At 35.2% G+C, this 66,090-nt stretch overlaps 1 protein-coding gene across 1 annotated transcript; it reads left to right on the forward strand.

Moving 5' to 3' along the window:
• The first annotated feature begins 40,740 nt into the window (after positions 1-40,740).
• On the forward strand, positions 40,741-59,446 carry LOC124895914. Its single transcript, XM_047406460.1, has 2 exons — positions 40,741-40,963; positions 59,250-59,446. The coding sequence occupies exons 1-2, from the start codon at positions 40,741-40,743 to the stop codon at positions 59,444-59,446; spliced, it is 420 nt and encodes a 139-aa protein (XP_047262416.1).
• The last annotated feature ends 6,644 nt before the right edge of the window (positions 59,447-66,090 follow it).

The raw sequence follows: 66,090 nt of genomic DNA on the forward strand, positions 1-66,090 counted from the left end.
TTATGGGTGAAATCCCTAATTGAATTGGATCGTACATCATCCTTAAAAGAGGGATGTGGGTGATGAGTATTAGTGAACACTTATTTGATACTACTAGTTATTTCCTTAGCATAATCTTATAAATAAGGATGTTATGTGTTGTAGCTAGATTGATTGGCATCATCCTAGAAATAGGGATGTTTCGTTGAGTTTTTGGACTGGTAAAATTGGCATACTCATGAGGTATCCAAAAAAATCCATGAGTGCAACTTGGTGTGTTGTTGAAAGTCTCACATTAAGAGTTACAATCTATCCTACCCAAACCTTTGACTAAGAAATGGACTAACCCTCAATTACCCATGCATGTATGATCCATAAGATAAGTGTAACCCCAAGACGCTTCTCTTATTAGATTTTAATATACAATTGTTGCTCTTAAATAGTGTCACTAGTTGATTTTGTTCAAACTAAATTTTCAATCATTTCCCCCAATTTAGTTTATGTTTTGGTCTAAACCTACATTGCGGGTCAACGCTTAATAACTTTCAATATATAGAACTCAAAGACTAAATCACACTTCTTGTGGATTCGACCCTAACCTAAGTTAGGTTATTATATTGACAATGATCGGCTTTCCCCAAATAATGGAGTAAGCTGAGCGTTATCAATCGCTAATGGAATTGGGGACTCGTCAATGAGATCATCAAGTGTTTTGGCTCCAAATTGTTGAGTTGTTGAGGTTATTTGGACAAAATTTCAAAACTTGGAGGTTTTTCAAAGAATTCTTCAAGTTCTAGAAGCCTTTCAATTGCTTATGGTCCCCCCGTGTACTCTATTTTGTCCCTTCCGCTTTTGGAATATTCCCTTTTGCTACTAACTTTGTCCTTTCTCCTTTTGGAAGATAGGAATATTTCTTGAAATAAACAAGTACAACAACCTTTTCTTTCACTTCTTTTGGATCAAACACACCCTTTTTGAATGTTCTTCTTCAACAAGATATGAAGATTATGAAGAATACAAGAATATTCAAAATTTAACCCTTAAGCAAACGACCTCAGAATTCAATGAAATTCAAAACCCAAGATAACTTTGAACTCCTAAACACAATCCAAATGTTTTTAAGCTCAAAATCTCACGAACAAAAATCAGATTTGAGAACCCATTTCAAACTTTCTTCAAGTTCAAGCTCCAACAATGGTAGATCATGCGAATCTCATGGAAATAAGCTCAATTTTTGGATTTTGACTCAAATAGTATTAGGGAACAAGATTCTAGAACTAGCAACTCAAAAAGACTCAAAAATAAAAAAAACTCAAAATTTGAAAAACCCTAAAAATGTTTTTGGAACTCTTTTTATCTTATTTTTTGTGATTTTCAAGATAACAAACCCAAGACTAGAATAGTAGGAATAATTATAATCTCGGATCTTATACTAAATAATAAGAACCAAACTACGAAAATGAGAAACAAACCAAACTAAAGAAATGACAAAATTAAAATACGAAAAGTAAAAGGATAAAATAATAGATGATAGATAGATAGATTAACACTATGAAAGGAATTGAAAGCAAAAAAAGGGTATATTAAACCCTTAATTCTCAATCAATTAAGCCAAATAAAGAACTTAATCTCTTATGTTGACCACAAGGGAATTGAAATGCCCTTATAACCACTATTTCTAAGCAAACGTCAACAAATGTTTTTCCAAGCTTTCACTCACTCTTTAAAACGTTTTCATCTTTAATCAACACCTAAAAAATAAGTCACTCTTTCAAGAGTTTTCATCTTTAATCAATATGAACAAACTAAGTAAATAACCTAAGACATGCAGTATTTATCGCCTTGGGCTATTTTATGCATAAAGGGGCCTAAAAGTGACTCAAATCAACCAAAAAACACTGCAGCCCTCTTTAGCATCTGCTTAACCAGATAGGGCACACCATGGGCGCATCTGGGAAGCAGATGCCACTGTTTGACCTTCTCAAGCAAGTCAGTTGCACCTTGAGCACACCTAGGGCACAAATGGGGTGTAGGTTCCCTAAAATGGGCCTTTTAGCCCTATTTCGCACTCCTTTGACCCTTTCAAGTCCCCTTGGTCATTCTTGTATGCTTTGGGCATTCTAAAACACTCCTAAAATGGTATCTAAATGGCATGTAAGACATCTAAATTCTTCAATATCATGTGGTGCTTCCAGTCCTCGGGCTTGCTACCTTTTTAAGGTCTTGGGATGAATTTGGCTTTTGGCTCCAAGCTATCATCCACACATGGTGTTGAGCTCTTAAGAAGTCAAAAAGGGTTCTGCAAACATATCATTTCCTCCCATAGATGACCATGGCTTGGTTACCTTCGTGTCAGCCTTGGATTATAGTCCTTGAAAGTTTGATGCCAATTTAGCTTGTATCAAGACTGCAATATTACTACTAAAGATAAAACACTCAAGCTAGAACTACAATGACTACCCAAATAGCAAGATCCACCCTAAGCATGTCATATACCTTTAAAAACTCATAAATACTACTTCCAAACACTCTAGCCTCATGAATTGACTCAACCAAGTTGGCAAACTCATGCATATTACTCACTCAAAAGATCATATAAGTCACCAAACCATCATCAACCAAGAACTCTCACCACAAAAAGAGTTACTAGCTGAGCTAGGTGGATGCTGGAGGTTTTAATGAATCCCCTTCATAAGAAAAACTATGTTGTGCAAATAGGGTAGGCATATTACTTACACAAACACCTTAACTTAGCCTCACATTATTTCTAAGAAAAATAGTAATTGTACATGAGACATTAAATAGAACTCTAGGAAGATCGTCTCAGCTTCCTTTCCTCAATCCCTAAACAGATGCAGCAACATGTTTTCTCTTTCATCCTTCCAGTAACACAAGGTATGATTTTTCTTTCATTTTCTTGGTTCAAATTTGTCTATGTTGTTTTTCATTCAGAATCTAATCGAATTACTATTCACTACTGCAATATAGAACTTGAATTTTGTATTATAAGTTGTGTATACTCTCGCTGATTACTAATCTTCTATTGGCCGGTGACAGATTAAACCTTACTATCCTTATATCTGATTAAGAGTGTTGATGTATTTTAAGCAACAGTTGCATCTATCAAGTTACTGAGAGATACTTCTAATACATATTGTTTCTTTTGGTCTATGTTGAGTTTTTGACAACTTTACCAGAATTATGAGCCAAAGCAGATTGGAAATGGTTGTTGTACTTTTGACAACTTTACCAGATCCTGAGTCTTGAGGAACTGAAATAATCTATTTTAGAATGGATGCCTGAGTCTTGAAGAGCGCCGCCTTTGGCTTTATGAGACTGATTTCATTCTCAGGAGTATTATTGTTAAGAAAGTTAATTATTTCTGACCTAGGATGGATGAGCCTTCATTTGAAATATATCTTATATATACTGCATTATTTCTTCTCCTGACAGCTATTGTTTTACTTTTGTTACATTCTGAACTAGAGAATTATCAAAATGCTGGGAAAACACTAGATGATGCACTCACGGCAGTGTTTGGAGAGGAGAAGCCTAGTCTAGTTAGAGGCTATGGTAGATCAGTGACAAGAACTTCTCTGCAAAAAGATGAGGAAATGAATGGTTTTAAACAAAAGCATGCTAATGAAGTTACTTCTATGAAGGAAAAAATTATAAGTGAGATGAGATAAGAAATGCGAAAGTTTTTTAGTCAATTGGTGCAAAACAATCTTGGATTGAATTTTCAAGATATACTAGGGAGTGATGGATCTAACATTCCTTCACCTGATGCGAGTAATGCACAAGCTATATGAGGAAAAATTCTTTCAAATTCTTCGGGCTCAGCTCATGCTTCGGTTCATGAAAAGGTACTTTATCTTAGAAATTCACAGGAAGTTTAAATCCTAAACTTTTAACTTGATTGAAATGAATTAAAGAAACTTTGAACTCACATACGTCCTCATATCAAGATTGAAAAATATTTATATTTACTTTGTTTGTTCATTTTGAATATGTAGGATCTATGCGGGGGATCAAATTTGAATGGTGGGTGCCACAACTCAGCTTGATCGAGATTGAAGTGAATGATGAAGAATTTTTGAAATAATTTGACATACGCTATTATATATATTTGGTTTTGTGGAACTTGATACAATTTTTATTATGTTGTTTTCTTATTAGTATGTAAAAGACATTTTTTTGAAATCAAATCTATGCACTTCAATTATTTATTAGGTTATTAGTGCATGCGTGAGATTATATATTTGTTATGTTTATGTAATGTGCTTAGTGATACGTGCGTGAAATTTATGCACTTCAATTTTTAGGCAATATTGCTACACTTTAAGAGTGTGGCTAAACATGCTTACAGTTTAGAAGTGCTGTCATAGAGGATATATAAAAGGCTACATTTTTTATGTGTGGTTAGTAATAAAGAAAAGGTCACATTTGTTAAGTGTTATTATAGAGGTGCTACGAAAGGCTACGCTTGTGAAGCGTGCCCAATAATTAAACAAAGGAAACATTTTTAAAGTGTTATTATAGAGGTATTACAAAAGGCTACACTTGTGAAGCGTCACCAATTGCAAAACAAAGGCAATACTTGTAAGCGTAGCTTTATCAAATAAAAGTGTTGCCAATTACAAGCTACAAAGTGTGGCCTTTAAACATTAATGGCCACGCATTTTAAATGTAGCTGATATGGCAACACTTTAAAAGTGTGGCCTTTGATGAAAGGTTATGCCTCTTTAGGCCACCCCCTAAAAGTGTGGCCTAAAGTCCAAAAGTGTAGCCTTTGATCAAAGGCCACATTTTCTGCTATTTTAGGCCACGCTTTACAAGAGTGGTTGTAGGCCGAAAATGTTGTAGTGTCTTGGGAGGTATAGATGTTATTGCATATAGACGCTTGGCTCAAAAAAATAATAAGAGTGAAGAAATCAAAAGGGAAGCCCGATACACTAAGCTTCCGCTATGCATATGCTCTGGGAAATGCTCGATCACAAGGATCTATTATACATAATCTCACCTTACATTTCTGCAAGGGATAGTTTCAAGGTTTGGACAAATAACCCTCTCGTCACATGGCAGCAACTTACTAGTTACTTCAAGGCTTCCCTTCAATAAGAGTGAAGATACCCAAAGGCAAATTACTAAAAAAGGCATGAAAAAAAATTCTAAAAAAGAATGCTCAAAAATGTGACCTAGTGGTCAGTAAAGTGAGTTGAGAACTATGAGATCTTATGTTTAAATTGTAGTAGAAACAAAAGAACTACCCTTTTTGTCCCTATTTATATGACTCGCTTTCCTTTTTAGTTAGTCTCAAAAAGAATGACATATTTCTACTTTTAGTAATATTTCATTTTACCCTTCGTGAAATTATATATAATCATACAAATATATATGACTTACCATAGACCACAAGTTTCAAAAATACGTTTTCTTTCTTAAACTTCATGCCGACACTACAACATTTTAGTCCTATTCCACTCTTGTAAAGTGTGGCCTAAAATAGGAGAAAGTGTGGCCTTTGATCAAAGGCTACACTTTCGAACTTTAGGCAACACTTTTTAAGGGGTGGCCTAAAGAGGCGTAACCTTTGATCAAAGGCCACACTTTTCAAGTGTTACCATATCAGCTACATTTAAAAAGCGTGGTCATTAAGGTATAAAGGCCCCGCTTTTGAACTTGTCATTGGCAACACTTTTATTTGATAAAGCTACATTTACAAATGTTGTCTTTGTTTTGCTATTAGGCACGCTTCACAAGCGTAGTCATTTGTAGCACTTCTATAACAATACTTTAAAAACGTTGTCTTTGTTTTACTATTGCGCATGCTTCATAAGCATAGCCTTTTGTAGCACCTCTATAACACTTAAAAAACGTGGCTTTTTCTTTTTTACTAGACACACTTCAAAATCATAGCCTTTTATACATCCTCTATGACAACACTTGTAAAGTGTAAGCATGTTTTAGCCACACTTTTGAATTGTAACAATATTGCCTAAAATTTGATAGTTCAAGCCACATTTTACAAAAATAGCATTAGGCATATAAAATGTTAGTACGTAATTTCTAATTGAAAAATAATTATTTTGATTGAAATGTATACATCACTAAGCACATTACATAAACATACATATTTATATATAATCTCACGCACCAATTAGCTAATAAATAATTGAAGTGCATAGATTTGATTTTGAAAAAATATGTCTTTTACATACTAATTAGAAAACAAAATAAAAAATTGTACCAAGTTCCACACAAAACCAAATGTATATAAACGTATATCAAAATATTTCAAAAATTCTTCATCATTCACTTCAATCTAGGCCCAGTTGAGTTGTGGCGCCCACCATTCAAATTTGAACCCCGCATTGATCCTACACAATCAAAATGAAACAAATAATTAGAAGTAAAATTATGCTCAACAAATATACAAATATTTTTTCAATCTTGAATGAGGTAGTATGTGAATCCAAAGTTTTTTTAATTCATTCAATCAAGTTAAGTTTCTTGTGAATTTGTAAGAAAAAGTACCTTTTCATGAACCGAACCATGAGCTGGGCCGGAAGAATTTGAAAGAATTTTTCCTCTTATAGCCTAGGCATTACTCCCACCAGGTGAAAGGTAAGTCCGAAAAGTCTAATGGCATATCTGTTTAGATCCCAACTTAAATATCAGGACATTTCATAGATACATTTGATGCTTTTCTTTCAGCAAACACAAGAAAGTTAGATAAAAGGCCAAACAAAAACGTTGAACACCATAAGAAATTGACAATTTTTAAACACGGCTTCTTATTCTACTTTATCCAGAACACAAAGAAGAATCATGACAAAATAGGTTGGCAGAGGCAGGAGCTTCTACTAAATCACCATCTCTAAAATGTAAAAGCTGAAATGATATTTCCCAATGAATATACCGAGGCCTTAGCTAAATAAATATTCCAGTATTACTCAGACAAAAATGACTAAATCAGTGCCCACTTTCAGATGAAAAATGATGAATTTGATTCACATGTGAAAAAGTTCGCATTCAAATGGTCATACTATTTTTCACATTCGTCCAGTATTACTCCGAAGCATAACAAAGGTACAGAACAAATATATTGGGCGTTCAATAAAGTTAAAATAAAATAGTTATAGGAGTTAACAAGTTTCCTCAAACTAGATCTAGAAGCTGAAGAAGGTTTACTTACCAAACCAGAGCATGGGAACCTGGATATTGCTTCCTGGAGACTGTCCTTAACAGTCAAAATATCTAGAGAATTTTGCAATAGCACTGCCAGCTCTGTAACTCTTTCCACAAGCTCATCATCTGATATGGAGTCCTGAGAATCTGAAATTTCAGGTGCATAAATAGATGCCGCATCAGAGTGTCTTCTAGCAAATTTAACACCTTCTTTCCAATTTCCATGGGACAACAAAGAAGCAAAGGTCAAGACGACATATGCCTCTTGTGGAGTAGTTATTAGTGCTAGATGAAATGCCAAGAGTGCAACCCTGCTCACATGCATCAATCAAAAAGAAAAATATCATCAAGTATCCTAGCCACTAGAAGCTAATTTCTCAACACTAGCTCAATAAATTTAAATCAACTTACCACAAACTATCATGAGAAGGTCGACCACAGGTGACTCGCTGATCCAAACTGGAAAATAGTTTCTGCAAAATGTTCAGACCAATAAATTTAATGCGTGAAAGATTATTGAAGACTCAAGAAAACATGCATAAGGCAAAATGATAAATATGCCAGACAAGTGTGTGTGTATATGCTCATATATGGGTGTGGGGGGAAGAAGGCGGAAGCTAGATTTCAGGAGGATGCACGGAAGCAAGAAGATTCACCTCCAAACTCTTTAACTCATCGTGCTACCTCTAAGTTTATGCCTAATAGAAGATTCACCTCTCCCAATCCACAAGCTCACTAGCTGGCAGAATTGGTTTCCTTCACAGATTCACACAGTGGACCATGGCATGTGTTACCTCAGTCTTATATTCTTGGTTCTAAATGGAGCGTTGACAAAGCCTTTTCATGGGTAGAGAAGAATTAGACAAGGTAACCATTTATCACCCTACCTCTTTGTTATTTCTATGGAGTACCTGGAAAAAGAGCTGAGTATGTTGGCTACTAATCCAGATTTTAAGTATCATCCCAAGTGCAAGAAACTTGGTGTTATGCATATATGTTTTTGCAAGCGACCTCCTGATCTTTTGTAAAGATGATCTAGTCTCTATTGGCATGTTTCAATCTATTTTTCATATGTTCTCTTGGGCATCAGTCTATAAGACAACAATGATAAGAGCTCAATATACATATTTGGGGTTAAGAATTCTATCAAACAGTAAATTTTGCAGTCTTTAGGACATGTAAAAGGGAGTTTTCCATTAAAATACTTGCGAGTACCCTTATTATCTAGGAAGATATCTATTAATCAGTGCTTGCTTCTAGTTGAGAAGCTATTGGACAGAAAGAATTGTTGGTCAGAAAAAATACTATCTTATGTAGGAATAAAATAGTTATAGAGGTATTTTGTGTTTGGAATTCAATTGGACTGGAGCCATATAGTCATACTCCCAAAGAGCAGCATGAATCAATAGCTGTTGTAGAGTGGAAGTAGTACAGAAAGCTGACAAGGAAGTAAATCCTAAAGCTGATGAACCAGCTCCAACAATAGTGGAAGAAGTAAAGAAAGCTGATGAAAAACAGATACCGACTATTGAGGAACCTCCAGCAACTATAATATAAGAGGTAAAGAAAAGCGTCGAGGAAGAGAAGCCAGTTGCTGATGAAGCATTGACCCCAACAACTGAAGAGGTAAAAAAGGTTGATGAACCACCAGCTCCGTCACCAGCCACAACTCACGATGAAGAGAAGCCACAAGCTGAGGAAATCATACTTGCTACTCCAGCAGAATCAGAAGAAAAGACAGTAGACAAGAAAATTGAGCCTCCTACTGTCGTAGAAGTTAAGAAACAAGATGAAACACCTGCATTGGGATGTCACTAGTAAAGATATTCCAAAATTAGCCAAGTAACCTACCATACTGTTACCAGTTCACCTGAAGTAGTGGTATGGTCTGCGTACACTCTACCCTCCCCAGACCCCAACTATGTGGGAATAAACTGGGTATGTTGTTGTTGTTGTTTTACCGAAGGAACATACCTCTGAACCAGAAGCTTAAAGTATTCCTGATCAAGTTGCTGATATAACCAAAAGTAAACCAGAGGTCCGAGGCTGGAAATGTTGAAACTTTAGACAAAGAATCCAAAATAGAGCCTGCTGAGGAAAAGACTGAGCAGGAGGCAACAACAGTTGACATTGTGGAAACATTTGAGGCTATTGAGAAAAAGAAGCAGCAAGTACATTTAGAGACCTGTGAACAGCAAAAAGCTAAAGAGGCAGAAGTCTCGAAAGCAGAACCTAAGGAAGAAGATTCAGAACTAGTTCCCGTTGTAGAGGAAAAGCTAACTGAAGCTACTGAAAAAAAATGAAAAAGAATATGATAATAAACACTCAGTTAATATGGCTTGATCATCTCCATCTAATTTTACAGTTTCTTCTCTATGTTGCAGATTCCTCACTTGAGACCTGCTGAATACAAGAGGTCCAGATTACCTAGAAACAGGACAATCCTTATGGTGGTGTGTTGAGAGTTTGTGATCGTCAATATGAAAGCTTTCAATTAGCTGCTCCAAAAATTTAAAATCTCCTTGATAGGTGTTCACTAAGACCAACAGGAGAAGAAACACCACGTGCTAATGGAAGTAGAGGCACGAGGGTTGCAAAACTATGCATCACACTCTGTCTGACAGAATGAACTGAATCACTCATACATCTCAGAAGGGGAACTACTACGAGGGGAGCATATGGAACCAGCTCGATACCAAGTCCTTGGAGAAGAAAGCTGACAAGCATGCCAACTCCTTGTTTAGAATGAATAGATGTAATGTCACCTCACATAGGCACCACATTCTCAATAACTGAGCCCATCACATTCAATGTCATTGACTTGGCAATAATTGTAATACATCCAGATGCAGCTAATCTCATGGCAATATGTCAATCACGAACACATCTAAAAATGCATGGAAGGAGAGTGAGGAGCTTAGGTCTTAATGTCTCATCCAGAATCGATGCAAGGGAATGGACCACCTACCATACAAAAGAAAAAGAGTAAGAAGACAGACAATTCTTAAGTTTAGGAAAGCAAGAGAGTGTCCAACTAAAATGGGCTTGAAACTAATAAAATCTTCATGAATATTTTTGAAAAAGTAACAAAGAAAGTGGTGGGAAATGTTAATTGGCATATACTCCCTCTGGCCCCATTTATGTGACACACTTTCCTTTTTGGTTTATCCAACATGAATGACACTTTTTCCACATTCAGAAACAATTTACTCTTGCACTTTCCATTTTACCCCTAATGAAATGTGATATATATCTATGCAAACATTTATGGCTTGTTTAGACCACAAGTTTCAAAAGTTCTTTTTTCTTAAACTAGTGCCACATGAATTGGGTCGGAGAGACTAGAGAGTATATTTCTAGTGAATAAGTTTCTTGCTAAAGCTGGCAGTTGTTGCTTCACAGCTTCACAGAGATAACAAATATTTAAGGTATTAGGTGCACTATTGATTTTCCTTTCAGTTCGCTTTCCTTCCAGCAAAATACCCCTAACTGATGTTAGTTAAGCAACAACACTTGCAAATTTGCTACTGTAAGCATGTGATCAATTGCTCTACCTTAATGGCAGTCTAGTTACGCCTCTTCTACTGCTATCTATACAAGCAACATGCACTCCCTCCATTGCTAAAGAGATGACATGACTCAATCTTCACAAAAGAAATAAGCAATTTTTCTCTAGATTCAAACATCTAGCAATTTTAAATTTTAAAAAAGGATAATTCCAGAAGTTACGTGAAAAGTACCAGAAAACATCTGCAGGAACTATGATCAAATAGGAATTTTGGTTGTTATTTAGATAGTAACCAGGACAAACAAAATGAGGTAGTGTTGGACCTTCACAGTAACAGCTTTATTTTCATGAGGTAGTGTTGGACCTTCACAGTAACAGCTTTATTTTCATCCCTTCTTCTACATTTTTTCTCTCTCCAAGTTCTTCTTCTTTAATTTTTTTTTTCCTGCTATGCTTGTAATATTGAAAATTTAATTTTTTATGTAATTTTTTGCAATACAATGACAGTTTGAATTTGTTACTGTGGACTTTACGCGAAACTTAAGACGTCAAGAACACCAACCAATCCTGGAAGAATGTTTTGGGGCTGTCAAAAATATCAGGTTTGTAATAATTGTGGATTCTTTCAATGGGCCGATGAAAATGAACAATATAAAGGTAGACATCAAAGGAAACAAAGACAACAAGGACTGAGAAGATATAGAAGGCACGGAAGACTTGAAAAACCAAGCATTAGTATTGATATCACTGTTATCATTATTGTTGTCATCTGGTTTCTATTTGTTGTATTATTTAAGATGGCTTGATCTATGTAGTTGGTATGTACAATGAAATGAAATTAAAATTTAATGACAAATACCATTGCCAATATAGAAATGTGCAATATATAATGTCTTCACAAGAGTTGACATGAAAATGCTTGTCTTAACAACATCTTAAATGAGAAATGAACCGTGTCTTAAAAAATTATCTTAACAACACTTAGGATTAATACAGAAAGAGAATTACACTAATGTGTTCCTTGAGTGCTTGTTATGGACTGATTCTTGCTGGCTTGAGTGCTTGATGTGGCTTGAGTGGTTATAGATGATTTTGCCTTTGATCTTTTGTTACTCTGTTGTTGTAGCTGTCTTTGAGCTACTATAGCTCCACCTTTCCACCTTAGTCCATTTGGTTTAAAACTCAAGTCAATATTGGTTGGAACTAAACTAATAAGTGTTGGACTATGCAATACTCTATCAGTATTTCCAGACTGTAAAAAAAAAAAATTAGTTATTCATGCACTAATTAAAATCAGTTAAATGTAAAGTACATTATATGAAACTTACCCTCTCTACTACACTGCCACTTGGTCCAAACAGCACACCAAAACCTATTTCTTTTGCCTTCATTTGCCTTAGTCTTTTATATGCCAGATTTACACCACCTCTCAAAGTTGTACTAGTCTTCCTCTTTCGGGCACCAATACCACTAGTAGTCTGCTGAGTTGTAGATTGTGTAGCAGTAGTACCCACTGTTGTTGGTGTACTTTGAGCATTTGCAGGCCTTCCTAAACATCTTGGTGAACTGTGAGCATTTAAAGGCCTTCCTGCAGGCCTTCTGTTGCTTTATTTAGCATTTACAGGCATCTCTTCAGCAGCTGTTGAAGCATTTGCATCTCTCACAGCAGCAGCAGCTGCAGTACTAGACTGTCTTGCACACTTGGTTGACTTCCACAGCTACTACTGAAATCATTTTTCTACAAAAAAATATGAAAAGGTCAAAAACACATTCAAAAGGAGTAAAATTCATCAATAAGAAAAGATTTAGCTTACCAAAGTTGGACATCCTTTCCTGTTGTGTCCAATACACTTGCACACAGAACATGTCATTTTTCTTCCCTTTCTTGTAGCCTTTCCAAACTTCTTCTTAACATCTTCATCCTTAGCTTTCTTTCTGTTTTTACTTGGCCTTCCTGGCATGGGAGGTGGCTCAATTGGTGGTCTTGTGCTTCTTGGCCACATGTTAATATTTGTAATTGGTTGAATATACTTATCATATGCCTTCAGGTATGTTTCCCTTTGATACCAGTGATCAATAAATGACTCCACATTCCATCCCTTGTAATGCATTGCAGTAATTGCATGTGCACAAGGAATTCCCTTTAGTTGCCATGACCTACAACTACATTGCTTCCTCTTCACATTAATAACATGTGTATAAGGTGGATCGCCAATCTCAAAACCAATATTACCATTAAACCTCATCTCACAGTTGGCTGCATATTCACTATTCTCTGCAAGAACTTCCATAGCCATTGGTGATACATCAGTGATCCATTTTTCAGAAAAATCTCTCATTTGATTCATTCTTTCCATGACTTTGCATCTTATTTCCTCCAACATGGTGATAATTGTCTTAGACCTAGCAGCTAAAATCCAACTATTGAAAGTCTCACACATGTTGTTCTCAATCACATCACACCTATTATGTTCCTTAAAAAAGGCCCTACACCATGCCTCTTTGTTGTACTTGAGCAAATCCTCCACAATTCCAACACCCAACTCACTTAGTTCATTAAGTTTCTTTTGCAAGTACACTTCAAATGGGGCCCTTGCAACCTGCTAGAATTTTTTTCTCCTTTCCTCACCACTCCAAATCTGCTTCCAGTTGGCCCATATATGTCTAGCACACCATCTATGCTTAGCATTTGGTAGTATATTAGTAAGTATCAAATGAAGACATTATCAAAACATGTAAAACAGTAGTTAAACATTAAAGACATCATTGCAGCAAACTAATAAATACTGAAAAATATGAACATATAAAGATTCATACCTTCTGCATATCAGACATTATTGTCAAGTCTTCACCCCCATTTTCTTCAACTTCCAAATCATGGTTGATGCACCTAAGAAACCATGACCATGTGTCCTTGGTTTCTTATCAACCACAGCCCATGTTATAGGGTATATTTGATTATTTCCATCTTTGGAAATGCAAGACAACAAGATACCTTTACATACACCCTTGAGAAAAGCACCATCTAAACCAATTATTCTTCTGCAACCCTCTTTCCATCTATTTTTAAGGCCCCAAAACAAATGTAAATACTCATAAACATCGCTTTTCCTGGAATTGCATTCTTGGATGTCATAATAGATATAGTGGTACCAGGATAGGTGGTCCTCAACTGTTCAGCATAGTCATACAACCTAGAAAACTCTTCAACAAAATCACCAAAATGTTCATTCATAATTCTGATTTTTTACCTTTCTACAGGTTGCTTTACTAACATACAACCCATAGTCTTTTCTTAAAAGTGCTTGAATCTGATGTAATTTTATTAATGGATCACTCATAATCCTATCCTTGTAATGCTTACTAATCTACAAAGGGTTGCACATCTTATTTCTTGTCCTTTTACAATACTTGTGTACTGAGAAGTAAGTTTTCACAATAAAAAATCCTGTGTTATCAACACTTCCAAAAATAACCCAAGGACAACCCTTATGCTTACACTTAGCTCTTACTCTTTCCTTCTCATTAGGTTTCAACTTAAGATTCACATATTTTTGAATAGAGTAACTCTGCAGTGCCTCTCTAAACTCAATAGCATTCAAAAAAACCATATACAATTAAAAACATACCTTCTTTGCAGTTTTATCAAAGTAGATCTTGCTAGAAGAAGTTCTAGGTAGTAGATCTACCACTTCATCATCATTAATAGGATCTCCTTCCTCTTCATCACTAATGTTACTACCCGGATCTGAACTATCAAAATAAGGGTCATCCCCACCCAGTTTACCTTCATATCTAACCCCATTGTTCTTACAAATATCCTCAAACCAGCATCTATACCTACTAGTCCAGATGGTATCTCATTTAGATTTACCCTATCAGCCTTTTCTTTTGCTTGTTTTTCAATGTTAGCCTTCCTAACTTGAAGCAACTCTTCATCGAAATCACTCAACTCTTCAATGTTTTCATCAACATCATAAAGTGAATCACCATCAGAATCAGTCCAATCAAAATCTAATTCCAAATCAGATATTTAGAGATGGTATGTGGAGAAATCGTTAAATTGACCTTTACCTAAGTCTTCACAAGAAACCTTAGCTTTTTTTTTTGGCCCTAGGAGGCTGATTTTCATTTATATATTCATCTTTATTTATATCCAATGGATGAGATGAAGACACATCAGCCCTATCAAGTTCAAAAGGGGCTGCCACATCACCATTACTAAGTACTAATAATGATGGAGTGGCTGCTACATCATCATTAACAAGTATAGGTTCACTAATTTGGTGAACCACATATACATCAACCAAATCTCCATTTTTTAAACTACTAATAAGGCTTAAAACATCAACATCATTTTCTAACTTGTAATAATAGCCTTTTTGTTTACTCTACACCAAAAGGTTTTAATTTTTTCCACATATAAATCTGCTGCTAAGTTATGAAAAAACATAACATGAATCTCATCAACATCTACTCTAATTTTATCAGGAATACAAATTCCATTTCCATACCTTAAATCAGAGTCTGACAAAAAGACACCCTCATAGGTGAATTGAATTATTACAATTATATCCATTAATTTACAAAACCTGTACAATGACAACATAACATATACATTAGACAATTATCCACAAAGCCCTAATTTTTAAAGAAAAAACAAGGAATAAAAACATCAATTCTGATTTTACCCAAAAAAATCCTAAAGTGTAATTGAAATAACAAAACATGCCATTGAAGGCACAAAACAGTTATACGCGCGTTTAATAGGAGCATTAAACAACAAAAAAATCAAAAGCTCCAAAAATTTTAAACCCAATTCTGAATTGACCAAAAAACCCTAAAATTTAATTAAAATAACAAAAAATGCCTCGAAGGCATAAAAACTGCAATATATAGTCATAATACGAACATTAGACTACAAACAAACCAAAAACCCTAAATTTTTTATCTCAATTTTTCAGCTTACGAAAAACTCAAAAACCCAAAATTCTACCTTAAAACCAAATATATCTCATTGAAGTCATATCATCACTACAAATACTACCTACAACAACACTACAGATGGAAAAGAACAAAATCACACAAAAATTGCAGAAAAAAGTTTGTAATCTCGAAAATCCTAAAATCATTAGAACGGACCACCATTTAATCGACTACAAGCTTCAGAATAAACAACCACATACTAAAACTACACCAAAATGTTAAATACTTACAAGGATTGCAAGAAGCTTCAAAAACTATCAGCCTAAATTACCTTAAAATCGTGCTAATTTTCAGTTTCGAATGAGAGAGAGAGAAGAGAGGCAAAGAAGAAGGCTTAAAATGACCTAAATTTTAGATCAAATTTTACTATTTATACTCTACACACGTCATTTCATACGTGGAAATTATTTTTCACAAAATTAATGATGTGGGCGCGATTGTGCAACACGCACAGCTGAGTAGACCGAAAAAGGGTTTAAAAAGTTATTTTTTAATGGGTTCAGGGGTTCAGATGACAAACATGTAAGTAGAAGTGTCCAACTTACAAAACTGACATAGTACAGGGGTTCAAAAGAGCATTTTGCCTTATAATAATACCACACTTAAAAGTGTAGTCATATGTGTAAATAAGTCTTGTCAATTATATCGTGATTTGGCAATACTTATAAAGTGCGGTCTATATCATTAAAGACCATGCTTTCTAAGCATTCTAAAAAATAATATGGTCAGAAACTAAAACTTAGGCTACACTTTAAAAGTGTGGTCTTAAATGGTATAGGCCATACTTTACAAGTGTGGTCCAGATTTAATGTGGCCAAAAGACTAAACTGTTGTAGTGCGAGTCAAACTATCTCACATAAATTAGGATAGAGAGAGTAGGTAATTTCTTTTCATTTTTTCAAGTCTTGGACTGAGTTACCTAATTCCTGATCTATTAGGAGGTGACAGATTTTCTGTAAAAAATTAGTTGAAGTGGACAAAAATTATCCAAACACTACGATTACAAAATGAGATTGAGTAACCTAGAATTTGAATAGTTTAAATGAGTTTAAAATTTATCAACCAAAAAAAAGAGCTAAATATTTTAAAAGTTATGAAAGTCGTGTATAAAAAGTTTATAATAAAAGGGATGATATATGTATAAACGAGATAATGAAGGGCCCATTTACGGGTCTACTATTATAATATATAATATAATTATAGCTATTTAATTAACTTTCTAGAAAAATGATCATTAATATTTTTTAATAAACACCAATAAGAAACGTAATTAGAAATTACACTATATAATAAATATTGTTATGAAATTTAAAGCAAAAAGGAAGAAGAATAGAGAGAGAAGAGAGGAGGTTTCTTTATTTTTCTTGAGGGATTCTTTAGGAGTTAATTACAATGGAGGAAAATACCTTTATTTATAGGGGAAAACTAACCTTGGAAAAGAAACCCAGTGGAAAAAAAATCTAGTGAAGGAAAAATAGTACACATCTCTAATAATACTCATCTCGGCTGCCTCATTAAAAACCTTACAAGAAAAACCCAGTGGGACAAAACCTTGAAAGAGAAAAAGAGTACAACGCATATTTGCTCCCCCTGACGAGAACATCAATGAACTTTCCATTCCGATCTTGTGCACCATCGTCTTGAAAGTTGTATTTGAAAGAGACTTGATAAATAAATCAGCCACATTGTCACTTAAACGAATTTGCTGCACGTTTATATCACCATTCTTTTTGTAGCTCATGTGTAAAGAAAAACTTTGATGAAGTGTGCTTCTTTCTATCTCCTTTTATGAATCCTCTATTAAGATGTGTTATGCATGTTGTATTATTTTCATATAAAATGTGGATACATTATCACATTTCACGCCATATTTTTCTCGAATGAGATGTATCATGGATCTCAATCATACTTATTCTCGGATTGCTTCATGAATAGATATTATCTCAACATGGTTCAATAAAGTGGCTAGATAGACTACTTTGTATATCTCCAAGATATGGTAGTATTCCCACATGTAAATAGATAGCTTATTTGAGATCAATCTTTAAACGGGTCAGATAAGTACTCAACATCTGCATAAACAGCAAGATCGGGACTACAATCTTTAGAATAAATAAGCTCATATGTTTGATCTTATTTCAATGTTTCCTCATAGGAGTTGAACTATACCTTGCTAACAAATTGAGCGAAAGGCTGTATTCGGTCTTGTAGTGTTTTAAAAGATACATTAGTATATCAATTGCACTAAGATATATAACCAATTCAATTTGGTATATTTCTTATTTTAGAAAATAATCTATTGCTTTTGAAAACTCTCGAAGAGTTTCAATAATTTTCAAGCTATAAGCTCATACAATATAAGGATTACAAATAAGTCACCCAGAAACTTTTATATGCTTTAAACATTTTAAATCCTTAAAAGTTTTCATATAAAATTTGTCAAGTGACAATATTCAACATTTCATGTGTGACATCCTTTCATGTCACTTGATAAATGTTTCTACGTCAGCATGTTTAAATAAACGTAGAATTCAGATCCTCATAATATTTCATAATATTGCACCAATATTATATTAAAGATATAGTTAATAATATATCATTTTGTACCGGTTCACAATGCGACATAACATTTTGAGATCTCCTCACATTATTATTTTCAGGTACCTGAACCTCTCATAAGGTTTCATGAAATGTTATGTCGTATGCTCTTCAAGAGCACATTGCCTTCTTATTATGATTATTTTCTCCTTATTCTTTTCAAGGATTATTTCAGTTGGAACCGACTAGTATGCCATGCTTTATGCATGCATAGACTTTGTCCTTTAAGAATGCAAAATAGGAGCACTTGCATCTTAAATATGAGATGCTTTCGGCATTTTACTTGAACTATCTATTGAATGTGAATCTGATGATAATTCCTAACATATTTCATAGCCACTTATAATTTCCCCCTTGTGTTAGGAAAACTAACATACATCATTCATTTTATTTGAGGAATCCATCTTTGTGCATTGTGATATATTCATTAATTGTATACTGCACATTAAAACTATTAGATGGAATAGTTGGTTCCTGACCTTAAACCAATTGGAGGAGAAGAAATAATCATAATTTATTGGTATAATGCATACAAGTGTTATTGTATGCAACATATCATATTTCAAACCGACACATGAAACTTTGTCCTCATTAGCAATGATTTAGCTATTTATCAAAGGCATTTAATGTCAAACCATCATCATTAAGATGACTTGTCTTGATTCCACAATCTGAAAATTATGTTCTTAACTCAATTTTATTGAGCAAGCAACTTTATGAATGTCAAACTACAGGTTGACAATAATTATACATAGTGATCATCTTATTGATGCATCTTAGATCACAAGATAGGTGAATGGACCCTTATTCACCTTTTATACTTTTTAGATTTTAAGGAATTCAATCCAAAAATAAGTTGGTCCAACTAACTTATCACGAGAACAAGCAACATTAAAAGTAATGAAGAATTTTCTAATTCTTCAATATATGTTCAATGCTCAGTATGCACATATTTGGGATGTCGCAATTGTTCATGTCAATTTATGAACTTTTATTTGAGCAAATTTCAAGTTTACCATGACATGTAAACTTTTACTTTATTAAATTTCAAATTTATTATTACATGAATAAATTTCAGATTCTACTTTAAAAGTAGATTTCAAAATAATTCTTCTCAATTATTTTGCCTCTTACGGAGGTAGATTGTGATTTCCTTACAACCACGAGCATGCTCGAATTTATATACAGTCACATTTACCCCTAGGGTCTAGATCTGTATTTATAATAATCAAAATTCTCATTCCCAAAGAATAGAATATAATCGTTCCTTAAGCATATCAAATTATGATAGCGTAGAACCTCCTCTCTCAAGATATTGCTACTTCAGGATCAAATCGAGGCATACATATGATGTAGAGAATTTTTCTCTTAATATATCTTTCAGAGTACATCATATATTACTACCACATTCACTTCAATAATAGAGCAAATTGTCATCTTTTAGACTTATCATATATTGTTGTCGCATTCACTTCAAGAATGGAGCAATTTGACTTATTATATATTGTTTCTACATTTACTTCTTGGAATAGAGCATATTCAATGGGACATATTCATGTCTATTTATCAAAAACACATTATTTTGCCTTAGCCATCATTATATTATCAATATGTTGCGTTAAGATTCAAACTCAACGTCGTATCCATACAAAGGTATCTTCGACATAAATTGATGGGACTTGAACCCATGTATGCATTCATATTGTGCTTTTGGGAGGATGACCATCTTCAAGTGGTCAAATCTTTCTTTTAGTCTATTCCACAAAACAAGTAGATCTTTAGTAGTAAGGTATTCAATTTTCATAATTTCGTCAAGATGATGACGCAAGAAGATCATAGCCTTAGCACGATTTTGATTAGATGTATTTTCTTTCTTTATGGCGTCTCCATGACCCATAGTATCTAAGTGCATTTCAGCATTCAATACCTATGAAAGGTAGTTCTTGCTTGAGGCAACGAACTCAGATTTTATAAGATTATTAGAATATGAAAAGAAAGAAAATAATACCTTAGGCTTCAAATTTGAGACGGCAGAGTCTTGTGATGATAACGTGTTATGAAATATAAAACAAAGAAGAACAAGAATAGAGAGAGAAGAGAGCAGACTTCTTTGAACAAGAATAGAGAGAGAAGAGAGGAGACTTCTTTATTTCTCTTGAGGGATTCTTTAGGAGTTAATTACAATAGAGGAAAATCTCTTTATTTATAGAGGAAAACTGACATTGGGGTTTATAACTTTTCCATAAATAGACATTTACTATATATGGTAAAGTAGACATTCACTATATATGGTAAAATAGACATTCACTATATATGGTATAGCAGACATTCACTATATGTGGTGATATATTTATTACAAATATAACATTTTATTTTTATAAAATCAAATAATAACTTACAACTTATTTAAATTTTCACAATTAACATTAAAATATCATTAGTCTACTGCTTATTTTAACATCAAGTCCTACACATTCTCTTATATTAAATAACTAATTGTAATTTTTTTCTACTTTGTTTAAATATTATATAAGAGAATTGATTAAAATTTTAAGTATCTATTTATTAATATTTTTTATAGAATCACACGAAGCAATAAACGATACTAATTCATACATAAATTAATTTTAAAGACATTTAAATTGATTTTATGGGTGTTTAACAAATGAAAATAAGGATCTACTATCACACCCTTTTTTCGTCGAGGAAGTCGAAGGATTTTTCCAATTAAAGTGATGGTTTTGAATAGGGATTAATTTATTCACAGAGTAACAAGTTGAAATTGAGTTCTGGTATTCCAAGTCACCTTTTTTAATCCCTAGTCAAAAGAAAATGACTCTTTATTATGGTCTGCAAAAATAAAAACCGGATAAGGAATTTTGTTAACCGAGGGAATGGTGTGAGGCACCCCTCGAGTCCGGTGATTCTAGCACAGTCACTTTTATTGACTTATCTTGACTTAAACTATTTTGATAAATTATGTTAAGGCCTAAAATTTCTCATTTTTAGTATACTAAAACTTTTCTATTATCTTATATTAAATAAATTGATAAAAGTTAATTTTAAAAAAATATTTGTCAAGGTGCATTATTGCATCCTTGAATTTTTAAATGACTCAGAAAGATGGGTATGTCACATTCTTAATTGAGACGAATATTTTAAATGCACCTAAACTTGCCTAAAGTTAAAGGCGTTAGTTTGTCTCTTATAAATTCGAGATAATTTTATCTTGTCTAATTTTATTCTTATTTATGGAAAATCTTAGATAAATCCACAACCAGAGGCGGATTTAGTGTGTAAGATGGGGGTTCCCGGGAACCCAGTAACTTTTGTGCAAATCTTGTATTTATATTGAAAAATCTAATAAATATATAAAAGTTATCAGTTGGGAACCCACAATGAAGTGTGGTATTGGTCTAGTGGCAAAGAAGGTGTCTACAAAAGCATTGTTACCCTCTAGGTTGTGGGTTCTAACCCTATCGATAACTTTTTTTTGAATTTTTATTTTGCCCAAGGAACCCACAAAATTAAAATCCTACATCCGCCTCTGTCCGCAACCCATCTCACTTTTATTCTCACACTGTATTAATATGTTAGGCCTTAAAATTGATTTTGGCTTAAGCTAAACATTTTAATTTTAATAACGATAAAATTAAACTAACATTTATTACAGTAAACCTACATAAAGTATCAACATTTACAATACTACAACTTACATATAGAAACATAAAATAAAATAAATAACAATAAAAAAATAAAATAAATAAATTCAAATAGCCATATAACAAATTTCCTATCTTGATTTCCAACTCACTAATAAAATAATAAATTAACTAAGTATGCCCAACAATGGCAGCAACAGTGACTATGGAAACTCGCCGGTGGTTAAGGACGGTGAGATAACAGTAAGGGGAAAGGGGAAAATAAACATCTGGTTGTGGTGGTGCCGTTGGGATACCCGCTGGCGGATTTGGTATAGTTTTTCGGTGGTTTTCCACCAATTTTGGGGTAGTTTTCGACGAGATTTGGAGTTTTTCGGTGGTTTCTTGCCAGAAAAATGAACTGAGGACATTCAGTTTTGCTATGTGTGTGTGTGTACTTTTTTGATCAGATTTGTATATACTTTAAAGAAGCATAATTAAAGAAAATAAAGACAACATCAAAATTATTGATGGCAGTGACGTTACTTCAGCGACAATCGCCGAAGCAACGCCGAGTAATCAAAATCCGACCAGATCTGGACCATTTTTGTGCAACAATAGTGAGGGAGTAGTAGTGGTTGTGGCCTTTGAAGCTTCATCGGCCATTGCCTCCGGCGAAACAGTAGCAGGAAAGGAAGGGGAAAACGAGAAGGGGCGGCGCATGGCTGTGATGTCGTCGGGTTTTGTTTCGCCGGTGGCGGCTGAACCAGTGGTTGGTTCATTTGGTGGCGAACGAAGAAAACGTTGAGATGGTGGCATCATGGGCAATGCTATAGAGGGACGCAGAGGGATTATTGGTTGTCCACCGACGGCGGTTTGCCGGCATAGTGTGGCGATTGTTGTCGAGTTTAACGAGAAAGAGAGATGCGCGTGTTTCTGACTTTTGAGTGTGTTTATTTTTTTTTTTGTATTTTGTGTGTGTTGTGCATTTAATAGTGTGTGGAACAGTGTATGTATGTTGTGTGTGTAAACAAGGTGAGTAGTGTGTACTATGCATGAATTTTTCTTTTCTCTATTTTTTCTTTCTGTTTCGAATTTTAACTTGACAGTATTAACACACAACATTTTAACACCCAAAATATATGAATATTCTGTAATTTAATCATATAACATGCACTAACATAAAATCCACTTAATCAATTACCTATATATACTAAATAATGCATAAGGCCGCTTAAACATTTTTATTCATGCATTTTCGCCAATAACTTATAACGTAAATAGGACGGAATTGAATAAAAACCTGTAATGAATTAAACCGAGTAATAAACAAGGAAATGTGTCACCAAAAACTTTAAACGAAATTCTGAAACTCAAATCACAACTCTTTCTCTTCTTTGTTTCCTCTCTATTTTGCTTTTTTTTCTTTTGTCTGATCTTTGGAGTTTGAGGAGTTACGCCTTAAAAGGGGATGTGGGGGTAGTTGAGGAAGAGTGGGTTACAGATGGGTGGGAAAGTTGGGCGTGGATAAGGATTCTTTTTTTTAATCTTTTTTTGATTTAAAATATATAAAATAATAATAAATAATAATAATAATAAAAGAATATTTGCTAATTAACTTCCGTATTTAAGAAAAATACAATGAAAGTTTTTAAATAGCCTAAAATAATACTAAAACTACTAGACTATTTATTTAAATTAAAAGAAAAATATATTTTTAAACATTTTTCGTATTATTCTAAAAATAAAAACAACGATAAAAATAAAAGTACTTTAAAATGTGATTTTATCTATTTATTTATTTTCCAATAAAACCTATAAAAATAAAAATGAAAGTTTAAATAAACATTAGACAAAAAATAAAATTTTGGTACTAAAAAAATAGATAAAAGCTATGGAAGGGTCAAAAACTACGTGTCTACATTTTGTCCCTCTTTGTTTGAAATCTCGAAGAATTTTCATACAAAGAAATAGATAAAGAGATGAGTTTTGACCCTCTGATTATTTGAAAGGTGAGGATAAAATAAATGTGATGTGACCGAGTTCTGATTTTGGATCGCCTACATATCCCTAGTGATAAGGAAATCTAGTCACACATAGTTCAAAGAGGTAAAATGGTGAACAATGAGTTAGTGGTCGAGTCAGGTTCCGTCGTGTCTCAGATTTACGACATTCTGCTGTTACATTCAAATAAATAACAAAAATATAAAACCAAGATACAAGTGAAAGATCCTATCTATGCACAGCTTTTCTGGAATCTTGACTTGAATCTTCATGACTTCTCAAGTGGTGCGACATTTGTTATTTTGATTGGAACTTGGAAAATGAAATGTTCCTCCATGTTTATTCTTAGAACTGGAGAGGAACTTGAAAATTGACTTATTCTTCAGACTTCCTTCTGATGTGAACTTGAAAATCTTCACCCTATTCTTCAGGTGGGCTCCTGAACTTCCAACTGATTATCTTCACTCTATTCTCCAGGTAAGATCCTAATTTGCTATTTCATCACACTATTCTCCAAGTGAGATCCTGACTTGCAACTTCTTCACCTTGTTCTCTAGGTGGGCTCCTGACTTGCTATTTTATCACCTTATTCTCCAGGAAAGCTCCTGACGTGCTATTTCTGATTTTCCAAACATGTTCCTGAACTCAAAATAAAAGGAAAACTAGAAAAGAAAAGTCCCATTATCTAGGAGGGTCCTGAGCAGAAAATAGAGTCCCATTATCCAGGAGGGTCCTGAGCAGAAATTAAATTCCCATTATCTAGGAGGGTCTAGAGTAGAAAATAAAGACCCATTATCCAGAAGGGCCCGAGGGTCTTGAGCAGAAAATAAAGTCCCATTATCCAGGAGGGTCCTGAGCAAAAATTGAAGTCCTATTATCCAGGAAGGTCCTAAGCAGAAAATAAAGTCTCATTATCCAGAAGGGTCCTGAGAGAAATTAAAGTCCCATTATCCAGGAGGGTCCTGAGCAGAAATTAAAGTTTCATTATCAAGGAGGGTCCTGAGTAGAAATTAAAGTCCCATTATCCAAGAGGGTCCTGAGCAAAAAATAAAGTCCCATTATCCAGGAGGGTCCTGGGCAGAAATTAAAGTCCCATTATCCAGGAGGGTCCTGAGCGAAAATTAAAGTCTCATTATCGAGGAAGGTCCTGAACAGAAAATAAAGTCTCATTATTCAAGAGGGTCTTGAGCAGAAATTAAATTCCCAAGGAGAAATTAAATTCCCATTATCCAGGAGGGTCCTGAGCAAAAAATAAAGTTTCATTATCCAGGAAGGTCCTGAGAAGAAATTAAAGTCTCATTATTCAGGAGGGTCCTGGCAGAAATTAAAGTCCCATTACAGAAATTAAAGTCCCATTACAGAAAATAAAGTTCCATTATCCATGAGGGTCCTGAGCAAAAATTAAAGTCCCATTATCCAAGAGGGTCCTGACCAGAAAATAAAGTCCCATTATCCAGGAGGGTCCTGAGCAGAAATTAAAGTCCTATTTTCCAAGAGGGTCTTGAGCAGAAATTAAAGTCATATTACCCAGGAAGGTCCTGAGCATAAAGTAAAGTCCCATTATCCAGGAGGACCCTAAGTATAAAATAAATTTCCCATACAACATAAATAAAATTTTGCCCCAGTTTGTACTGGGAAAATTTGTGAGTGTTATCGGATCTTAAAGTTTTGAAAAATATGGTGAAAGGATGAATCAAAGTCTGGATAGCTTTGGTAAATATATCTCGCAAAGAATAAAATTTACCATGATTGAAATCCAGTATTCGTGTGCTGTAGCCTTGCTTCTTGCATTGACAGAAGTGTGAAATTGCATCCTTTATTTAAAAACTTTAATGTGAAGACAACATTCCATCTCTGTTTCAAATAAAGAAAAATTGTGAACTTTTAAAAAAGAAATGTGGTGGTTGGTTTGTGACATTTGACTTTTGAGGCGACCACTCTTGCACTTGCCATGCTCATGGAGACAAAGATACCAAAATTAAAAATAATAATCACACCCCTTTTTCACCGAGGAAGTCGAAGGATTTTTCGAATTAAAGTGACGGTTTTGAATAGGGATTAATTTATTCACAGAGTCACCACTTGGAATTGAGTTATGGTGTTTCAAGTCACCATTTTGAATCCCTAGTCAAAAGAAAATAACTTTTTACTATGGTCTGTGAAAATAAAAGACCGGGTAAAGAATTTTGTTGACCGAGGAAAAGGTGTGAGGCACCCCTCGAGTCCCGTTATTCTAGCACGGTCGCTTTTCTTGACTTATATTGACGTAAACTATTTTGTTAAATTATATTAAGGCTTAAAATTGCTCATTTTTACTATACTAAAACTTGTCTATTATCTTATATTAAATAAATTGGTGAAAGTTAATTTTAGAAAAATATTTGTCATGGTGTACTATTGGATCCTTAAATTTTTAAATATCTCAGAAAGATGTGTACGCCACATTCTTAATTGAGATGAATATTTTAAACACGCCTAAACTTGTCTAGCATTAAAGGGGTTGGTTTGTCTCTTATAAATTTGAGATAATTTTATCTTGTCTAATTTTATTCTTATTTATGACAAGTCTTAGATAAATCAACAACCTATCTCACTTTTATTCTCATACTGTATTTAATAAGCTAGGCCTTAAAACCGATTTTGGCTTAAGATAAATATTTTAATTTTAATAATAATAAAATTGAACTAACATTTATTACTACAAACCTAGATAAAGTATCAACACTTACAATAATACAACTTACATGTAGAAACATAAAATAAAATAAATAATAATAAAAAAATAAAAATAAATAAATTCAAATAGCCATATAACAAATTTCTTATCTTGATTTTCAACTCACTAATAAAACAATAAATTGACTAAGTATGGCTAACAATGGCAGCGACAGCAACTGTGAAAACTCGCCAGCAATTAAGCCCCGCGAGATAGCAGCAAGGGGAAAAGGATTGGATGGTTAAGGTGATGTAGTTTTCCAGTGATTTTTCACCTATTTTGGGGGAGTTTCCAGCGAGATTTGGAGTTTCCCAATGGTTTCTTGTCGAATAAATGAACTGCGGAAATTCAGTTTTGTTGTGTATGTGTGTGTACTTTTCCAATCATATTTGTATATATTTTTAAGCAACATAATTAAAGAAAATAGGGATAATATCAAAATTACTGATGGCAGCGGTGTTACTTCAATAACAATCGCTGAAGCAACGCCGGGTAATCAAAATTCGGCAAGATCTAGCCAATTTTTGTACAACAATAGTGAGAAAGCAATTGTGGTTGTAGCCTTTAAAGGTTCATCGGCCATCGCCTCCAGAAAAGCAGTAGCGGGAAAGGAAGGGGAAAATAAGAGGTGGTGGCGCGTAGCTGTGATGTCACCAGGATTTGGTTTGCCGGTGGTATCTTAACCAGTGGTCGGTTTGTTTGGTGGGCAAATGGAGAAAAGAATGAGATGGCGGCATTAGGCGACGCTATAGGGGGACGCAGAGGGTTTGTTGGCTGTCCACTAGCGGCGGTTTACGAGCGTGGTGTGGCGGTTTGCCGGTGTGGGATGGTGGTTGTTGTCGAGTTTAGCGAGAAAAAGAGAGAGATGCACATGTTTCTGACTTTTGAGTGTGTTTTTTTGTATTTTGTGTGTGTTGTGCATTTAACAGTGTGTGTATGTTGTGTGTGTAAACAGTGTGAGTAGTGTGTACTATGCATGAATTTTTCTTTTTCTCTATTTTTCCTTTCTGTTCTGAATTTTTAACTTGACAGTATTAACATACAATATTTTAACACCCAAAATATATGAGCATTCTGTAATTTAATCATATAACATGCACTAACAGAAAATCCACATAATCAATTAACTATATATACTAAATAATGCATAAGGCTACTTAAACATTTTTATTTATGCATTTTCACCAATAACTTATAACGCAAATAGGACAGGATTGAATAAAAACTTGTAATGAATTAAATCTAGTAATGAACAAGGAAATGCATCACTAAAAACTTTAAACGAAACTCTAAAACTCGAATCACAGCCCTTTCTCTTCTTTGTTTTCTTCTTTATTTTGCTTTTTTTTTTCTTTTGTCTAATCTTCTGTGTTCTCTCTATGATTTCTCTCTAATTTTTTCTCTCTCTATCAGAGTAAAAAAAAACGTACATCCCCTCTGGGGAGTTTGAGGACTTACCCCTTAAAAGGGGGATGTGAGGGCAGTTGAGGAAGAGTGGGTTGCAGATGGGTGGGGAAGTTGGGAGTGGATAATGATTCCTTTTTAAAAAAATTAAAATATATAAAATAACAGTAATAAATAATATTAATAATAAAAGAATATTTACTAATTAATTTTTATATTTAAGAAAAATACAACGAAAGTTTATAAATAGCATAAAATAATATAATTACAATAATACTAAAACTATTAGCCTATTTATTAAAATTAAAAGAAAAATACATTTTTAACATATTCAAGGGAAGGTGCCTTGGTGTATGTTATTTGCAGATGATGTGGTTCTGATCGACGAGACTCGGGGTGGAGTTAATGATAAGTTGCAAATTTGGAGACAGACGCTTCAATCTAAAGGTTTTTGGTTAAGTAGAACCAAAACAGAGTACTTGGAGTGTACGTTCAGTGATATGTCGCAAGAAGACGGAGTTGTTGTGAAGATGGACTCTCAGGCCATCCAGAAGAGGAAAAGTTTCAAGTATCTGGGGTCTATAATTCAAGGTAATGGTGAGATTGACGAGGATGTCACGCATCGTATTGGGGCAGGGTAGTTGAAGTAGAGGCTCACTTCGGGAGTCCTTTGTGATAAGAAAGTGCCCCTAAAGCTTAAAGGTAAGTTCTATAAAGTGGTAGTCCAGATGACTATGTTGTATAGAGCGGAGTGTTAGCCAGTTAAGAACTTCCACATCCAAAAGGTGAAGGTGGCAGAGATGCGAATGTTGCAATGGATGTGTGGACATACCAGAAAAGATAAGGTGAGGAATGAGATTATTCGGGAGAAGGTGGGAGTTGCCTCGGTGGAGGATAAGTTGCGAGAAGTAAGGCTACGTTGGTTCGGGCATGTGATGAGGAGGGGCCCTGATGCTCCAGTGCGGAGGTGTGAGACTCTGGCTAGGGATGGTTTTAGGCGGGCTAGAGGTAGACCCAAAAAATATTGGAGGGAGGTGATTAGGCATGATATGGAGCAATTACAACTTACAGAGGACATGACCCTTGATAGGAAGATGTGGAGGACACGGATTAGGGTAAAGGGTTAGGGGGTGGGAGCGCGGAGGTAGTAATAGGGGAGTGCTTCTTTGGGTCTAGAGTTTCTGGTTTGTAGTGTTGTGGCGGTAGTTTGGGGGTAGTGGTGTTGGCTTTTTTGCATCCCGTACTAGTTTATTATACACTTATTTTTGTGTTTGTTATACTGTTAGTTTGTTTTGTGTACCATACTAGTTTATATGCACTTACTTTTTATATTTGTTATACTGTTATTGGTCCTAAGCCGGGGGTCTATCAAAAACAGCCTCTCTACTTCTCTTGAGGTAGTGGTATGGTCTATGTACACTTTACCTTCCCTAAACCCCACTAGGTGGGAATACACTGTGTATGTTGTTGTTGTTGTTGTTTAAAAACAAAAATAACAATAAAAATAAACATATTCCAAAATGTGGTTTTATTTATTTATTTATTTATTTTCAAATAAAACCTATAAAAATAAAAATAAAAGTTAAAATAAACATTAGACAAAAAATAAAATTTTGGTACTAAAAAAATAGATAAAAGCATGGAAGAGTAAAAAATTATGAGTTTACACCTACTAGATGAACGTTTTAATGAATCATAATGTTAAAGGATTGCCTTATGTCTTGTCTTAGATACGTCAAAAATAGGAGACCAATTAAATATAGGAAGTAAAACATTTCTTTTTAAGTGATTTGTCTACCTGATGAAGAAATTTACTACCTCAAATAAAGAGAACTAAAAGAATTAACAAAAGTTAACATGCTATATATTGCAGTAATTTAACATGAGATAGTTAGTGTTATATTTTAATTAAGTTGATTAAAATAATTTTAGCATGTTCTTAGTAAATAATTATTTTTTCATAAATTATATGAGTGCAAATCTTTGTAATGATATGTATCTTGTGAAGTTTTGGAATTATGAAAGAATCGCTTATTGTGTTTGATAGATAAACTCCTATTCAAAATTTATGATATTTTTTATTATCTTATAATGGTCAAATGTCCCTCCAACCTTTACCCCAAATTCCAACTACACACTTAAATTTTGTGGGGGTTCTATGACCCCTCTGAACTATTTTAAAGTGGAATTATTACCCCCCGAAACCTGACAACTAGTCATTTTGGATAAGGTGTTATCACACGCCATGACACATCATGCCATGTCAATGCCATGTAATATTGCTTTTTTTAACATTAAAAGGTGATTGTTTTTATTTATTATGCTTTCTCTTTATTTTTTCTTTCCTTTTCCATTTCATTCTCTTTTCTTTTGCCAAATTCTCCTTAATCTTTCCAGCCTTGCCTTTCATAACTCATTCTCGAATCGTCTTGATCTCTTTAACTTCTCTCAACAATGAACACAAAAGTGAAGAGGACGACAAAGAAATAGATCTAAGTTCCATTTCAAATTTTAAATAAATTTGAAGAAGCTATCTAGAATGAAGGTGCGGGGATAAACAAATGTTAATTATGATTTAATAATGTTGTCATCAAAAAATTTGATTGATGTTTACACTTTGTTATGATTTTTTCTCCATTAATGACTGTAAAGTTCAATTCTCTTGAATTTCTATATTGAGCTACCCCAATTTTTCAACTTGATGGTTGGTGGATTTGTTTTCACATGTCGGAAAAGTCATTTTCAATTAATTTTAGCGGCGCTATGGTAAAAAAATCATCAACTTCGACGATTTGAAGATATCCCTTTATGAAGCTCCTATTTTTTAGTGTTGATGTGGTTGTGGCAAAATTGTTTGTGGAGTTCTTCTTTTCTATCTTAAACATATATATTTATCTGTGTATGAAATATTTTAACAGAGGTTACTGGACTATTTTTCTCTTTAATCACTGTGTTCTTTTGCATCTCATTTGCCAGAGTGTAGAGATGTAAAAGCTGATAATGCTTGAGTTGGATCTCATTCAACAGAATAATAATCTTAGTGTTCCGAGGAATGAAATTTTTAGGGAGGTGATTGTTAGTTTGGATGAAATGGTAGTTGGTGTAGTTTGGATTGAATGTCATTGTTGAAAGAAAGAAAATGAATAAAGTAAAATAATAATTAAAATTATATATATTAATGTAAAGAAAATATTAAAAAAAATTAATATATATTTTCATTCTCACTCTCTTAAAAGAGAGTGAAACACACTCTCTTGCCATGTCAGCTTTTGGGGGTTAATAATTTCACTTCTAAATAGTCCAGGGGGGTCATAGGACCCCCGCAAAGTATACGTGTGTAGTTGAGATTTGGGGTAAAGGTTGGGGGCATTTAGCCATTTTCTCTACTATAATATAATAATAGTTACTTTAAAATAAATAAACCTTAAATAGAAGAGTATACATTTGTGGACTTTTCAACAAATAAATGTAGTTCATCATGATTAAAATAGCGATAATGTTATAAAATACTAACCAAATAAAAAATGTCAATTCTTTTTTAGAATTGATTAAAAAGAAAATTATATTATGTGAATTGAGACATGGGATGTATTAAAATAGACATTAATAATGCATTTAATTTTTTGTGCTACATATAAAATAGACTTATAGTTGAGGTGTGTGCGATCTATGTGAAAGATTACATCATTAGTGACATTGAAAAAATTCTAAATGACCTTTGTATCTCTTTTTTTTCATTTAAAATAGAGTTCTACTGTTGTCAACATAAGAAATTATATGAAAATATTAAAAAAAATTATGAAAAAAAGGTTATACCCTTGGTTATATTTATATGTTTAATCTTAAATATAAATTAACTATCAATAATTTTGGACAAAAAAAATAATAATGAATGTTATACTCAAAAGTAACTTGTTTATTCCGTGGATTTAGATAAGAGGAGAGAAAGCTCGTCTGGACACCACAATTGAAAAAAGATTAAATGAGACAAACTTCAAATGTAAATTCTCTTTAAATTTAATATTATTCTTTCCATTTGATTCAAGTATTTAAATTTATATTTAATAAAAAAATTCACATAAATTCTCATATATCATAATAAAGTTTGAACAAAATTCACTACTTAAATTACTTTTTGAGGTTACAAATTATATTTTAAAATTATTTTAGATATTGTGAAAAATTTTAACTTGAAATTATTTTTGAATGATGTGAATTGTGTATATATGAATGCCTTGTAGATGTTTGTTACTCTCTCAATTTAAAAAATAAAAACATGATTTTTGTTTTAATTTGTCTAAAAATAGAATTTTCTTTCTTTTGGCAATACTTTAATTTCAACTTTCACGTGTTATATTTAGAACTACGAGATAAAGGACATTTTGATACATTTGATATAAATTTAATTTATGACCACAAAATATAAAAGTTTTCTTTATTTTATTATATTCCGTATCAAGTAAAAGTAGATCATTTTTTTTTAAATAAAGGAAGTAATTGAAAGTCAAGAAGGGGGGTGAATTGAAAATTTTCTTTGAGTCGATTGATAAGCCTTCACAATCGACTTACCTGCAGATCAATATACTTACAGAACAGATTAGATTAAACGAATAAGTAATGGAAATAAAGACACAAAGATTTACTCTGGTTCGGAACACCAATGTGATGCCTACTTCAAGTCCCCTTGGGTTTCAATGTTTTCTTAAATATTTTCAAAAAGAGTTGGAGTACAAGTGCAGTGAACAAGTTCTAAAGCTTATTTTGATTTTCAGATCTTGTGACATAGCCTTAATCGGTATGACTAAGTTGACTCGATCTTACTCTTGTGTAACTATTGTAAATTAAGAAGTACAAAGCTTTATAATGACTAAGATTGAAACACACTAAGAATTTCCTTTGAAGTTGTGTGAGTGCTTCGACCTTTAGTCTTTTCATCTATACCTTTCAATTGCTTTAGCTTATTTTCTTCATAAGGAAACCCAAGGAATTTCTTCTCAATCAAGGATTTGAATTAATTTCGTGATTGAGTGATTGCAGCATATGGTATGTCCATATCGGATATGTCCATACGTGGTGCAACCTTCTTTTCATGGCCACACATGTCCATGTAGAGAGTGTGATCTTCTTTCCTTTTTGCTTTGTTGCAAGAGACGTTAGAGTGATTAATTCGTTAGCATCTGCCTTATATTTGGGGATCATATAAGGTCCATAATTGATGCTATTTCCAAGTTCAGCCCTAGTTTTCTTATTTTCTTTGAGAGATATTCTTAAAGATCCCATGTTGATTCATTAGGAATCTATTTTGATGCAATTTTATCTTCAGTGTATATTGTGAGATATTTTTTTATTAGTGTATTGTTATTAAAACATACTATGAGAATATGAGGCTAACAATCTCCCCCTTTTTGATAATGACAAATAGTAAACATTAGTTGACTTCCCTATTCCTACAGTCAATTTGCTCCCTTTTTTTGCTGGCTCTTTTACCTTGGAGCATCAGTTGACTCCCATGCTTTTGTAGTGACTTGCTCCTCCTGACTCGAAAGCCTCTGATATTACAATTTTCTCCCCCTTTTGACATAGTCAAAAATAGCAACACAATAAACAAAAAACACAGACAGCTAGAGACAACAGACACAATAGCCATTAAATAGTCAAGGTAATTAACACAAAAAAAGTATGGTTGACAGTGTTTGAAAAAAATTATTTTACAACTCAAAAAAGGGACAGGACCCCCTTTTGAATAACAGTCATCATGTCAAATCTTGGCAAGAAAGTCAGTAAGAGTATTATGCATGTTGTGGCAGACACGCTCATAAGATTTCTCAGCATTTTCTTGAAAATGAGGAATAGGAATTCTGGACTGATATTGCAAGGTCGTTGTTTTAGGAGTTGGCTTCGAACTTGATGGATTCCACGCGAGTAAACAACTTATTAAACATCTTGATGCTTTTCTGCTTGAATCCATTAATAGTTAGTCGAACCTTACCTATATCAATGCTTGTGTCCTTCCCTAGCTGTAGCATCTTGGAAGTCGACTCCTGAAGTAGCATCAATTCTTTCTCAATTGTCTTTAGTCAATGCTTGAGCTCCTCCAATTTCTTCAACACAAGAATCATAGGGTTAGCGACTGATTTGCTTACCTTAGGGAGATCTAATTTTGTCTTTACAAAGTGTTTTTTCACCATTTATTGTCCACCAAGATGTATACCACGCTGGCCAAGGTCTTGGAATAATAAGTCACAGAGACTTCCACAATTGGGTATGCAGATAAGTCAATGGAGTAATATAAGAGGATTCTGGTAATCAGCAGTCCATAAGGAAGGCTTGCGGAGGCATGAGCATCTGCAGCACTTTCAAGCATATATCCTTGAAACCAAATGACCCAATTTATCTTGTACTTCTTCATCATGCAGTATAAAACAAACACATCACGACAGGTTACATTGCTAAGAGAGCCTTTTTGGGGAATCAGAGTGGTGGCGATGATAAGAGCCATGATATGGTACCTAAAGCAGAGAGATACAGGACCAAAGTTGGATGAAATTATGTATGGGTCGGACACAACCTTTTTTGCTTCTTTGAAGCTGACTTCAAAATCATCAGGCCATGATCCATTTATAAAATAAATTACACTGGAGATTTTATATCAAAAACTTTTTTAAATACGAAATCGTTGAGTATGATTCTTGTTCCAAGAAAAAGATTTTCTAGTTCACCACTGTCGGGAGAGAAATGGAGTTTTTCATAGAACATTCTAATGGGGTCCTTATACACTTGAAGTCCACAGAGACAAAAAAAACCAAAGAAGGTCTTGAAATTTAAAAAAGGAACTTACATTGCAATGTGCTTTATTTAATTGGTAGAGATTCAGTCTTCGACAAGGCACAACTAAGCAGTTTTTAAAAGCGGTAAACTTGTCTTTATGTGAACAAGTCTAAAAAATATTCATGTCCTCTGCTAGAAGAGGATCCAGAGCAGTTGAACAAGGTTTCTTGACTGATGAATTAAGGATTGGGGTAGACTGTTTTTAGTGACAATTGAGTACGGAGAATGTGAAGAGGATTCATCAAAAGAGCCGGAGATAAGTACGGGATCATGATTATCAGAGTGATAGTCAGGAAAGGTTTTGGTGAGATTAGCCATAGAATGAGTTTTGGTCATTTGAAAGAAAGAGAGAGTTTGGATAAGGGTTTTAAAAGGGCGGAGAAGGAGATGAAAAGGTGGATAGATGATACAGAGTGAAGTGAACCGACGGGAAGGTGAAAAGATGTGAAGTGAATATAGGCGACTTATTGAAGAGACGATAAAAGTGTGTTGGGAATATAAAAGGGTAAAGAGGTGGTAATTGAGGAGAGAAAAGAGAAAAGTGGCATGAAAAAGGTAAAAACAATGATGATGATGATTCAAAAAGGTTTGTCAAAATATAAAATTTGAGTCATTAAAAAATAATGTAGCTGCTAAAATGACATTTATTAAAAAAAAAACATTAATTCAGGCAATACCAAGCCTTTTTCGTAAGGAACAAAATCTTTATTCTAACAAGGGTTTAGTAAAAATGTCTGTCAGTTGATTTTCAAAATCAAAAAATGCTATGAAAAAATTACCATTTTCTACATGATCTTGAATAAAATGATGTTTAATGTCAATTTGTTTAGCTCTAGAATGATACACAATATATTTAGACAAACTAATAAAACTGGTATTGTCACACATCATGGGCACAAATTCAAACAAAAAATTAAAATAAAGTAATTGATGCATAATCCATAGAATTTGAGTATCACAACTTCCAACGGCTATGTATTCAACTTTAGTAGTTGATAGTGCAACTGAGGTTTGCTTATTTCTATGCCATGAAATCAGGGCATTGCCAAGAATTTGACATGTTCCATTAGTACTTTTTTATAGTCCAATATCTTGTGTTCTGATGAGATATCAAATAATTCTTTTGACGGCAGTTAGATGAGACTCTTTAGGAGCTGACTGAAACCTTGTACACTTACACATGCTGAACATAATATCTGGTCGACTGGCGGTCAGGTAGTGAAGTGATCCAATCATTCCTCTGTGTGTTTTTTCATCAACATCTTTTCCAAATGAGTTTGAATCAAGATTCATGAAGGGGCTCATTGGAGTTCTATATGCCTTTCCTTTTTTAATACCAAACTTTTTGATAAGTTCCTTCATATATTTGGCTTTACTAATCAAAGTACCTTTGGGAGTTTACTTGATTTGTAATCTAAGAAAAATATGAGCTCTCCCATGAGACTCAGTTCAAACTCTCCTTTCATCAAATTCGTAAAATTCTCAAACAAGGAAACATTTGGACTTCCAAAGATAATATCATCAACATAAATTTGCACAATGAGTAAATTAGAGTCAAGATTTTGGGTGAAAATAGTTGTATAAATTTTACCTCTTTGGAAATTATTGTTTAACAAGAAAGTAATCAACCTCTCATACCAAGCTTATGGAGCTTGTTTGAGACCATGGGAAGCTTTTGATAGTTTAAAAACATGGTTTGGATAAGATGGATTTTCAAAATCCAGAGGTTGTTTTACATAAACTTTTTCATAAATAAACCCATTTAAAAAGGCACTTTTGATATCCATTTGATATAATTTAAAACATTTGAAGGCGGCAAAAGCTAACAAAATTCAAATTAACTCTAACCTTGCTACAAGAGCAAAGGTTTTGTCATAATCAATAATTTCTTGTTGAGAGTAACCTTGAGCTACAATTCTGTCCGTATTTCTGATAACCTTACTGTCTTCATTTCATTATTCCTGTAGACCCATCTGGTTCCAACTTCTGGGCGGTTCTTCGGTCCTTCAACTAGATTTTAGACTTGATTTCATTCAAATTGATCTAATTTTCCCTTCATAGCCTCAACCTAAGACTCATCTTTATAGGTTTCATCAACTTTCTTAGGCTCGATTTGAGACACAAGAGCAATAGATACTTGCTTTCACAATGAGGCTCTTGTCTGCATCTTATCATCTGGGTTTTCGATGATAAATTTATTTGAAAAGATAGCATTGTGTCTCTATTCTCTTAGAACATTTTCTTTAGTTGTATCATTAGCGAAAGCCAACTCTGGAGAGGCTATAGTCGACTCATCATTTGGCAGCTCATGAGTTATGTTTTCTTCAGCTCCTGATTGTAGATCATTCACCTGATCTTCATCAATACTCAAACTCATAGAAGAGTAGTTATCTTCCTCAAATACAATATACATAGATTCTTCAACACATAAAGTCCTTTTATTATAGGCTCTGTAAGTACGACTGGTGGGAGAGTATCCAAGGAAAATACCTTTATCACTTAGTGGATTGAATTTCCCTAAATTATTCTTACCGTTGTTGTGGATGAAGCATTTACATCCAAAAGGATAAAAGTAATTGATGTTGGGCTTCTTCCCTTTCCATAGCTTATAAAGAGTTTTCTTTAGGAGTGGTCTGAGGAGACATCTATTGAGAATATGACATTTGTGCCTACTGCTTATGCCTAAAAATAATCTGGTAGATTATGTTCAAGGAGCATGGTTCTTGTAGTTTCCTACGGTGATCAATTTTTCTGTTCCACCACATTATTTTGTTGGAGAGATCGAGAAGATAAGAAATTCTGAGAGTATCCGTTTTGAACACAATATTCCTCAAAGGCCCTATTTTCAAATTCTCCTCTATGATCACTATGAACATAGGTAATAATATATCCTACTTCTCTTTTTACTTTTCTACAAAAGATCTCAAAGTTAGTCTAATACCCCGTAATATTCTAGATGAGTTTCCAGCTATTTGTCCAATGTTTAGAAGTCCCAAAGCCATTTAATTTACACTAAGTACAACTGACATGACAATTTTAAAACCTCAAGATTTCAAATATTTTATTTTTGGATTTCTCGAGTATGAAATGTTGATTTATGAGTTGAAATATGTTTAGGGATATTAAAAGGGTCATCCAGAAGAGTTTCATAATTTTTGTGAGAGGTTCGGGGCATTTTTCGACCACGAAGGCAGAATGCCTCCGCGATTTTGCTATGCCACGGAGACTGGCTCTCTGCGATACACAATGTGTCATGTAGGCTAGTCTCTGCAATATCCTCCGTGCCATGAAGGCTGTGTAATTATGCAATGTTTATTAAATGGGTGAGGGGAATTTTGGTCTTTCCCCTCTCCCTAAACATCCAATTGATGATTAAAACCTAAGAGGGGCATTATCTGCCCCATTCTTCATCAGTTAACGATACTCAATATCCTCTCATTCTCAAGAACACAAAATTATAAGCTTCTTCTAAGAATTCACACATTCAAGGTCTAAATTCAAAGTATTCTTCAAGAATTCAAGCAACTCAGGTACATGGGTATTCATCAATGGGACCCTTCCACCCATTGAATCCCAAACTTCCCAAATTTAATTCCTTTTAATTTAGGGTTCCATGAAAAGTATAAATTCCATGATTTCTCCAGGTAATTCTTGAATTCTACCATGAAATAGTATTTACTCATAATTTCAAGTATTCTTCCATACTTTAATCATGATAATCCCTTATTTTACAAGTATACAGCCTTTTCTCCCTCTTTATGAAATTTCAATGTCAAGTATGAATTTACTCAATTATATATTAATAATTTTGAATACAAACCATGATTGTATCCTTATGTGAATTATGTTTTTACATGCTTTATAAACTCAGTAACCCATGACATGTTCAGTTGACTCCATGTTAATTTTTAATTTATGAATTGTCCATCTCATGATTTACTCACCATCATTATAGTTAGTTGTGTCAACTTATGCTGGTAGGTTATGAACACCCGACACCTAGGAAAATCATGTTTATCTTTTTTATCAGGTTACGAGTCATTCAGAATAGGCTTGTATCATTAAATTTTAGAATAATATCATAATGAGCACTTATCAGTACCAAATAATGTTAAATGAATAATAATAGTAGTGTCAATCAGTTGGGAGTAACACTTAGCACCAAGTGAACGCGGGGATAGAGGCTCCCCCATCAGTTATTTTTGAGTCGTTAGAAGAAGTTCCTAAGTTCCAGACTTACGGTGTCACCATAGGTTGTGAGGGGTCCTACGTTAGTAGAGGTATGGAGTCCTCATCCTTTGGGAAATCATCCTTGTGGATCCACATCATTAGCCATGTGTTGTTACCCCTGGCAAGGTACCAATACTCTTCCAACTGGGGTTACAAAATGGACCTCAATTAGCTCAGATTAGGGCATGTTGGTTGTAGTTATCTCCTACAGTCTCAATTCTATATTCAGACTATATCATAATAGGTTTGTATGACCAAGTGTTTAGTTTATCAGTCATCCAGTTATTCAATTTTACAGATTATTGCAACACATGTTTTACTTGGTCTTGTATTCATTTCATATGTTCATGCATTTAAGATTAGTATTTATATGTTTCTTAGTTGTCCCTATATCACATACCTGTACATTCAAAGTACTGATCAAATACTCTCTTTTATGTTATGTTATCTTTTAATATAGGTTCGGATGCTCAGTTCCCTGATCGCCCTTAGTCATCTTAGTGCTACTCAACCACAGTTATGGTGAATCCTCATCCTTTGAGGACAAGTTAGTTGTAGTTATTTTTAGTACTTTCTTTATTTCAGTCAATTGGAATTAGTTAGGGTTTTGTCCCATTGACTCTACTTATTTTAGAGGCTTTTAGATGATCAGACTTGTTTTCAGCTTTATCATTAGTTCGGACATGTTGGGTATCATTTCAATAATATATTTTAACAGTATTTGTATCAATTTAGCTTTCGTATATGATGTTTTATTATTATTTTTTCAGTGCTCACAGCGGATATCAGATCATGGGTTAGCTTGGGGTCACTTGTGGCCCTAAGCACCGTGTTACGACTAGAGGGTGGTCTAGGGTTATGACAAACTTGGTATCAGATCCTAAGGTTTTAAAATGTCCTAGGGTTTCTGAAAGCCGCATTGAGTAGAGTCTTGTGCATGGGTGTGAAGTATGCCACACTTATGGATAGGAGGCTACAAGATGTTTCAGGAAAGTTTTCCTTCTTTCATTGTTCATGTCATGCAATGAAGCGTAAGCTCTATTAAACTTCTCTTTCTAACTCATTCTTTACCGTTTAAAGAAAATGCCTCCCAGAATGGCTAATGGAAGGAGGAATGGGGATCAGCCTGCACCACCACCTATCCCTAAAAACCCTTTGAACAAACATGTCACCCATGCAAAATTTAGGGTTGCTTTCACTGCCTTAGCCCAATCCATGGCTGTCTAAAATAATTAGCAGGTTGTTTCCCATTCAACCCGGTAGTAAATACGACTGTAGCTAGTATTTAAGACTTTACTCGAATGAATCCTCTATTATTTTCTGGATCCAAGTCTGAGTAGGATCCGTAAAATTTTCTGGATGGTGTGTAGAAAGTGACAGAAATTATGGGTGTCACTTGGAGTAAGAGTGTTGAATTAGCTACTTACCAGTTGCAAGGAATAGCTCATACTTAGTTTAAGCAGTGGAATGAGGACTGAGGTATTGGGGTAGTGACTATAGAGTGGAATGAGTTTGCTACATGTTTCTTAGATAGATTTTTCCCACTTGAGTTGAGGGAGGCTAAAGTTCATGAGTTCATTAATTTGACACTAGGTAGTATAAGTGTGAAAGAGTACTCACTCAAGTTTACCCAGTTAGCGAGGTATGCTCCGACTATGGTGGTCGATTCTAGATCCAGGATGAATAAGTTTGTGTCAGGGGTTTTTGAAGATGTTGTCAAAGAGTGTAGAGCAGTGATGCTGATAAAAGATATGGATCTCTCTAGGTTGATGGTCTATGCTCAGCAGATTGAGAAGGAGAAACGTAAGGATAAGGAAATTGAAAATAAAAAGGCCAAAATATGTAGTTTCAACTTTTCTCAGCAGAGGTCGAAAGGTGGTAATCATTCTCAGTTTTGCTATAAATCTTCAGCTCCAGCTCCATTTTCATCCAATGCTCCAGTGCCTAAGTTTAAATAGGACAATCGAGATAGAGAACCATGCTCCAAGTGATAGGGTAGTGTGAATAGTTACCATAGAAACCCAATTTACAAGAAGTGTGGTAAGAATTATCAGGGTAAATATAGAGCAGGTAGTGATACATACTTCAGATGTGGCAAGTCAAGCCACAAGATAAGGGATTTCCCATTAGGTATGTGGAAGGGTAGAAATAATCATTAGTAGAGCTAGACTAATCCTTCTGCAACACCAGCAGGTCACCCTACTCAGTAGGGCGTCATCTCCAGTGCCACCAGTGGGCAGCGTTAGAACTGACTTTATGCTCTCCAAACTCAACTGTATCAAGAAAGTTCTCCTGATATAGTTATGGGTATGTTACAAATTTTCCACCTTCATGTTTATGCATTGTTGAACGCTGGAACTTCGATTTCTTTTGTAACTCCTTATATATCAGTAGAATTCATCCTGAAATCTTAGCAGAATTCTTATCAGTATATACTCCACTCGGTAGTTCTATTACAACCAAATGGGTATACCAAAATTGCCCTATCATAGTGTCTCAGAAATTCACTTTTGTTGACCTTATAGATTTAGAGATGACTGATTTTGATGTCATTCTCGACATGGATTGGATCCACTCATACTATGCCTTACTTGACTTTAGAAATAGAATAATACAATTCCATTGCCCTAATGAGCCTGTTATTGAATAGAGGGGTGGCACTTCAAGCCTCTAGGTCGACTTGTCTCCTATCTTAAGGCAATCAAGATAATTTCCAAGGGATCTATTTACCATCTTGTTGGATTCAAGGAATCAAATTCTGAAACTCCGAGCCTCGAGTCAGTTCCATTTGTGAATGAGTTTCTAGAAGTTTTCCCTGAGATCTTCCCAGACTTTCTCCCAAGAGGGAAATTGATTTCGAAATAGATCTCTTATCAGATACACAGCCTATCTCAATTCTTTCTACAGAATGGCTTTAGTGAGCTTAAGGAATTGAAGGAATAGTTGAAACATCTCTTAGATAAGGGTTTAATCAGGCTAAGTTTTTCTCCATGGGATGATCCAACTCTCTTCGTACGCAATAAATATGGTTCCCCCAGAATGTGCATCGATTACTGATAGTTAAATAGAGTTATAATAAAAAATAAGTATCCCCTCCCCAAAATTGATGGCTTGTTCGACCAACTTCAGGGTGCAAGTTATTTCTCTAAGATAGACCTTAGATCCAACTATTATCAGCTTAGAGTCTGGGTATGTGACATCTCGAAGACAGCCTTCAGAACTCGTATGGTCACTTCAAATTTCTAGGTATGTCTTTTGGACTAACGAATGCTCCTGCGGCTTTTATTAACTTGATGAATAGGGTGTTTAAGTAGTACATGGACATGCTCATTATAGTCTTCATAGATGACATCCTCATCTATTCACGCAGTGAAGGTGATCATAATGATCATTTGATGATTGTATTGCAGATCCTTAAGGATCACCAGTTATTTGCTTAGTTCACCAAGTGCGAATTCTAGTTGAAATCAGTATCTTTTCTTGGTCGTATCATTTTCGGTGATGGAATTTGAGTTGATCCTCAAAAGATCAAAGCAGTGTGAAACTAGCCTAGACCTATCTATCCATCAGATATTAGGAGCTTCTTAGGTTTAGCTGGTTACTAAAAATGGTTTGTTGAAGGTTTTTCTTTTATTGTTTCTCCCATGTCCCTACTAACCCAGAAAAAATTCAAATTTCAGTGGTTAGATTCTTCCTAGAAGAGTTTGCAAGATTTGAAGACTCGACTCACTTCTGCCCCAGTATTAACTCTACCAGAGGGTTCAGATGGGTTTGTAGTTTATTTTGATGCTTCTAGAGTTGATATTGATTCTGTATTGCAGTAAGGTAAGGTCATAGACTATGCCTTAAGGGAGATTAAACTCCATGATAAGAATTACCTAACCCATGAACTTGAGTTGGCAGCACTTGTCTTTGCCTTAATGATTTTGAGGCATTACCTTTATGGGGTCCATGATAATGTGTTCACGGGTCATAAGAGTTTACAATATGTGTTCACTCAGAAGGGTCTAAATCTTCTTCAGAGAAGGTGGTTTGAATTGTTGAAAGACTATGATATGAGTGTGTTGTATCACCCAGGTAAGGCTAATGTAGTGGCCGATGCCCTTAGTAGATTGTCTATGGAAAATATTGTGTATATTGGAGGATACGAAAGAGTTAGTCCATGAGGATCATTAGCTTGCTAGATTAGGTGTTCAGTTGGTTGATTTGGTGGAAGGTATATGGGTTCATAATGATTTTGAATCTTTATTGGTTGCTGAAGTTAAAGAAAAGCAAGATAGGGATCCTATTTTGGTCAAGTTGAAGGAGACGGTCTGGGATAAGAAGATTGAGGTTTTCTCCTAAGGGGGAGATGGTGTATTTCATTATCAGGGAAGGTTATGTGTTCCGAGTGTGGATGGTTTGAGACAACAAATATTAGCAGAGGTGCATGGTGTATGATATTCTATTCATACCGGGCCACTAAGATGTACCGTGAATTACAGTAAATCAATTGGTGGAATGGTGTGAAGAAAGATATTGCGGAATTTCTGGCTATGTGCTGGAATTGTTAGCAGTTAAGGTTGAACATCAAAGGCCTAGTGGTACGCTTCAAGAGTTCAACATCCCCACTTGGAATTAGGAGGTGGTGAACATGGATTTTGTGACAGGGTTACCTCGTATGCATCGTCAGCATGATTTGATTTGGGTCATTGCAGATAGAATCACCAAGTCAGACCATTTCTTACCAGCTCATACTTTGTATTCAGCTGAGGATTATGCTAGACTCTATCTTATGGATTTGGTAAAGCTTCATGGGGTTTCGTTGACCATCATTTTTGATAGAGTTACCCAGTTTACCTCTCACTTTTGGAAGGCTTTTCAGAAGAGTCTTGGTACCCAAGTCCATCTCAGTACAACTTTTTATCCTCAGACAGACAGTCAGGCAGAGAGGGCCATTTAGACCCTGGAGGATATGTTGAGGGCTTGTATTACCGACTTCAAGGGTACTTGGGATGACCCCTTACCTTTGATTGAGTTTTTCTACAACAACAGCTATCACTCCAGTATTCAGATGACACATTTAAGACTCTCTATGGAAGGAGGTGTAGATAACCTATTGGTGGTTTAAAGTAGGTGAGGCTGCTTTGATAAAGCTATTTTAGTGTATGAGGTGATGGAGAAAGTTCAGTTAATCTGATAAAGGCTGAAGACAACCCAAAGTCGTCAAAAATCTTATGCTGATGTGAGGAGAAAGGATCTTGAGTTTGATGTCGGTGACTTGATTTATTTGAAAATTTCACCTATGAAAGGGGTGAAGAGATTCATAAGAATGGGAAGCTTAATCCCCGTTATGTTGGCCCATATAGGATTTTGAGCCATTTTGGGAAGGTAGTGTCACGACCCAAAATAGATCCAGGCCATGATGGGTATCTCGAGTTCCACGTGAAGTGAAGATCACTCCCTGCACCTAACCAAACCAAAAACAACATCCCCCAATGTCGGATGAATTCCGCACATATAACAAAATAGCACGCAAAAAGCTTAAAGAAAGTCAAAACATGTCTATAACCGACGACCGATGACCGACCAAACAACTGACCAACATCACCCAATATCTACGGTAATTCAAACAAAGCCTTCTAAATAAAGAACCAAAACCAGTCTTAGTCGGGACATGTCCCTGACTCTAACAGATGACAATGAGAATGAAAATGATAATGTTAATGATGATAAAAGTATCTATCAACTCAAATCTAAGAATGAAAGCAGGTGAAATGCCTAAGCCTTCCAGGGAATGGAAGCTCACCACTTCACCACAACACAACAAACCAAAGGACTGAGCTAACTGACCTAACCGTGCACATAAAAAGTAGAAGTAGCTCTGGTGCCTGCATTCCGTGGGGATGCAGCGTCCGGAAATGGCTAGTAGAGTGAACAGTAACATGTTAGTCAGGGATAAGGATAACATAATACCATGATCAATAGTTCAAAATCAGTCAAAACCAATGCACATAATCAATACATAAACATATAGATATATCACATGTCGAGTTAGGGAACAAGGCTTAAAATGCATTTATAAACTTTAGCCTGGTTGTGTAGCTCAACCATCATAATATGGAAGGCACCCACGGGTTATATGGTCCCAGCTCTCCCCAAGCTGGTAGGGCACCAGTGCATGCGGTCGCATGAACCAGATGATATACATATGCACTATAAGGAACTCGAACCTCCCTGCATATCAAGATGGCACGAGCACCAAATCATGTAATAAGATGTGGGGGACTCGAACCTCTCAATAAAATGATAGTAAAAAGGGGGACTCGAACCACCCAGTCATATAGACCCCTGCGTCAGTAACTGCAGTTTCCAGTGTGGGTTCCTTGACATCAGCACTTTTACAACTCAGCTACACAACCCTCATTAAAGTCCAATTAAAACATTCATCACACAATCCCATTCATTGAAGCACAATACACATTTAGGCATACATTATTGGTATCATCATACCAACTATACTTGCAAGATAACATAAACATGCTACACTAACTATCTTCACTTGGAGGAATTCACAACCTCCTTGGTACAATTCTACAAATTCTTACATTTCTCATAATTAAAAACCAATTTAACAATCTGGGGTTGGGGTCATAACCACTTCAAAAGTTACAAGTTTGGGAAAATCACAATTCCCTAGTTTATTCATCATACCCATGCACCCACAAGTTCAAAACCATAATTAAAGCATGATTAGTCACATGTAAAGCATGAGAAACATTGTTCAATCCATAAAAATTCAAAACCCTCAACCCTTGTTTCAAACCAATCATCAATATCTCATGAGCAATACTTTAAAACATGTGCTTTTAACAAATTAACAATGAGGGAAGAGTAGCATGCCTGAAATAACAAGTTTCATGGAAGGAATTCAACCCTTAAGCCCTTGGATGACCTACTTCTTGGAAACCTAAGTATGGCTGCTTGAGAGAATTTAAGAGAGCTTTTTGAAAGTGTTTTACTGAGTTAACAATGATAATGGGGTCCCCAATAGGGTTTAGGTCGTGGGTTATAATTGGGATAGAGGGGAAATATCCAAAGTGACCTTAATGAAAAGACTAAAAATTATTGCAAGTGACTATAGGTCACTATACAACTGGTATAGACACATTATGACTCATCACAAGGAGTCGTAGTCAAGACATAACCACCAGGACCACATACTGTTCTGGCTACGATTAGTTTCACCAACTCTTAACCACACTTAATGACTAGTAACCACTTCTCATACTCAAGACAACAACAATTTGGGATGACACACTGACCCTACGATTGGGACATAACGACTCGTCTAGAGTCTTTACAACTTGTGGACTCAAGTTCTAATAAAGACAGTGTCTTAGGCCAAATTATATAGATACCTAATGACTTGGTCCTTACGACCTATAAGAAGTCTTGATGACTAGTTGAGAGACACTCGTATTCAGAGCACAATACTAAGCCACTTATTTTGATTAACTTACGACTGAGTCCCTATGACCCGTCATGACGCCCTTACGACTCATTAGGGGAGTTGTAATCAGGACGGTGAGGATAAAATTTTAGAAATTTTCATGGACCAAAAACCAGGGGTGTTACATACTCCCCCTTAGGATCATTCCTCCTTGAATGACAGGACAAGACATTTATTAGCACGATTTGACTCCACATACTCCTACTCTTACCTTTAACAAAGATAGAAATCAAAGATACCAGGGAAATCACTATTTCCTTTAAAAAAAAGTCAGAAAACAAAAACGTTAAGCAATACACATAACTCAAATTGATTATCCAAAATGGGAAACAAGAATGGATACATGGACTTCATGTCCTCTTCGGCTTCTAAAGTATCTTCCCAACCTTCTAGTTTCTCCAAAAAACCTTTACCAATGCCACGTCCTTAGTCCACAACCCACGGACTTGCCGATCTAAAATCTCAATCAGGACTTCTTCGTAGGACAAGGAATCTGAAATACCTACCTCTTCTAAGGAAATAACCCTTGAAGGATCACCCACGCACTTCCTCAACATAAAAACATAAAACACCATATGAATAGAGCTCAAACTAGAAGGTAACTCCAATTCATAAGAGCCATTGCCAACCCTCTTTAAAACCAAGTATGGATTAACATAGTAGGGACTGAGCTTCCCCTTCTTACCAACCTGTATCACTCCCTTCATAGGGGACACCTTCCAAAGCACCCAATCACAAACACTGAACTCCAACTCCCTTCGACTTATATTTGTATAGAACTTTTGGCGACTTTGGGAAGCCTTAAGTTTATCCCGAATCACCTTCACCTTCTCCATAGCTTAGTGAACTAGATCCAAACCAAATAACTTATTTTTACCAACCTTAAACCACCCAATAGGAGATCTACACCTTCTACCATACAAAGCATCCAACGAAGCCATACCAATGCTAGAGTGATAACTGTAGTTGTAGGAAAATTCTATGACAGCCAAGTGGTCAACCCAATTACCGCCAAAATAAAAAACACAAGCCCAAAGGATATCTTCCAAAACCTGAATTATCCTTTCCGCTTGCCCATCCGTCTGCGGGTGGAAAGTGGTGCTAAGGATCACCTTAGTCCCCAAACCTCACTGTAATAATCTCTAAAAGTAAGAAGATAACTAGGTACCCCGATCAGATATGATGGAAACTAGAGTACCATGCAACTTCACGATCTCCTTAATGAATAACTTGACATAATCATTAGAAGAGAAATTAGTCATTACTGGAAAGAAGTGAGCAGACTTAGTCATCCTATCCATGATGATCCAAATCAAATCAATTGATTAGAAAGACTACAGAAGACCCATAAAAAATCCATATAAATTATCTCTCATTTCTGCACCGGCATTTCAATCTCTTAAGTTAATCCATCGGGCTTTAATTGCTCTACCTTCACTTGCTGACACACCATGCACTTAGCCACAAAATTAGCCACATCCAGCTTTATATTATTCCACCAATAATCTCCTTAAGATCATGATACATTTTTTTTTAACCAGGATGATTAGTATAACGCGACTCATAAGCTTTGGTCAAAATTCTTCCTTGCAACCCATCAACGTCGGGAACACATAATCTACCTTGGTACCTGAAGATACCAACCACCAATCTTAAAAACCATCAATTTCTACATACCTACATCATTCTTGATTTGCTTCAGAATAGGATCCAACGCTTGCTTTTATTTTACCTTGGCACCAAGAGATGACCTTACCACCTCTTGAACAATTACACCACCATTCTCAGACTCTAAGAGAAAAACTCCGAGTTTAGCCAAATGGTGAATATCTTTCACCAAATCCAGTTTCTTCTCATCCACATGAGACAAACTTCCTATGGACAACCTGCTAAGAGAATTAACAACCACGTTAACTTTACACGAATGATAGTAAAGACACGTGTCCTAGTCCTTGAGTAACTCAAGCCATCTTCTTTGCCTGAGATTCAATTCTTTCTAGATGAACACGTATTGCAGGCTCTTATGAGCAGAATAGTTATCAACATGGACCCCATACAAATATTGCCAGCAAATCTTTAATACAAATACCACAACTAACAATTCCAAATCAAGAGTCGAATAATTCTTCTTATGAACTTTCAACTGTCTAGAAGCATAAGCAACTATCTTCCCATATTATCTCAACACACAATCCAGTCCTACCCGAGATGCATCACAATAGACTACAAAACCATCAGGACCCTTAGGCAGAGTCAAAACTAGAGCCGAAGTCAACTTATCCTTCAATTTCTCAAAACTACCATCGCATGCCTCAGACAAAAACAATTTCACCTTCTTTTGAGTCAACTTAGTCAATGGGGAAACAATAGAAGAGAAATTTTCCACAAACCTTCTATAGTAGCCGGTAAAACCCAAGAAGTTCCGTATGTCAAATGGAGTCGTGGGTCTAGGCCACTTCTTAACCACCTCAACCTTCTGTAGATCCACCATGATCTCTTTACTAATAATAACATGACCCAAATAAGTCACAATATTCAACCAGAACTCACACTTAGAGAACTTTGTATATAAATGTTAATCCTTTAGGGTCTGCAACACAAGGTAGAGGTGATCAACATAATCTATCTCGCTCTTAGAATATACCAAAATATCATCAATAAAGATAATCATGAACAAATCTAAGAACTGAGAAAACTCGATTCATAAGGTCCAAAAATATTATCAGGGCATTGGTCAATCCAAAGAACATCACCAAAAACTCATAATGACCATACCAAGTTTGAAAAGTAATCTTAGGGATATCCAACTCCCTAATCTTCAACTGATGGTAACCCCACCAAGATCAATCTTAGAAAAGAACTTAGCTCCCTGAAGCTGATCAAATAGATCATCAATCCTCAGAAGTGGGCACTTATTCTTTAGGGTCATCTTATTCAATTAGAGGTCATCAACAGACATTCAAAGGGAACCATCCTTGTTAAGCACGAAAAGAACAAGAGTACCCCATAGAGACACACTAGGGCGGATAAAACCATTGTTCAGAAGATCTTATAACTGCTCTTTGAGTTCCTTTAACTCAGTCAGAGCTATCCTATAAGGAGGGATAGAAATAGGATGAGTGTCCAAAAGAAAATCAATTGCAAAATCAATTTCCCTATTGGGAGGTACACTAGGAAAATCATCAGGGAGCACCTCGGGAAATTCACAAACTATAGGGACAGTCTGCAAAGAAGGACTTCGAATATAGAATTCTTAACATGCACTAAGTGATAGAGACACTCTTTAAAAACTAATTTTTGGGCTCTAAGATACAAAATAAACCTTCCCTTAAGTACTATAGAACTACCTTCCCACTTAATTACTATATTTTTTACAATATGGAAACTGATCCTCTGAGTCTGATAATCAAGAGACGTACAACACGAATGTAACCAATCTATCTCCAAAATTGCATCAAAGTCTAATATGTACAACTCTATTAGATCCACCAAGGTCTCCCTACCATGGACTGACATCACACAACCCTTATAGAACCTTCTAGCCATAATGGAGTCACCTATTAAGGTGGACACAGAGAAGGGATCTGAAATACACTCAGGATCAAAACCAAAATAAATAGCCATATAAGAGGTCACTAAGAGAGAGTAGACCCAGGATCAAGTAGATAATATACATCACGGGAAAAGAGTTTGAGCATACTAGTAACAATATCAAGGGACGCCTTAAAATCCTAGCTAGTGGAAAGAGCATACAGATGGTTTTGTCCAGTGCCGAAGCCAGAAGTAAAAGTAGCACCCTTTGGTGAAGGAGTGGACGAAGTATCTACATGGATCTTATTTTCCCCAGAAACAACCTTAGAAGGATAATCCCTCTGCATATGAACAATCTAACCATATTTAATGTACTTGTCCCTCTCTTATTCATAAACATCACAGTGCACTTGACCATAAAATCTACAAGGAGGATATGATGGAGCTGACTGAGCCCCACTAGCCAGAGGCTAGGATTCTAGTGCTCTAAACCCTCTATCATACTGAGAACGATGATCACCCACCAACTTTGGATAAGGAGCACTGGCCATAGAGTAGGAGCCAGAATTGCCATACTTTTTCTTAGACTATTTTTTATCGTCTCTTCCACTTTGCTGCTGAACTCCACCCTTATCCAAATAGCAAAACTTTTTTGTCTGCCTTTCACTCATCTCCGCTTGCTTTTTCTTCTTCTCTTCTACCTCTTGCATATATACCACATGTCTAGAGATGTACATATTCTTGTTCAACAAGGTAGCCTTTCTCTTTAAGATCAACTTACAAGATAACCCAGAGGCAAACTTCCTCATTCTAGCCCTCATGCTAGACATTAACTCAGGAACATAACGTGACAACTAATGAAACTTTAAGGCTTACTCCTTGACAGGTATCCTACCTTGCTTCAGATTCATAAATTCCTCGATATGTGTCTCTCTCAACTCCTAAGGAAAGAAGTTATAAAGGAAAGCACTAGAGAAATCATCCCACAAAGTGGACTCAACATCATCATACCTAAACTGGTCCCACTCCTCCTACCATTGCAATGCTACATCCTTCAACTGATAAGCAATGAACTCTACACCCTCTACATCAGTAGCATACATCACATAGAATATTTTTTCCATCTCATCAATAAAGTTATAAGGATCTTTCTAGACTTTAGAACCAGTGAAAACATGAGGAATTAACCTCATAAATGGATAATCCTAGTGACCTCAGATGATGGAACAACAAAACAACACACTCAGTCTGGAAGGCCACCAACTAGGTAAGAAAATGAATTAACTGGCAAAACACAACATTAAACACACCAGCCTCAGGTGCTTAAAGTGGGATAGCGAGAATCAGTGGAGCTCCCTCAAGGTAATCAAAAGCGATGACCCTAGACCAGGTCTGAACTCCTAGAGTAGGATGAGCTCTATCCACATTATCCTCAGAAAGGACAGAAGAGTTTTCACAAATATCAGATCTTCTAGGAGGCATGATCTGAAAAATAAATAGATAAAAATTAGAGGAAATTCAAGATCTTAGACTCTATAGCTTAAAATAGAATAACAAAAAAGGGAAATATTTCTAAATGTCTCGTAGCCTCTTCCTTATAAGTATGTGTACTACACATACATAAATGAGACTCTACTTGACACGGCTTTGTTGGACATCCAATGACACTAAACGTAGGCTCTGATACCATCTCTTTCATAACCTGAACTAGGGATTGACCTTGACGGGTATCTCAAGTCTCATGTGGACAAGAGATTACCCCTACACCTAACCAAACAAAACACAACATCCCTCAATGTCGAATAAATTCTGAACATATAACAAGATAACACGCAACAAGCTTAAAGAAAGTCAAAACATATCTGTAATCGATGACTGATGACCAGCCAATCAACCAACCAATATCACCCAATATCCACATTACTCCAAATAAAGCCTTTTTAAATGAAGAACCAAAACCAGTCTTGGACGGGATATGTCCCCAACTCTAACAAATAACAATGAGAATGAAAATAATAATGTTAATAATAATGAAAATATCTATCAACTCAAATATAAGAATGAAATCTGGTAAAATGCCTAAGCTTTTTGGGGAATAAAAGCTCACCACTTTATCACAACACAACGAACCAAACCGACTGACCTAACTCTGCACAGAAAAAGTAAAAATAGCTCTGGTGCCTTCTTAACATGGGGATACAACATTCAAAGATGGTTAGCAGGGTGAACATTAGCATATAACTCATGGAATAAGATAACATAACGTCATGATCAAAAATTCAAAATCAGTCAAAACCAATACACAAAATCAATACATATATATATAGATATATCATTTGTCGAGATAGGGAACAAGGATTAACATGCATTTTAAAACTTTAGTGTGGGTTATAAGCTCAATCGTTATAACATACAAAGGCACTCACGGTCTATATGGGCCCATCCCTCCCCTAGCTGGCAGGGCCTCACTACTTGTAGACGCACAAACTAGAGGCTATACATATGCACTATAGAGGATTCAAACCTCCCAACATATCAAGGTGACATAAGAATCAAATTATGTTATAAGATATGGCAGACTCAAACCTCCCAATCAAATAATAGTAATAAGGGGGACTCAAACCACCCAATCATATGACCACCAAATCGGCAACTGTGGTTTTTGGTGTAGGTCCCTTGGGAGCACCACTTTTGTGACTCAGATACACAGTACTTATTAAAGCCTTATTAAAATATTTATCATATAATTCCATTCATTGAACCACAATACACATTTAGACATTCTTGGCATCGTCATACCAACTACTTGCAAGGTAACATTAATATGCTATATCAATTATCTTCACATGGTGAATTCACAACCTTTTTGGTTCAATTTTATAAATTTCCACATTTCTCATAATTAAAAACCAATTTCACAATATAAGATTGAGGTCATAACTACTTCAAAAGTCACAAGTTGGGAAAATCACAATTCCCTAGTTTATTCACCATACTCATGCACCCACAAGTTCAAACCAATAATTAAAGCATGGTTAATCATATGTAAACCGTGAAAAAATTTGTTCAATCCATAAATATTTAAAACCCACAACCATTGTTTCAAATCAATTATCAATATCTCATGAAAAGTACTTTAAAACATATTCTTTTAACAAACTAATAATGATGGAAGAGTAACATGCCTGAAATAACAAGTTTTACAAAAGGAATTCAACCCTTAAGCTCTTAGATTACCTACTTCTTGGAAACCCTAAGTATGGCTGCTCGAGAGAATTTAAGAGAGCTTTTTGAAAGTATTTTAGTGAGTTAACAATGCTAATGGGGTCCCTAAAAGGGTTTTAGACCGTGGGTGTTGGGTTATTGGGTCTTTTTTCCTTCCTATGTGGATAAATAAAGCCCAATTTGGAACAATCCACTTTTGCCCAGAGGCCCATTACTATGAGGCATATATATATTGATATTTTTGGGTCTTATTCACCATCACAAAAAGAGAGTTTTCAATAGCCAAAGAGAGACAAACAAAGTTGATTTTTGTATCTAAATTCCAGCCACAGCTATCAACTTCAAATTATGATTTTCGCTTTGTTTCTTGTCCGATTGAGATGATTTTTGGACTGCTTGTTCCTCTCATCTCAATATTTTATTAGGAACTGACGAAGATTGATTTGGTGACTTGTATATCTTGTTCTTTATTCTCGAACAGTAGCTGTATTTTTTATGCTTTTACTTCTTTATTTCTCTAGTGTTTGGTGTAGTGGTTTATGTATTATTTCTTGTTGTTTGGCACTTGTTTTGTGTCCATTTTGGAGAACAATATTGTAACTATTTGTTTATTATAATGGAGGTTTGGTCCCGTGGTTTTTACTCTTCACACCGAAGGGTTTTTCACATATATTTAGTGTCTTGTGTGATTTTCTTTATTTTTGTCCTATCGTATTAGTGTGGTAATTCTTTTGCTGTCATATTACCTTGTTTTTCTTGATTTGGTTGTCTTCCCTTATTTTAAATTAGAAAGGAAAATTTAGACTTGGGTATTCTTCCGCTACTACCCTATCGGGCTCTTTCATAGTGCCCCTATCTTTTCCAACAAAGTGGTATCAGAGTGTTGGTTGTTATTGATTGTTGATTTGAATGATAAAGAAAAATATGATCAAGATGGTGTGTTTGAATGGTAGTAACTATCATACTTGGAAAAGCAAGATGAAAGATCTTCTATTTGTCAAGAAAATGTATCTACCTTTATTTGCGTCTACTAAACCTCAATCCATGATAGATAAGGATTGGGAATTTAAGTATTTACAGGTTTGTGGTTACATCAGACAATAGGTGAAAGATAATGTTAGAAATCATATTGTGAATGAGACACATGTCAAAAGTTTATAGGACAATCTCGAGACACTTTATGCTGCGAAGACTGGCAATAATAAGTTATTCCTACTTAAGTAATTTATGAATATCAGGTATAAAAAGGGCAGTCCTATTTCTGATCATATAAATAATTTTCAGGGTGTCCTTGACCAACTGTTCCGAAAGGGTGTAAAGTTTGATAAAGAAATTTAGGAACTTTGGCTTCTTAATACTCTGCCAGACTCTTGGGAGATCCTTTGAGTTTCTTTGACTAATTCTGCTCCCGGTGGTGTTGTAACTATGGAATAAGTTAAGAGTGGTGTCTTGAATAAAGATATGAGAAGAAGATATCAGGCCTTATCTTCTTCATCTTCACACTTTGATGTTTTGGTTACTGAAGAGAGGGGGAGAAACAAGTCCAGAGGTCCAAATGATAGAGATAAAACTAGAAACAAGTCGAGGTTCAAATTGAAGAATGTTACATATGACTATTGTAATAAAAAAGGGCATATCATGAAATATTATTACAATCATAAGAGAGATATAAGATGGAAAAAGAATGAAGGCGATAATAAAAATCATGTTACAATTATTGCTAATAATGATCTTCTTGTTGCTTGTGGAGAGAATGTCATCAATCTTGTTCGTGATGAGTCTAGCTGATTTATGGATTCTGGTGCTACTTCTCATGTTACGCTGATAACGCTCAATCTACAGCTCTCGTGGGAGTGTAAAGCGGTCGTTAGCAAATATAGAACCCAACCTGGGTTGGGTATCGATCCCACAGAGAATAGCTTGGCCAACAAGCAAGAGAAATTACTAGACTTTTAGTGCAAGTCTCGTAGGAAAGGGGGGATTGTAGTATGTAACCAAAACAAGAATGTAAGAACTGAAAATAGCAAAATAAAGAGAGATTGTCACGTGTGTTGTAAACAATGAGAATTGAGGCGTTGGGGTTATGTCCACCTTCTGAGGTATACGTCTCTATTGGCTATGAGTGTGTAGAGTCTTGACATGTAATTGCTTATAGAGAATTGTAGTCGATGGTAAATCCAAGCGTCTCTCGACCTAAACAAGGACTATTTCACTTTAACTCTCTCGAGCTTAAAGCGTGACTAACGGTACGAATTCTCCAAGAAGTTAGTCCAGGTACGGCACTAGCTTTTTAATAGGAAAGGGTGTCCTACTACCTTGACATTATCTCTTTTCCAGACAAATAACTTTTCTCTCGAACAAGTCAGATGTTAGACTGGCGTTGGTCTATGCGTCTTCTTTTCTAGACAAATAACCTTTCTCTCGAACAGGTTAGATGTTAGAATGGCGTGTTCTTGTGTTTGAACCGCAAAGAATGTAGATTTAAGATGAAGAGAATAATGATATAAGCAATATACTTGTCTTGAACTCACAAACTCATAGCTATAGATAGTAACTCATTCGGCTTCCATAACCCCAACTAAGAGATTTAGTTACCCATGAATGCGAAGGATATCACGTTTTGCATGGTGGATGGCGTGAATAGTAGGTGTTTGGCGTGTGGTTTTAGTGATTCCGTAGCAAGTAACGATTCTCTTGTTGTGGAATTTAAGAGTAGAAGAATGAAGAATTGAGAATGGGTTGTAGGAAGATGTCTTAATTGTAAGGAGATGAATGAATTGTCAGAATGTCTCCCCTCCTCTTCAAAATCTCTAACATGATAGGGTATTTATAATACTCCTATCCTACTCCTACTAAACTAATAAAATAAATAACCAAATCCTAATATACTAATGAAATCCTTGACCCAATTGTACTAGGGTAAGGTTACAAAATTATAATCCAAATAGAATGATGAAACACATAACCTAATTGCACTAGGTTAATGTATTATGGCAAAAATCCAGCTTTGTGTCTGTAAGTCCCAAAGTCTTCAGAAATGCTGTTTTAGCCCGGGACAGATTTTCCATGCAGCAGATTTAGTCCTTTATGCGTCCAGCTCCTTTCCATCTCGTTTGTGAGCTTTCTTTTGCGTCAAGTAAGCCATAAATTGCTGTATTTTGCATCATTTATACCTGAAACTTTCCTAATCACATTTGTTAGCTCATTTACAGGAAAAAGGACTAAAAGTGTACGAAATAGATAATTAGTTCTCGAAACTAGGCTAAAATATGGGCAAAATATATTGATATAGGCGCGTAATTTCGCCTATCATCATACGCCAAAGAAGAAATTATTTTCTTCTTATACTCCAGGTAATTTTGGAATGTTGACAATGGGCAATAATGATGAAGTTAAAGTACTTGGCATTGGCACTGTTTGTTTGAAAAGTAACAATGGTTCCAAACTAGTTCTCAATAATGTCAAGCATGTTCCAGATGTTCGCTTGAATTTAATTTCTATAGGAAACCTTGATGATGAGGGTTATGTTAACACCCTTGGTGCTATCCAGTGAAAGCTTACTAGAGGTTCAATGATTGTGGCTCGAGGTGATAAGTTGTCTAACTTGTACGTATTTCAGGGCTCTACTTCTAAAGGCTTGATAAACTTGGTGGATAATGATACTTCATCAGAGTTATGGCATAGAACGTTGAGTCATATAAGTGAGAAGAGGATTGATAGTTTGGCTAAGAAAAATTTGCTTTCTGGAGTGAAACAAGGAAAGTTGAAGAAGTGTATTTATTGCTTAGCCGGTAAACAGAAAAGAGTTTCTTTTCAGAGTCATCCGCCTTCAAGAAAGCTTGATTTGCTGGAGTTGGTGCATTCTAATTTGTGTGGTCCTTTTAAAGTAAGGTCTCATGGTGGTGCACTTTACTTTGTGACTTTTATTAATGATCATTCTTGCAAACTCTGGGTATTTCCTTTAAAGTCCAAGGATCAAGTACTTGAGGTGTTCAAAGATTTTTAGGCCTTGGTTGAGAGACAAACAGGAAAGAAATTGAAATACATTCGTTCAGATAATGGTGGTAAGTATATTAGTCCTTTTGATAGATATTGTAGAGAGCAGGGTATTCGGCATCAGAAAACTTCTTCAAAAACTCCTCAGTTGAATGGTTTAGTAGAGAGGATGAACAGAACTCTAGTTGAGAGGGTTATATGTATGCTTTCAGATGCTAAGCTGCTAGATTTCTTTTGGGGAAAAGCACTTAATATTCCTACTTGTGTTATCAATTTATCTCCTACTGTTGCTTTGGATGGTGATGTCCCTGATAGAGTTTGATCTGGTAAGAATGTTCTTATGATTATCTTAGAGTCTTTGGGTGTAAAGCTTTTGTGTATGTTCCTAAGGATGAAAGGTCAAAGTTGGATGTTAAAACTAGGTAGTGTATCTTCATTGGTTATGGTCAAGATGAATTTGGCTATCGTTTCTATTATCCAGTTAAGAAGAAACTTGTTAGAAGTCGTGATATTGTGTTCTTTGAAGACCAAACAATTGAAGATTTTGACAAAGCTGAGAAGGTTGATTCTCAGAGTAGTGAGAGTCTAGTTGATGTTGATCCAGTTCCTTTGACTACTACTCCTAAAGAAAATCTTCATGATGATGAAAATTAAGTTGATAATGAAGATGATGATCATGTTCAGAATGACCAACATGATGTTGTTGATGCTTCAGTGCAAGTTGATATGGTTGATCAGTAACCACTTGTTGATGTTCGAGAAAGTTAACTCAGAAGATCTACTAGAGAGAGAATACTTTCATCTCGTTATTCTCCTAATGAGTATGTACTCTTGACTGACGGGGGAGAACCTGAGAGTCTTGATAAGGCCATGGAAAGTAATGAAAAAGAAAAGTGGTTTGATTCTATTAAAGATGAAATTAAATCTTTACATGATAATCATACCTTTTATTTGGTTAAGCTGCCTAAAGACAGAAAAGCTTTGAAAAACATGTGGGTTTTTCAAGTGAAGCATGAAGATGGTAACCCGATTCCACGGTACAAGGCTAGATTGGTTGTGAAGGGATTTAACCAAAAAAAGGGAGTTTATTTTGATGAGATATTCTCTCCAATTGTGAAGTTGTCATCCATTTATGTGGTTCTAGGCTTAGCTGCAAGTTTAGATTTAGAGGTTGAGCAAATGGATATTAAAACTGCTTTTCTCCATGGTGACTTAGATGAAGAAATTTATATGGAGCAACCCGAATGTTTTGAAGTCAAGGGAAAAGAGAATTATGTTTGCAAATTGAAGAAGTGCTTGTATGGTTTGAAACAAGATCCTAGGCAGTGGTACAGAAAGTTTGGTTCCTTTACGAATCAGCAGGGCTTCAAGAAGACTACTTCAGACCATTGTGTTTTTATGCAAAAATTTTCTGATGGTGACTTTATTATTGTGTTGCTTTATGTTGATGACATGCTTGTTGTTGGTCATAATGCTTGTAGGATTCAAAAGTTGAAGTAAGAGTTGAGTAAGTCTTTTGCTATGAAACACTTAGGACCAGCAAAGCAGATTCTTAGAATGCAAATTGTCCGTGACAGAAAGGCCAAAAAGTTGTGGTTATCACAAGAGAAGTACATTCAGAAAGTATTTCAAAGGTTTAACATGGAAAAGGCTAAGGTTGTCAGTATACCTTTATCTATGCACTTCAAGTTTAGCATGAAGCAGTGTCTTTCCAGTAATGGTGAGAAGGAAGATATGAAGAAATTTCCTATGCTTCAGCTATTGGTAGTTTGATGTATGCAATGGTTTGAACAAGACCGAATATTGCTCATGGTGTTAGTCGTTTTCTTTCTAATCTGGGAAGAGAACATTGGAATACTGTGAAGTGGATTATAAGATATCTTTGTGGCACTTCTAGTCTGAGTTTGTGTTTTGGTACAGGGAAGCCAATTCTTTGTGATTATATTAATTCAAATATGGCCGGTGATATTTATACTTGCAAGTCAAATTCTGGGTATTTGGTTACTTTTGTAGGGGGAGCTATGTCTTGGCAATCTAGGTTGCAAAAATGTGTTGCTCTACCTATTACAGAAGCTCAGCTTATTGTTGTCGTTGGAGCTTGTAAAGAATTGCTTTGAATGAAGAGATTGTTGAGGGAACTTGGTTATTCTCAAGAGAGGTATGTTCTTCATTATGACAGTCAAAGTGCCATACATCTTGGCAAGAATTCTACATTTCATGGTCGGTCTAAATACATTGATGTGAGATACCATTGAATTCGGGATGTGTTGGATTCTAAGTTGCTTGAACTTGAGAAAATTCATACGGATGATAGTGGTTCCGATATGATGACTAAAGCTTTGTCAAGAGGGAAGTTTGAAGATTGTTGCATGATTGCCGAGATGGCGGTCTCCTCCACATAGTTGGGAGGGGGAGAATTGTTGGATTATTGGGTCTTTTTCCCTTCCTATGTGGATAAATAAAGCCCAATTTGAACCAACCCTTCTTTTCCCATAGGCCCATTACTATGGGGCATATATATTGATCTTTTTAGGTCTTATTCACCATCACAAAAAGAGAGTTTTCAGCAGCCAAAGAGAGACAAACAAAGCGCACCTAAATTTCAGCCACAACTGTCAACTTCAAATTGCGATTCCCACTTCGTTTCTTGTCTGATTGAGTTAATTTTTGGACATCTTATTCATATCATCTCAATATTTGATTAGGAACTGACTGATCTTGATTTGGTGGCTTGTAGCTCCTGTTCTTCATTCCTGAACAGTAGCTGCATTTTTTATGCTTTCACTCCTTTATTTCTCTAGTGTTTGGTGCTATGGTTTATGTATTGTTTCTTATTGATTGGCTCTTGTTTTATGTAAATTTTGAAGAACAATATTGTAACTATTTGGTGATTATAGTGGAGGTTTGGTCCCGTGGTTTTTACTCTTCACACCGAAGATTTTTCCACGTAAATTTGGTGTCTTGTGTGATTGTTTTTATTCTTGCCCTATCGTATTTGTGTGGTAATTATTTTGCTGCCATATTAATTTGTTTTTCTTGGTTTACTTGTCTCCTCTTAGTTCAAATTGGAAAGGAAAGTTTAGACTTGGGTATTCTTCCACTGCTACCCTATCGGGCTCTTTCATAGTGCCCCTGTCTTTCCCAATAGTGGGTTACAATTGGGATAGAGGGGAAATATCTAAATTTCCCTTAAATAAAAGACTAAAACTTATTTCAAGTGACTGCGGGTCACTATATGACAAAAATAGACACATTACGACTCATCACAAGGAGTCGTAGTCAAGACAGAACCACCAGGACACCATACTGGTCTGGCTATGATTCATCCCACCAACTCGTAACCACACTTAATGACTCGTAACCACTTCTCATACTTAAGACAGCAACAATTTAGGATGACACACTGGACACCCTATGATTGGGACATAACGGCTCTCTATGAGTCTTTACGACTCGTGGCCTCAAGTTGTAATGAAGATAGTGTCTTGGGCCAAACTTTTAAGACACATTATGACTTGGTCCTTATAACCCATATGAAGTCTTGATGACTAATTAAGAGCCACTCGTACTCAGAACAGAATACTAATCCATTTGTTCTAATTAAGTTATGATCGAGTCCCTTGACCCGTCATGACTCCCTACGACCCATCAAGGAAGTCGTAGTCAGGACAGTGAGGATACAATTTTAGAAACTTTCAAGGACCAAAAACCCAGAGCGTTACAGATAGCTTATGATTTAGAGTTGCCTACAGATTTGGCATCAGTACATCTAGTGTTTCATGTTTTTTTCTAAGGAAATGCATTGGTGACCCAGCTTCTGTTGTTCCTTTAGAAAGTGTGGGCGTGAAAAATAGCCTTTCCTACGAAAAAGTTCCAGTTGAGATCCTTGATCATCAGATTCGTAGGTTAAGGAATAAAGAAGTTCCCATGGTTAAGGTTCTATGGAGAAATCAGTCCATCGAGAGAGCTACTTGGGAGACAGAAGCACATATGCAAGCCAAGTATCCCCACATTTCTCTACGATTTCTGATTTAGCTTAAGGTAATAGTTTCTTTTAAATTAATTCTCTCATTTTTATCTTAGCTCACCAATCATCCTCATGCCATAGCATACATTTATGAATTCAATTCAATCCATATGTCATGTTTCAAATTCAGTTACTTAATCACAACTTAATTAATAAGTATTCAGCATATGATCTCAGTCTTCTTTGTATCTCAGCTTAGACAATTTTATTAGGGATAAATGATCCTAAAGAGAGATATTGTAATACCCTGCAAGATTCTAGACAAGTTTCCAGCTATTCGTCAAATGTTTAAAAATCCCAAACCCATTTAATTTACACTAAGTAAAGGTGAAATGGACATTTTAAGACCCTAAGATTTTGAACCTTTTAATTTTGGCCTTTCCCATTCCGAAATATTTATTTATAAGTTGAAATATGTTTAGAGATGTTAAAAGGGTCATCCGAGAGAGTCGGTATTTTTGAAAGAGGTTCGGGGTAATTTTGGACCACAAAGGCAGAATACCTCCATGATTTTGCCATACTAGGGAGACTGGCTCTCCATGGTACACATTGTGTCCCAAACGCTAGTCTTCACGATAGCCTCCGTACTGCGGAGGTTGTGTAATCCTGTAATTTTCATTAAATGGGTGAGGGGTATTTTGGTCTTTTCCCCTCTCCCTAAACACCCAGTTGATGTTTTACAATCTAAGGGGGCATTTTTTGTCCCATTCTTCATCAGTTAATACTCAATCTCCTCCCATTCTCAAGAACACACAATTATAAGCTTCTCCTATGAATTCACACATTCAAGGTCTAAATTTTAAGTTTTCTTTAAGAATTCTAGAAACTCATGTATGTGGGATATTCATCAATGGGTCCCTTCCACCTATTGAGCCCTAAAGTCCCCAAATTTAATTTCTTTTAATTTAGGGTTCCATGATTTTTCCAAGTAATTCTTTAATTCTACCATGAAATAGTGTTTCCTCATAATTTCAAGTATTCTTCCATATTTTAATAATGATAATCCCTTATTTTACAAGTATAATCCCTTTCCTTTCTCTTTATGAAATTTCAATGTCAAGTATGAATTTACTCAATTATCTCTAAATAGTTTTGAATACAAACCATGACAATATGTTCCCTATGTGAAGTATGTTCTTACATGCTTTATAAACTCAGTCACAAATAACATGTTTAGTTGACACCATGTTAATTTTTAATTTATGAATTGTCCATCAAATGATTTACACCCCATCATTGTGTTAATTTTGTCAACTTATGCTGGCGGGTTATGAACACCCGATACCTAGGAAAATCATGTTTATCCTTTTTATTAAGTTACAAGTCATTCAGATTAGGCGTGTATCATTAAATATCATAATAACATCATAATAAGCACTTATTAGTACTAAATCATATTAAACAAATAACAACACCAGTGTCAATCAGATGGGAGTAACAGTTAGCACCAAGTGAACGCAGGGATGACGGAACCCCCGTTAGCTAGGCATAAGTCATTAGTAGCAGTCCCTAAGTTCCAGACCCTCGGCACCACTGTAGATTATGAAGGTTACCCATCAGTAGAGGCATTACACCCTTGTCCTTCGGGACATTGGCCTTATGGATACTTATCGTCAGCCATGTGTAGGTACCCCTGGCAAGGTACCAACACCCTTCCAACTAGGGTTATAGGTTGTACCCCGATTAGCTTAAATTAGGGTATGTTAGTAGTAGTTAGCTCCCACGATCTCAATTTTGTATTCAGACTATATCAGAATATGTTTGCATGACCAAGTGTTTAGTTTATTAGTCATCCAGTTATTTAATTTTACAAATTATTATAGCATATGTTTTACTTGGTCTTGAATTCATTTCAGATGTTATGTATTTAAGCTCAGTACTTATATGTATCTCAGTTGTCCCTATCTCATGTACCAGTATATTCAAAATACTAATTGCATACTCTCTTTTGTGCTATGTTGTCTTATAACATAGGTTCAAAAGCTCAGTTCCGTGATCGCCCTAAGTCAGCTTAGTGTCACTCAGAAGCAGTTGTGGTGAGTCCTCATCCTTCAAGGACAAGTTGCAGTTATTTTCAATACATTCTTTATTTCAGTCAGTCATAGTTAGTTGGGGGTTTGTCCCATCAACTCCTCGTGTTTTAGAGGCCTTCAGATGGTCAAGTTTATTTTCAGTTTTATCAGTAGTTCAGACATGTTGGGTATCATTTTACTTTTTATTTTAATAGTATTTATATGAATTTAGCTTTCTCATATGATGCTTTATTATTATTTTATTTAGTACTCATAATAGATACCACACTATGGGTTAGCTTGGCGTCACTTGTGGTCTTAAGCATCGTGTTATGACTAGGTGTAGTCTCGGGTCAATATAGTTAGTGAATGTTTCATGCTTATGAGAAAGAAACATTACCTAGGTAAAATGAGAATAATCATCAACAATAACAAATACATATCTTTTTCCACCAATAATTGCGATCTTGGTGGGGACAAAAAAATCCATGTGGATTGTTTGAAAGGGTTTGGTGGTAGTGACAATGTATTTGAGTTTGAATGATGTCCGATTCTGTTTACTCAGTTACCAAGAATCACAGATGTAATATTTCTCAAACTTGAGTTTTGTTAGACCTTTCACTAGTTCGAGTCTAAAGAGTTTCTCAATGGTATGCATACTAGCATGTCCAAGATTTCTATACCACAATTAAGTGTCGTTGATTTGCACAGTGAGATAAGTTAGAGTAGAAAAGTTAGGATTATTAAGAACATAAATATTGTCAATATGTTCACCGATAAGAGAGATGTCTCTATTTTTATGTTTGATGGAGCAACTTTCAGCTTTGAAGGAGACTCCAAATCCTATATCACTCATTTGACTAATCCTGAGTAAATTGTGTTTCAGTCCGTCCATGAGATATACTTCTATGAATTCACAGGAGGAGTTGAGATTCACTTAGCAGACTCCAATGACGTCACCTTTGGCATTATTACCAAATCTGACTAATCCTTCATCTATCTTCTTTAGAGAACAACAATTTTCTTTTTTGGATCATACATATGGAACATCTGTTATCGATGACCCATATTCCTTTCCTATAATTTTTGCGGATATGTCCCTTCAAAACAAAAAGATCAATTTTGTTTAGGTACCCAAATAGTCTTGGGTTCTTGAGGGTTAGATGTATTTTCTTTAGGTCTCGAAACCTACACACGTTTATATTTTTTTCTACATTATATGATTTATGCCCCTTCTTACCACAGGTGTAGAAGATTGGTCCTTGAAAAGAAAAAGAGGTGTTAGCTAACTCAAACGAACTTAATGAGGAACTTGATTTCATTTTAAAAGATTTAGATCGTATTGAATTGTGACTTGGGGATTTTATAATGTTGTTTAATTGCATTTTAATATCATTAATTTCTTCTTAAAGTAAGTCAATTTTGATTTGACATGCTTCAAGTTCGATTCACCAGTTTTTTTGTTTCTCTTTAAGCTTTCATTTTAATCGAGCTTCCCAGGCTTTCTTTTCTTGAGCAAGTTTATTGTATTCATAAATAACCTTTTGAAGATCATCATTAATCATAGCAAGATTTACTTGAAGAATGTTGCAATTATGACAACTGTGGAGTCTTACCTCACTTGATTGCATAAAGCACATCTTTGTTGCTTTTGTTTCTTGTTTTATTTCATCTTTAGCACTCCATGCCCCAAAGTTTTTATTTCTTCTAGATGATCTTCTTCTCAACTTTGAATAATTTTGTTTAATATGATCGGGCTTTCCACAGTAATAACAACGATCATCATTTCTTATGAATTCATTATTTTTTAACCCTTGTGGTCTCTGTTGCCTCTATTTCAAGATCAGCCTTACTCCACAATTTATAAAATCCATACCCTCACTGTTGCTTTTTTCCAGGGATTCTTCTTCTCCAGTTTTTACAGCATTAAAGGCCACTGGTTTCTTCTTTTCCTCCTTGTTTTACCTATTGATGTAGTTTCATTCATAGGCAATGAGATTACCTCGAAGTTCATCATAGGTCATATTGTGGAAATCTCCATCTTCTAGAATGGGACCTTTGGTCTCCCATACTTTTGGAAGGTTTCTCACAAGTTTTTGAATTGCAGACTGTGTGGATAGATCATCCCTAATGACTTCAATTCACAAATAATTTTACTAAATCTAGCAAACATTGATTCCACACTCTCATTGTCTTCCATCTTGAAGAGCTCATACTTATTGATCAAAGCATTGATTTTTGCCTTTTTAACTTAAGTTTTTTCTTCATAAGTTACTTCTAGTTTGTCTCATATTTCTTTTGCAGTCTCACAGGTTGGTATCTTATCATATTTTTCACCACTAACTGCATAAAGAAGTAAACTTATAACTCTTGTATTAGTTTAAATTACCTCTTGTTGTTCCTTGGTGACTTAGAGATTTTCAAGGTCTTCCACGTCAGTAATACTTGATTCCTTGTCATTCTATTCTTCTTTGAGTCCTGGAATAGGCTTTGGTCCCCTTCTTAATGATAACCCATGCCTGAAAATTATTTGATTGCACAAAGATTTTGAATCTATTTTTTCAATAGGAATAGTGTTGTCCATTGAAATATGGTGGTCTTATGGAGGAGTGACCATCTTGAAGAAGAGGTCCTGGAATTTGATAGTTTGCCATTAGATCTTTGCTCCCGTACGGTTAAGCAATACTGTTAATGAGACCTTTTCTAATACCAATTAAAAGTC

This window comes from Capsicum annuum, chromosome 2, assembly GCF_002878395.1.
Source record: "Capsicum annuum cultivar UCD-10X-F1 chromosome 2, UCD10Xv1.1, whole genome shotgun sequence".
NCBI lineage: Eukaryota > Viridiplantae > Streptophyta > Magnoliopsida > Solanales > Solanaceae > Capsicum > Capsicum annuum.

Coding starts and splice junctions, on each gene's coding strand:
- LOC124895914 (XM_047406460.1), top strand. CDS start 40,741: ATGGTGGTCGATTCTAGATCCAGGATGAATAAGTTTGTGTCAGGGGTT. Junction 40,964..59,249: donor TCAGCAGAGGTCGAAAGGTG/GTAATCATTCTC, acceptor GTTTTGGTACAG/GGAAGCCAATTCTTTGTGAT.